General features: G+C 31.9%; 3 protein-coding genes and 1 pseudogene across 6 annotated transcripts; 3 read left to right on the top strand and 1 right to left on the bottom strand.

The window, feature by feature from the left end:
• Positions 1-2,084, top strand: part of LOC124842805 (AAA-ATPase At4g25835 pseudogene) — a 3,292-nt pseudogene extending 1,208 nt beyond the window's left edge.
• A 29,309-nt stretch (positions 2,085-31,393) lies between these two features.
• On the top strand, positions 31,394-32,184 carry LOC148201477 (oxidoreductase/transition metal ion-binding protein). The gene has a single exon (XM_088110344.1). It carries the CDS (start codon positions 31,565-31,567, stop codon positions 31,937-31,939), a length of 375 nt encoding a protein of 124 aa, XP_087966470.1. The 5' UTR covers positions 31,394-31,564; the 3' UTR covers positions 31,940-32,184.
• Positions 32,185-41,795: 9,611 nt separating this feature from the next.
• Positions 41,796-47,348, top strand: LOC124842992 (uncharacterized). Of its 4 annotated transcripts, none has more exons than XM_088108244.1 (13): positions 41,796-42,179; positions 42,759-43,041; positions 43,980-44,049; positions 44,518-44,714; positions 45,071-45,146; positions 45,231-45,314; positions 45,398-45,477; positions 45,833-45,959; positions 46,162-46,221; positions 46,308-46,358; positions 46,446-46,604; positions 46,774-46,906; positions 46,994-47,132. In XM_088108244.1, exons 2-13 carry the CDS (start codon positions 42,884-42,886, stop codon positions 46,996-46,998), a joined length of 1,200 nt encoding a protein of 399 aa, XP_087964370.1. In that variant the 5' UTR covers positions 41,796-42,179; positions 42,759-42,883; the 3' UTR covers positions 46,999-47,132. The 4 variants fall into 4 exon arrangements, with proteins under 4 accessions (XP_087964370.1, XP_047175566.2, XP_047175567.2 ...); XM_047319610.2 differs by having other exon boundaries at positions 41,808-42,179; positions 46,980-47,348; XM_047319611.2 differs by lacking the exons at positions 41,796-42,179; positions 42,759-43,041 and adding an exon at positions 43,289-43,369 and having other exon boundaries at positions 46,980-47,348.
• A 1,561-nt stretch (positions 47,349-48,909) lies between these two features.
• Positions 48,910-49,857, bottom strand: LOC124842993 (uncharacterized). Its single transcript, XM_047319614.2, has one exon. It carries the CDS (start codon positions 49,594-49,596, stop codon positions 49,117-49,119), a length of 480 nt encoding a protein of 159 aa, XP_047175570.1. The 5' UTR covers positions 49,597-49,857; the 3' UTR covers positions 48,910-49,116.
• Between the last annotated feature and the right edge of the window lie 13,794 nt (positions 49,858-63,651).

Genomic DNA, 63,651 nt, shown 5'->3' with positions numbered 1-63,651 from the left:
AAACGAAAGACGGGACCTTTGCTAAGCAAAAATCTGCATTTGCTGGATTCTGTACGCATGGGAATGTATGTGAATGGGCAAGGCTATGGCCATGAACCCTCCAAAAACTCAATTATCACATTCACACTTCTTCAAACGAACAAAGCAAAAAGAAAAAAGCAAAGCTGTCGGCTTCATCACCATCTTTATCTTTAACTTTTACCTACTCTACGATATGCCCAACCCAATGCTTCTTTTTTTCAGAACCATGTTCCTGCTTTTACGCACTGTATAAGAACCCTAAACCCAAACCATTCAAAACCATTTTCCAATTTCCATTTTCCACCGATTCTCAATTCCCAATCAAGCAAACACTAAATCACACAAAAATGGAGATATTATCACAAATGTGGTCTCTGTTAGGGTTACTCACCGTGCTCCAAAACGTTCTCCCATCCCAGCTTCTCTCATTGCTCCATTCCTTATACGAATCTCTGCAAGATCTGCTTTCTCCATATTCCTATTTCGAGATTCCAGAGTTCAACGGCTACTGCGGCGTCGACCTCAACGACCTCTACCGCCACGTGCACCTCTACCTCAATGCCGCAAACCACGCCCCCGGCGCCGCGTGCCGCCGACTAACGCTCTCCCGCTCGCCTTCCTCGAACCGCATCTCCTTCGCCGTCGCCCCGAATCACACCGTCCACGACGCCTTCCGCGGCCAACGCGTCACATGGACGCACCACGTTGAGACCGCGCAGGACTCACTTGAGGAGAAGCGCAGCTTCACACTCCGCCTCCCGAAGCGCCACCGCCACTCGCTCCTCTCTGCCTATATATCCCACGTCACCGCACGCGCCGAGGAGTTCGAGCGCGTCTCGCGAGAGCGTAGACTCTTCACCAACAATACCACCGGGTCGGGCTCCTTCGAATCGGGTTGGGTCTCCGTCCCCTTCCGTCACCCGTCCACCTTCGAGACCCTCGCCCTCGAGCCCGAACTGAAAAGACAAATAAAAAACGACTTAACGGCTTTCGCTGACGGCAAAGAGTTTTACAATCGAGTGGGCCGGGCCTGGAAACGTGGGTATTTACTCCATGGCCCACCCGGGTCGGGTAAATCAAGTTTAATAGCCGCTATGGCAAATTTTCTGTGTTACGACGTTTACGACTTGGAGCTAACCAAAGTCTCTGATAACTCCGAGTTACGGTCGTTACTTATCCAAACGACGAACCGTTCTATTATCGTTATCGAAGACATCGACTGTTCCGTTGACTTAACGGCAGACAGATCAACGAAGAAAACTCAGGCAGCGAAATTGTCGAAGAGAAAGAAGTCTCAGACGGCGTCGTTCACGCGCTGCGAGGAGAGTGGGCGCGTGACGCTTTCGGGGCTTTTGAATTTCACCGACGGGTTATGGTCTTGCTGCGGTGACGAGAGGATTGTGGTGTTCACAACAAACCATAGGGATAGTGTGGACCCCGCGCTCGTGCGGTGTGGCCGCATGGACGTCCACGTCAGCCTCAACACGTGTGGGGTTCACGCGTTCCGCGAGCTCGCGCGAAACTACCTCGGCGTAGATTCGCACGTGCTGTTCGAGGCGGTTGAGGGTTGCATTCGCTCGGGTGGGTCTCTCACGCCCGCACACGTGGGAGAGATTTTGCTGCGGAACAGAGGAGATGCTGACGTGGCGATGAGGGAAGTGCTGGCGGCCATGCAGGGACGGATGCTGGCCGCTGCTGCCGTAGCTGACCAGGCGGAGAACGAGGACACGACGGTTGGAGTGAGGTCGCCGGAGAGCGTGCTGCTGATGGGGTCGCCGGAGAATTGGGATGCTTTGAGCGGAAAGAAGAGGAAGGAACAAAATGGGGGTAATAACAATTGGGATAAAAAGGTCAAGTTTTTCGTTAGGTTAAGGTCGTTGACCAGATCTGACCCTGGTAGATAAATTTTAATTTTTTTTTTCTGAAGTTTTGGATGCATGTAGGTTTGTTCGTGTACTGTGATTAGTGTTTTTTTTTATCAACTTATTTATTTTGTGTAGAACGTATAAAATTGCTTCCCTCGTGTTTTTAATGTTTTGATTTAAGGTCATGTTTTTTAGCAACCTTGATCAATGTCTTTCCGACAGTAGCACCATAAAATTACACGTGACCAAAAAATCATTGATTTTTTTTTCAACAAAGTTCGTTGATTCAGTTGCCATAACATAATTGTAGGTATATCATTTTAAAAAAACATCATTTTTTAATAAAATTCTATATCAAAAAATGTCTTTAAATTTTAATAAATGAATAGAATTTCAGAGATTTCTTTATCTTTAAATAAGGTGACATAAAATTAAATTTATTTATCTTTTAGACTGATTAGAAAATTTTGCTTATATTAAAAATTAGGAATAAAATGTATTATTGTGAAAATGGTTCAGATTTGACACATTTAGGCCAGTTAAAGCATGAAAATCGAGTAAGTTTGATTAATTTGATGAGTAAAACTATAGTGTAAAGTCATTAAGACGATCTTAAATTGTTCTATATTTAGGGTTTATATTAGTTTATATTTATTCTGTGAGAAAACCTTAGTATGTTAAATATATTTGATAGAGGATAAGTTTGTCTAACTTAAAAAATAAGTCTTTTCAAAACAGTGATTTATTCATACGTAACTTTTGTAAAAATAACTTAAAAATAATGTTTGAGTAAGTGTTTTTTATTTTTTTCATTTTGAGATTTCATAAAAGAACTTTTAAACATTTATAAAATAAGGTGTTGGCTTTGAAAAAATCTTTTTTAATTAGAGTAATTATCATACCTAATGATGCAATCGTCTTTTCAATTAATTTGTGATAGTACTTTTTACTTCTTGTATAGTATCTACATCTACTGGAGTTATAGAATGACATAAATGAAATATAATATGAAACTCGTTATTACAACGCAACACCGTTATCTCAAACATAATATTTTTCATCACTAGACGCACTAACAACAAGAAGTACAAAAGTAATTAAGAAAAAATATTTACAAAATTGCAAACCAATGTGCAAAGTCTAAACTCTACATAGCAACAAATGTAAAATAAAAAAAGGAAAATAAAACTAGGAAAAAGAGAAAAATAAAATAAAATCTTTTTTCATACCGGAAACCTGCAAAATATTCATCGATAAAGTTTGACATAGAGCGAATTAATTAATGGTTATTATTATGTATATAACTCTTTTTTATTTGAATATTCATGTCCAGAATGAATACCCTTTGTATGTGTGGGATAAATTTTGAAAGTTAACATCACTTAAAGCTAATTATATTATATATGAACAAATTTTATCTATTTATTATAAATATCACTTCAAAAATACTAAGAAAATGAAAAACTATTTGTAAATAGAAGTTTTTGGCAAATTTTGTTCTTCCAATCTTCTTTGGATTTAGGGTTTAGGTTCAATTTTTAAAGGAGATTGGTCAACTGTTAAAAAAAAAAGAGAAAGACAAATTATTTTGAAAAATGATTAGTATAAAACTCAATTTAACTTATTTAATGAATTAATTCTTTAGAATTAGTTAGTAAAATGTTTTGTTAATAAATTTTTTTAATAACTTTTTTATAATTGTTTATATAATAACTTATTATTGATTCATTTTAAATATACTGATCAATCAAAACAGTGATACATATATATTGTAAAAGAATTATTAAAAAACGTTTTTAACATATCATATCATATCATGGTTGAATAAGTTGCGATGAAAAATAACAAATGCATAAGGATTCTTGAAAAATAAATCCTCTTGATTTGGTTTTTTGTGGAATCATCAAAGATAAGGTATGCCTCTTCCTCCAGTAATGAAAAAAAAAACAGAATCTGTGGCTTCCAATACTGCATTGGCAATCCTTTCAAACAGACCCAACATTATGAGTCTTGGTGATTTTAACCACAGAAGGAACAAAATTCCTTGCCCATGAACAAATTCCTCTCAAACCATTTAAAATTACTTATATAATATTTTACATACCAAGTCAACTTTTTTTAAAATAATATAGCTCTGTCATGATAGTTTCACATTCCAATTTTAATTTAATAAACAATAGTTCAGTCCTTCACATGCGAAGAGGGCATAAGAGAATAAAATGTGAAGTAATTTTTAAATATTATCAGTAATTTTATATTTACATTTAAGTATTATATTTATATTTGATTCTTAATTATATTATAAAATATAATTTTTTTTTATCAAAATGTTAAAAGTAACCATATACAAACTATCCATTTTAATAAGAGAGAACACCTTTGTATCTTTAATTATAGTTGTCAAAAGGATTATCTAACTTGGTCTAGTTATAGAATCAAATTAACTTGACATAAGTTTAAAAAATTAAAGTTTTGGTTCGATTTATTAGAGTTATTGGATTAAATAGATAAATATATTTAATTAAAAAAATATAAATTTTTTTAATATTTAACTAAAATTCAAAAAGTATAAATTTATTTTTATTTTAGACAAAAATAAGTCATTCGTTAAAAAAATATAATTTTAAATAAAATCTAAATAATTTTAATTTTTTAGTTGAATACGAGTTCAATACGAGTGAATCAGATTTTTAGTTGAATAAGTCCATTTTGATCCTATTAAAATTTATAAAATTTTTTAACTCAATTCAACTTCAACTATCATGAACCAGATTAGTTCACCAATTTTAATAAACTTTATAATTCTATTCTTAATAACTCAATACAGAGAGTGATTACTGTCTTTATGAAACCACCATTATTAATTTTATTTTTTAAATAAAAATATAATTTTTTTCTTTTCTCTAATCTATAAATATATGTAAAATATATTCTTCTTTTTATATTTCTAGTTTAATATTAATTATATTTTACAATTAAAACAAATATATGACAATGTATAAAAAAAACATATTTAATATTCTTATTTTACTTAAACATAAATTATTTTCGTAAATTATATAGGCACGAAGTTCCTCTTTTTGTCTGAACAAATAAAAATGTCTTGATTTATTGTTAAATTGGTTTATAAAATTATATTACCAAATGCTCCCTACACCACCCTATACTCAATTTACTCTTAAAATAGATGTTAATATCCGTTTCACCTTCAACAGATGTTGACATCCGTAACATCCGTTTACATATTTTAACTTTTTTTTTATATTTTAGTCTATTATATTTATTTTAAACTTTATTTTAATAATATTTTTTATTTACATAATATATTATAAAAAATAAAAAATAAAATACTTTATAAATTAATTTAAAATATAAAAAAAAAAACTTAACGAATGTCGTTTAAATAATTATATAAAAAATATTTAAATAATTAATTAAATAATAATACATAAATTAAATTAATAATAATTATTTTATTAAATAAAATAAAATTAATTTATATATAATTACGTAATAAATTTTTAAAAAATTTAAATAATATTTATATATTAATTTAAAATACAATAAACTAACTAAAGACTAAAAAAAAAAAAACCTTAGCGGATGGATGTGGCCAATGGATGTAGCACATCCGTTTAAGTAATTATATAAAAAATATTGAAATAATTAATTAAATAATAATACATAAATTAAATTAATAATAATTATTTTATTAAATAAAATTAATTTATATATAATTACGTAATAAATTAATTTATTTTATTTAATTAAATAATTATCATTAATTTAATTAAATTATAATTTTTTTAATTAATTATAATCAAGCGGATGTGCCACACATCCGTTTAAGTTTTTTTTTTAATTTTTAGTTTATTTAAATATTATATTTTAATTAATTTATAGATTATTATAATATATTACATAAATTAATTTTATTTTATTTAATGATATAATTATTATTAATAAAATAAATTAATTAAAAACTAAAAAAAAGCATAAAGTTTAAATGGATGTGGACACATCTGTTGGATGTGGCATATCCTTGAATAATTTTTTCTTCAACAAATGTCGACATCCGTTGAAGAAAAGAAGTGGGGGTGTAGAATTTTTTAAAATATAAAGGTTAGTTTTGGAATTTTTAAAAATGTGGTGGTGCAGGGAACAATCTGGGGTGGTGTAGGGAGTAAATCTAGGTCCATTGTCAGACCCCATTAAAACACACTCAAAAACCCCAGGTAGTGGGATCCATGTGCCAAGAAGAGAGTGAGCGTCTCAGTCAGTGGAAAATAGGTGGCTGCAGGAGAGTGGTCGTTCGTTTTGGGTGACGACAGTATTTAAGGCCCAATTTCAAATGTCGTGTCACTTCTCTGCATGCCTTTCTTCTTCTCCAAACTGCTGAAACCATTTTCTCCTTCTTTTAAAAAAATATCCTCCTTCTCTCTAAGAAAACCTCAATTTTTCTTCTTCCGATCACCTCTCAGGCACCGTCTGAACACTTCCGGCGTCAAGAGCTTCCGTTTAAATCGATCGGTTTGTGATTCTGAGCTGGTGAATTTCTCCTTTTTAGCACGTTCGTTTATTCTCGCATGCAAACCTCTATTTCTGGTCGCCTGAGCGAGTAGTATTATTCTGAGCGTTTCTGGTTTTCTGTTTGGTTCAGTATTCCTAAAACGTGGCCGCCGGACGTTAAGTCTTTGGTAGTGGGGAGTTCTAATTCTGCATAGTTGAGCGTTCGGTTACGTATAGAGGTAAGAGAAGCTTATATAATTTGATTTAGATTGTTATGTTGAAAGTTTGTATGTTTGCATGATACGTTGTTTGATTATTTGATGAGTATGCTATATGCTTGTACTGCGTGTTTAGATGTGAGGATGGATGAATGATGCATGTGGTGAATTGAGTTGAGATAGGGATTGATCGTCAACTGTAGTATTATGAGTAAAGGTAGTAACCTGGTCGAGCGTCCGTCTATATTAGGTTCTTCTTATACAAGGAATTTCGGTAATAACGATCGTGTTATAATATTAGATATGTGTGAATGAGTATTCGGCCTAAGTGTAGTCCTTCTTTAGGTTTCCTAAACAGTGTAGTTCATGTATTATATACTACTTAAGGTCGTAGACGTTATCGTTCTTTTTCAGTAAAACTAAGTGTGGAGAAATTGGTTATATATATATATATATATATATATATATATATATATATATATTCATCCTTTTTTTATGTAAGTTTATCAGTGGTCGATCTTGGACTAAGTGTTCAGTCTCAGTAGCGCTCGTTCCTGATAAGCACGTGGTCTTGTATCAGTGCTCATTTTGTAGCGTTCGGTTCTACAAGGCTCGGTCTTAAACCAAGCGCTGGGTCTAGTTTTCTGTAATATACATTATTACCGTTCTTATAATAAGATTCTTCATTCAAACTCAATAGCGTTCGTTACTTAATTGTTCTTCATCAGTATTAGTATTTGGTGTCAAACAATGTTGGTCTTTAAAAAGGTGTTCGGCTTAGAGTCTTAGTACTCGGCCTAGGCTTCGTGGCGTCCGTTTGAACTCTTAGGAGTCTGTTGATGGAAGTGGATAAGTAGCACTCAGTTATGTTAATTTCTAAGAAATGTTATTTCAGTCGTACTTACACTATGATGAAAGAATGTGATCGTATTCCAGTTGAATGTATTAATGATGTGTAAGGAAATTTGAAATGTGATGTGAATGAAATAGTTTGATTATGAACAAGTATTCCAGGGAGGAATATCTCAGAAAGTGGTTATTGATTGGTAAAGTATGAATGCGGTCAAAGCTTAGCGGGCGTTCATCCTAATATTCCATGCTCACTCGTTCTCATGTAGAGAGGAGTAAGTCATGTGTGGGAATGACAAGAGGTCCTAGTCCATAAGGTTAACTTGGACGGAACGGATCAACCTCGGGTGGCAGCTGTTAAGGGTATCCCAATTACTACATCACCCGGGTACACGAACGTCGTAGCTACACAAGATTCATACAGTCTAGACAGTCATAGTCAAGTGGTCGTTCTTTGCATGCCATGATGAATTGGGTGTTGTTGATTTAATTATAATTGTTGTATGTTGTTGTGGAATAAATTGAATTACATAAGCTTACCCTATTTATCATTTTTTCTGTGTTGTGCGTCTTGTTGTTGTTCTGTTGCAATGATCATCTGTGTGGATGTGAGCAGAAGGAGAAGAGCTGCTGGAAGAAGTATTGGAAGATGCAATGGAAGTGAAGGTCGAACCTTGAGAGCGTTCGGTCTGGTGTTAGCTTTACCTTTTGTAAGATCGTTCGGTATAATTTATTTTGTACACCGTTCGGTCTAGTAGTAGCTAGAGTAGTGGTTTTAAATTCCCTGTTATTGTGTAAGGCCGTTCGGCCATAATCGTATCTTGTTCAGCGTAGAACTGATCTGTAGTATTGTTAACATGTGATTATTCTCTATATGATTTTACACTGTATTTTTGGAATGTTACATCCATTAAACTTAATACTATGAGAACAATTAGAAAATATTTAAAAGTATGTTTATTGAAGTAAATATTCACATGTTATAATAGTTATTATAATAAATCTCATCAATTTGATTATATAATGACATCGTTATTATTATTTACAGTAAGGTGTTACAATTATAATAACAATAATAATAATAATATTATTATTATTATCATCATTATTATTATTATTATAATTATATTCATTGTTTTATTAATATTACATAATATTACATTTTTAGTTTTATTATATAGATATTAAGGTCTAAAAATTCTATAAATATATTTAATATTTTTCAGAAAATACACATTTATTTATATTCATTTTCTTTTACTCAAAAGACAATAACTCTTCTACTGATTTGAATGTTAAATAGTCTTTTGCAGATGGATCTCTCCCTTACATTATAACCCTCACAAGTGCACATTAGGATCATTTAACCTTCTGAAATCTAAGCACATGTTTGAAGATTCACACTCAAGATCCCAATAAAAAATAATGAGAATTTTCATATATTTATATACTAAATTGGATGTTCTTTTCTTTAAAAGATTAACTTAACTAAGTTTTTTTATTTGTAACTCCTCAAACATCCACTATGATAAGTATATAATTTAATGGAGGATTTATACAAAAAGTTTTCATAAGTCTATAACATAACATAACATCTGGACAAAAATTTAAATTATCTTAAACAAACTTAAATATAGAGAATTTATTCCTTTCGTGATAAGCCTAGCTTTATTTCTTATCAAGTTTTCATCTTCATCGAACTTGTTTTTTAATATCCACTTAGCTCCAATAACATGTTTCTCGTGAGGTAGCTCAACTAGTCTCCAAACCTTGTTCTTCTAATATTGGTCAAGCTTTCATTGCATATTGTTGATCTAGGAGTATCCAAGCATAATTCCTTCATCACTTTTGGATTCAAATTTTCCTAAATTATCTTGAGTATTTAGAATGAAACATTGATAACCAAAAGGATGGAAATAAGATATGTTGAGTTTCCTATCTTTCTATATTTCTATAATTCATTTGGAGTCTTGCACAAGATAGGTCTTATGCAAATCTTTTTTTGAAGATAACAAGCTGTATTAATTTCTTCAGCTCAAAAGTGTTTGATGTGTTAAAATTATTTAACATTGATTTGATCATTTCTTACAAAGATCGACTTTCCCTCTCAATGACCCTATTTTGTTGTGGTGTCCTTGGAGTTGAAAAGTTATGTCTGATGTCAGAGTTTTCACAAAATTTTTGAAAAAGATCATTTCAAACATTCTACCGTGATCACTTCTGATTGAAATTTTACAACCTTTTTCGTTTTCTATCTTCTTGAACATTTTATAAAAGGCCTCAAATGTTTCGTCCTTATGGACTAAGAATAAAACTCATGTCCATCTAGAAAAACCATCGACTAGCACTAGTCCATATTATTTCCCACTTACAAATGTAGTTCTTGTAAGTCCAAATAGGTTTATATGAAGCAGCTCAAGAGTTCTTTTTGTAGAAATAATGTTTATGCTTTTGAAAGATTCCTTGAACTGTTTGTCCTTCATGTCCAAGCTTTTTGCATTCATAGTAGACAACATGCCTTTCCTTGCATTTATCCTTGTTCTCGTTTCTAGACGAGGATCTAACACATCTACCCTTGAAGGGTATATTCTTCTTCTTCTTTTTCCACATTAAATGGATCTTTCTAAAGATGAATGACAATTCATCTTTGTCGCAACCGGAATCGCGACGGGACGACGATCCAAAAAAGGAAACGGGTTTTGAAAAAGAGATTTGGAGTCGCCACCATAGTTTATTCTGGAAAACTACGGAAAAACCATAAAAATGATAAGGCATGGTCTACAAGAACCAGATTCTAGGCTCGGGAGTCGGTTACGTGTAGGGAAGGTATTAGCACCCTACAACGCCCGCCCTAAGGCAGTACCTTTAACTAAATACGCGAATATGATGTGCTTTTCAAAATGTTTAACTATCCCCTAAAATACAACTCTAAAGAAGCAAAATATATTTTTTAGGTTTTTGGGCCCGACAAGGATTGACCTTGCTCCTACGTATTCTCATTCAGAATGAGAAATCAGGGTTACGTAGTTCTTTTGGAAATTGGAAAGCTTGTTTGAGAAATTGTTTAGAAAATTTGTTTGAAAAGTGATTATGGATAAATTTGGACTTTTGGGAAAGTGAACCTGACAAGGTCTAGCCTTGCTCCTACGTATCTCCACTTTTGATGGAGAATCAAGGATCACGTAGTTCTGGCCAGAAATTGTCTATTGCCTTGAAATTGTTGATGTTTTTAGTTTTCGAAAATTTTATATTTTTTTGATATTTTTATAAAATAAACGGAAAAGGTATTTAGCACAAGGACGATGCGTGCGATCACACGTGTGCTCAACCTTTAAAATATTTTTTGTAATTTTATTTAAGAAAGAAGAAAAGGTTTTAGCACAAGGACGACGCGAGCGGTCACACGTGTACTTAACCTTTAAAACGTATTTTTTTTGTAATTTTATAAGGAAGAAGAAAAAGTTTTTAGCACAAGGACGACGCGAGCGGTCACACGTGTGCTTAAACCTTTAAACGTATTTTTTGTAATTTTTATAAGAAAGAAGAAAAGGTTTTTTAGCACGAGGACGATGCGAGCGATCACACACGTGCATAACCTTTAAAAATATATTTTTGTATTTTTTATAAAAGAAAGAGAAAAGAAGAAGAAAAGGTTTTAGCACAAGGACGATGCGTGCGATCACACGTGTGCCTAAACCTTTTAAAATATTTTTGTATTTGTATTTTTTTCTAGAAAAGAAGAAGAAAAGGTTTTAGCACAAGGACGATGCGTGCGATCACACATGTGCCTAAACCTTTTAAAATATGTTTGTAAATTTTGTATATATATATAAATATTTTATTTTTTATGTATTATTAAATATGCATTTTAAAATAAATAGATATTTAGAATAAATAAATAAAATAAAATAAAAAAACAAAAAAACAATAACAACAATAAAAATAATAAAATAAAAAAACAAATAGAATAAGATAAATAAGGAAAAAAAAAATAAATAAATAAAGAAAAGCAAATAAATAAATAAGTAATAAAAATAAAACAAATAGTAGGGGGTGCCTAAATAAGAAACTGGGGTGTCTAAACTATTTTTTCCATGTAGATGGACTGGGCCAAAACCCAAGCAGACAGGAGGTATGGAAGTGAGAAACAGAGAGTGCGGGAGAAAATTATTCTCGGGCTTGGCCCAGCACTGGCTCGGGGTGTATGGGGGTGCGCGGATGAAAAGCGGGAGGTGCATGAGTATTCGCTGGTCAGGCCCAGTTCTCTCTTTTTTTTATTTTATTTTGTTTGCAGAGTGGGCTTAAGCCCGAACGAAAACGGGGTGTGAATGGGGTTGCAAGTGGTGTCTAAACCATTTTTCTTTCCAATACCGGACTGGGCTTAAACCCAAGCAGAGAGGAGTGTGAAAAGGAAAGCAGGGGTGCAAGGAAAAACATTTATTTTTTGTTTTAGGGTTTGGCCCAATTATTTTGTTCAGAAATCCTAGGGGTTTCAGCATTTCCCCTTTCACTCCCAACACTCATACTCAGTTCTCAGAGATTCAAGGTCCCTTTCCTCTCGCTGCCGGTGCGCTCACGCCTCAGCCAGAACCGACCACCACTCCAACGCCTTCCACCAGTCTTGACGTCGCGTGCCGCCGCCCAAACCGTCGCCAGCTCAGCCGCCCACCGTCGAGACCATCGCCGGCCGGAGTCGTTACCAGTCACGGCGCCGGACCCTCCTTTCCTTCTCTTCTTCCCGCGTGCGGGAAGTTTTCCCCTTTCTCTGTCGAACACCGCCTGAGTGAACCCAGACGTCTCGAATCAAGACACCACCGGCGCCGCCCGTCACAGCTTGCTTGAACCAGCTGCCGCGTCACTGCTTCTCTGGACCAACCACCACCTCTTTTTTTCTCTTTCCCTCTTCTAAGGGTTCTTTCATCTCCAGCATCACCACCGAAACATTCTCCCCTCTCTTTTCACTCATTCATTTTTTGGTTTGGTTGCTTTGCCTACTGGAATTGAAAAATTACTAGTGTGTTGGGTGCATATGAGTGTGAGGAATATCAATTTGCAGGTTGAAGAGATGAATTTGAAATTGAGTTTGAAGTTGGGAGATAAAAATGGGAGAAGAAGATGAGGCGTGCTTGGGTCACGGTGGAGGCGAAATGGATGGTCGGCTGAAGATGGGGATGATGAGCAGAGGGACCAGTGTCATGAAGGGAGGGAGATTGATGATGGCCTTTGGCCGTGAGTTAGAGGTGAATGAATGGAAAGGATTTCAAGAGCAGAGATATTGATATCGGTGATGACCAGGGAGGATGACAGTGGCATGGAAAAAAATACTAATTCACATGTGCAAGACCAAATGGGACTAGCAAGCAGACACATAAATGCTAACTCTTAAACTGAAACACATACTAACTGGAGTAGTAAGACTTACCTCTAATGGACTGATTTCGCACTTGTAATATGGCTTGTAGTTGTCGGTCAATGCTCCTTACTAATCCTCCTCTCTGAACATGGTTGTTCTCCTTCTTTGTTGTGGGTGCAGTTAGCTGATGAATGATGAATCCTCTTGGGGTGAGGGGAGTCGAGACTGTATTATAGTTGAAGGTGGAGGTGTTGGAGATCCCTTGTTTTTTCTTCTTCACGCTTCAGATACAGCTTTAGAGTCAAAAGAATGCCCTGTCGAATGGTTGCTTCCTGCCATCGCCCCTACTCTGCTCTGCTGTGTTTCCTCTTAAGGTAAGCTAGGTAAAGGCAGTGTAGACGCATGCATGGTGCAGCAGAAGATTTTGCACAAGAATGGAAGATATCGTGGAAAAAGAAAGAAGAAAGCAGCGAGAAAGTTAAACTTTGCCATCTTTTTTGTTCCTTTTTTTTTTAGATTTAACATTTAGCAAAAAAAGAATTAAAGTAAAAAAGAAAAAAACAAAACAAATTGACTAAAAAAAATAAAATAAAATAGACTAACATAATGAAATAACTCTAAAAAAAGGAAAAAAATAAATAAATAAATAAACATAAATAATAAAAAAAATAAAAAAAATAACCAAAATAAAATTAAAATAAAATAAATAAAAAAATACAGTATATTCCAATAGACTCCAATACAATAACTTAAAATAACAAAGTAAAATAATCATAAAATAAAATTAGAATAAAATAAATTTCATCAAAACTATATTATTTAGTCACCCGGACGAAATTGGGTGTTGACAGCTGCCCCTCTTTAGTTAGATATTACCGGATAATATGAAAATTTTATATTTTCGTATTATCTGAGTAAAAGCTAAGTAAAGATTGAAACACTAATTTCGTCTGGGTTTCAAAAGAGAAAAAGTAAGAGTAAGAACTGATCCAAATACCATAATTGAAATCAACGAAGAGTGTCATGGCGCAACAAAGAAAGTTCGACCATTGCCTAGAAGAAGGCTGGAATACAAAAGGAACACTTGAACTTAGGGTGACAAAGAAAACTAGGCTTTGAGGGCCAGGCGAGCTGGGCTCGGGGCCAGTGTAGAAACTGGGCTTTGTGGACCAATGTGGAAACTGGGCTTGGGGCCAGTGTAGAAACTGGGCTTTGGGACCAATGTAGAAACTGGGCTTAGGGGCCAGGCGAGCTGGGCTTTGTGGGCCAGTGTGGAAACTGGGCTTTGGGGCCAATGTGAAAATTGGGCTTGGGGCCAGTGTAGCAACTGGGCTTTGGGGCCAGTGTTGAAACTGGGCTTTGGGGCCAATGTTAAAATTGGGCTTTTGGGCCAGTGTGTAAACTGGGCTTGGGGGCCAGTGAAAACTGGGCTTTGGGGGCCAGTGTAGAAACTGGGCTTTGTGGGCCATTGTAGAAACTAGGCTTTGTGGGCCAATGTAGAATTGGGCTTGGGGGCCAGTGTTGAAACTGGGCTTTGGGGGCCAGTGTTGAAACTGGGCTTTGGGGGCCAGTGTAGAAACTGGGCTTTGGGGCCAGTGTAGAAACTGGGCTTGGGGGCCAGTGTTGAAACTGGGCTTTGGGGGCCAGTGTAGAAACTGGGCTTGGGGGCCAGTGTAGAAACTGGGCTTTGTGGGCTAGTGTGGAAACTGGGCTTTGGGGCCAATGTTAAAATTGGGCTTTTGGGCCAGTGTGGAAACTGGGCTTTGGGGGCCAGGCGAGCTGGGCTTGGTGGGCCAATGTGAAAATTGGGCTTTTGGGCCAGTGTGTAAACTGGGCTTTGGGGGCCAGGCGAGCTGGGCTTGGTGGGCCAATGTGAAAATTGGGCTTTGGGGGCCAGTGTGGAAACTGGGCTTTCAAATTTTGAAATTCTTGAAACTTGTAATTTGTGAAATGTTTTGTAATTTTGACAGAAATTTGATTTATGAAAAGACATCAAGGTTTTGAAACCCTTCATTACAAAGTGTTAAAATCTTGATGTAGGATCAGGATGTCAAGACCCTAATATGAGAGAAAAAGCTTGATCGACCTGAAATAATATGGCTTGAGAGAGAAAATCTGAATGTTACTCTTTTTGTGTTTTTTAAGAAAGATTCGATAACCATTCATATGAATGAAGAAGGTTTCGATCAGAAGGACTTTCTTTTTGATGGATTGATGGCAACTTATGTTATGCACATATGAAAACATTTGTTTTGTTTTGTGTTCCCTTTTTTTTTTTTTTTTTTTTTTTTTTTGCTTGAGTCAATTGTCTTACTTGCAATCATCAAACTGGTCATTGTTTTCAATGATTCGAAAAGCGAGGAATGTCATACATCCGAGATCTGACTTGGAGATTATTACATTTTGACTTTTTCTTTCGAGACATCGATGCACACATGCTTGAATTTACGGGCAAGTGAAAAAATGGGAGCTGTTTAGAACAGTTTGGAAGAGAATGAGATAGCCATGCGGGCAAGTCACCTCCTACACTCCTCAAAGGAGATGCAATATGGAAATGTAAAGGGGAAACATGAGATACCCAAAAGTTGCCCCGGTTTGGTGTAATGAGTATGATGATGAATCCATGATAATTCGGGTGAAAAATTCAAGTAAGATCCGCAAAGCTGCCCCAATCTTGAGATTATGGGTTGATGAATTTCAAGAAAAAAATGTGTGGTGAGGTCCACCAAGCTGCCCCAATTTTGTTGTTGTTTTGTTTCTTTGCATGGGGTTTTGTTTGGGAGAGGTAGCGGGTATGAAAGGATTGGTTAAAAGGATGACCCCAATCGGTTTGACTTTCTTTTGCATGCCGCTAGCTGGTTGGCAAAGAGATCCCTTCTTCCTGAGACATTAACTTTTTCCTTTTTTTTTTTCATTCATTTTCATAGTTTTTTTTTTGTTTTTTTTTTTTTGGACACATTGCAAGTCATTTTGTCTTATCGCAAAATTAAGCTTTACGAAAATTTGAGCAAACATTATTCAATCTGTGTGGACTTTATTAGGCTTGTAATGTGGCTAGGGCTAGAAGGTATTGAAAGAAAGGGTTAAAGGCCCAAATGAATGCTTGTCGGTTATTTTTTTGAAACAAGGGTTATCATCTGGCATTGTGTCAATAATTTGATCTTTTGAGCACTCTTCTTTTTTCTTGAACTTTGTTTTTCATTCACCTCGTTTATCACCACTTGTGATTTTTCTTTTGTTTTTCTTTGTTCACTCTTCTTGATTAAATTTCTTCGTTTGATCATTGAGTGTTCTTCATTTGCATCATGAGTTGACTCCTACCTGATGACAACCCTTGCTTGGGGATAATTTTGAAAAAGAGTTTATTTTTGGCTCAAACGGGGTGACAATGAATATATATTTTTTGCTTTTTAGATAAAGAAAAGATGGCCACACATCATTTCAAATTCTGATTGCTTTATTTTCAAAAGATTAATTCTACGACTAGATGACCTCAACATGAGTTCTTTTTTTTTCCTTTCTAGACTGCCCTTTCGGGTTTTCAATCTAGTGGGCTTATTTTCTTTTTGGAAGTTCTTTTGTTTATCTCTATGGATTCAGGGATCACCCAACTAGCACAAGCGAGAGTAATTTTGGTCAGACCAATCTGCCCCAGTGTAAAGGTTCACTTTGTTAGTGAGGGCAGTGATAGTGTTTGTTGGGGAAAATCCTTTATTTTGGAAAAGGTAAATGGTGAAGGTTTTCAAGCAACATGCACACAAACGTCTCGACAAAAAACGTCAAATTGTCATTTTTGATTCAACATCTGACCTCGGAATAATCTGACACTGCAACTTTTGTTTTCGATTATCATTTTTTTATTCCTTTTTTGCTATTTTTTTGAAAAAACAAGAGTTTGATGATTTACAAGAAAGACAAGTGACTCAAGATTGCCTTCATCATTTTTGTTTTTTTCAATTTGTTCTTTGCGGCTTTCGTTCTCCACGACACCCTATTAGGACATGATTTCCAGTAAACCTTGGAGATACCTCGTAATGAAAGTTCACATTAAAAGTCATGGATGGAAACATGATATCAATGAGCATTGCCCTCATAGCAAGACAATTCAAAACACGAGCAAAACAACATCAATTTCGCCTTTTACAATAACCTATGCTTTCCCACATAGTCCTAGAGTCCTCTTCATTTGTTCATGGCATTTGTAGAGGCGAACTCACGCCTTGTCAGGGTGCTGGATTGACTTTCTTCAAACTTTAAACATCCTGAATCGATCAAAGATTGCACTTTATGCTTTAGAGCCTTGCATGCCTCTGTTGAATGTCCACGCGCTCCTTCATGATAATCACACCTGGCATTTATGTCATAATTCTTTGGGTAAGGAGGTCGTACAGGCCTGGTGGGACAAACCTCTATGAGGTTGTTGCGGAGAAGATCTGGCAGTAGCTCTGTATAGGTCATGGGGATTGGAGTAAAGTTGGCGACCTTTTCATCACGATTGTAATTTCTTCGCTGAATGGCTCGATTGGACCCATAGGAATGTGACATTTGAGGATAGGCAGTAAAATGTGAATTAGATCTTCGTTCTTCATGTTTAGGACCATACTCATTTAAACTTGCTACTAGCTCTGGGCCTAGTGCAATCTTTCCATTTCTCATGCCGCTCTCAACTCTTTCTCCAATTACTACTATATCAGCAAAACTCGAGGAGACACTGCTTATCATGAGTTCATAAAATGGTGGTTGTAGAGTATTTAGAAATATGGTAGTCATCTCCTTGCCATTCAGAGGAGGTTCTACTTGAGCAGCAATTTCTCTCCACCTTTGGGCATATCCTCTGAATGATTCAGACTCTTCCTTCACCATATTCTGCAGTTGTACCCTGTCAGGTGTTAGATCTTTACTATATTCATATTGCCTTAGGAATGCATCAACCAGATCTTTCCATGAGTAGATGTGGGTTGTTTCTAAGCGCATGTACCAAGTTAAAGCCACACCAGTTAAACTTTCTTGGAAGCAGTGAATCAAAAGTTTTCCATCATGGGCATAAGCTGCCATTTTTCTGCAGTACATGGTTATGTGGCTCTTTGGGCAAGTATTTCCCCGATATTTCTCAAACTCTGGCAACTTGAATTTTGGAGGTATCACCACATCAGGAACTAAACATAGTTTTCTAGCATCTCCAAATTCAAAACTTCCTTCGCCCTCTATGGCTCTCAACCTCTTCTCAAAGACTTCTAATTTACTCTTGTCGTCCTTAAAATCTGCTGGTGTAACGACATAAGATGAAGACTTCGTCTCGGGTTGTTTTTCCATTATCATGCTCTCAATACCTGGTTGGATCGTTTTCCCAGGAATTGTGAAAGTGGTTGCCCTAAGCTCGTCTTCTACTTCAACTGCATTATCTTCAGCCTTTTGAGCGTCAAGGTGTTCCAATTCCACTCCTGAGGGTGGAGTGTAATTCGGGGGAAGACCATAGCAAGGGAAAGTTTGTGCCTCTGGAACTTTTTGTTGTGGTTGTTGTGCGCACGAATCTCCAGGGCTTTGTAAGGCATTCAAAGCCTCTAAGATTTGACTCATTTGTCCCTTCAGCTGTTGAATATCGGCTTTCATCCCCTCTTGAACTTCTCCTTGGTTCTCCATGATTTTTCCACTGGTTCGTGTCCCTTAGGGTGTTTTGGAGACTTAGCCGTATTATTATTTTTAAATCTGAATTTCATTAGATGAAATAAATTAAGAAAAAGAAAATAAAAACGAAAAGAAAAAGAGTAAAGACAAAGTGACGCAATTACTATAGTAAGAAATTATAAAGATGTGAAAACATTGCCAAATGTATAATCTGGAAATTAACATGAAACAAAGTCAATAGGACAGTTCATCCACAACATTTAAGTTCACCACATGTGAGTTACGCAAAATCACGATCAATTATCACGAGCCTTAGCCATCACATTCTTCATTTCTCTCATCAGTTTCTTGCAGTACTTGAGGAAAGTTTCGACCTTCTTAGGCGGATTAAAGATCGGCATTACAGATTCAGCATCAGCTAATAACTTAGGGACATCCTTAATGGCTTCATTAGCAAGGGAAGCTAGTTGTGAGAAACTTCTCTTCCAATTTTCTATAACTCGCCCTTGTTCAACGGTATATTCCTTCATCTGATTAATCAACTCTTGATGTTTCTTCTCTGATTCAGCCCGATGCCAACGTTCCTTCTTTAGTTTTGTCACCGCTGCTTTCGCCTGTTGTTCGGCGTCGTCCATTCTAATATGCATTTTGTGCAGCTCCTCTAGTGCTTTTTGCTTGTCCCTCTGGAATTGGTCACACAATTGCTTCGTAACACGCTCTGATATCTCAATTATACCATATTCTCGATCTTTCAAAGTCAGCTCAATGTTGGCCGCTACCAGCTCTTGCTTTTGTCTTCTTAACAACTCCTCGTATGCTTCGTTGTTTTCCACACTATCTTGCTTAAAATTCACGTAATCATGTTGTAGGTTCTGAAGATTATTAGTCAACTTGGCATTTTCTAGTTTCATTTGCTCGAGTTCTGCCTTCAACAGCTTTACTTCCTCATTTTCAGCCTCATGAAATTGTTTTCCATAATCTAGGTTAGGAGAAATTAACCTGAAAGGCAACTTCACTGTCCTAACCCTCTCTGCAATCCAATGGCGGTAAGGAATTCCTTCATCGATAGTCCATGGTCTGGGGTCCCTTTCTGCACGAACAATGTTGCCCCAAGCATTCCTAACTTGATGAAGCACTTCAACAAAGGTTCCTTCCTCATAATAGATCTGCAATATGGCAAGAGATGCAGGTGTAGGTGATCCTCTCATAGGACGCCCAAATTGCCTTTGTGCTAACACAGGATTGTAATTAATACAACACCTGATACCCATGAGGGGTACATTAGGGTACCTCCCGCAATGATATATGATTTGTGATCTACGCTGCCAAGGGACACACCATTTAATCTGCTCCTCATTTAAACTTGCACAAAGTTGCGCCCATTCATTTGCCCCTTTCACATTTGGTTTACACTGCAGTAGCTCATCCATGGGACACGTGGCATTCAAGGCGTCCTCACTCACACGGGAGATGAACCACGTATACAACACTGGTAGACAGCATAACATTTTTCCTCCCCTTAGCTCATAACAACGATTAAGGGTCCCATAAACTTCAGCCAGGATAGCAGTGACCGGATTCTCACAGCGCTCTTTGTATCCCACAAATGCATTCATGGCGGCATAGTCGACGAAATTCTTGACATTAGGAAAAAGCATGACACCATAGAGGAGAAGAGCCAATACATCCATAAATGTTTCCCAGTTTTCCTCTTCAGCCAAACGATGCAAGTATCCCTTTAAGTATGCTTGAGAAAGGACCCTCACTTTGTCCTTGATTGTGAACTTGCTCTCCAACTTCATAGGGTGTACTTTTATGATTCTCGCTAGCTGCAAGACAGGGGTATACTGCCCAAGGTAGTTGTATGGAGCTTTTCCCTCGAGAGGTATGTTTAAGATTTGCTCGAATTCTTCCACTGTTGGCACCAATTGGAAATCCCGAAAAGTGAAACATCTCAGTGGTGGATCATAGTACTGGGCTAAAGTAATAATTGCTGATGTTTGGACCTCCACCTCTAACAGGCTCAACAAATTCCCATACTCCTTCTTGAATGCATCTTTTTGGGATGTCGTCATTTTTTTTACTAGTTCTCTCAGACCATCCATATTTCCTTCCTCTACTTCAATGGCTAACCTTTCCTTTAAAATATTTGAACTTGAAGGCCGGTCAACTTCAAATCTCATGTTAATTTCCATTTTACCTCAAGGGCTTAATCACAAATTTATAACTTCCTACCTAGAACCAACAACAAGACCATAAAATGCATGAGAAAAAGAAAGAAAAGAAATAAAAAAAACAAATGTATCAAAAGATATGGTGATATGTACGAGGTGTTTAATTTTATTAAGCAAAAATAACGATTACAAGACAACACACATCTCCCTTTGTGCCCTAGGAGGGTTCAACGGTCAAGATTCAAGGTTAGGTACATGCAATCTCACAAGGATGGTTCCCTAAGCCTAAAGATCAATGGTCACTAGAGTTATGGCCCCCTTCACAGCATCTCCACAACAGTCGAGTAATCAACTAGATGTGAAAACACAAATGAAGAAAACAGACTCTAGCTGGGGTTCTCACGATAGCCAAACAGGAAGTACATCCCAGAGTGACACCGCTACACAACCCCTCTAATTCTAAGTTGCGCTCAGACCCGGGTATAGGGCCTCACTCATGATATGCATAAGGTGCGTGTGTGAAGGGAGAATGCAATGCATACCCAAACCCTCACCTGCAAAACAACCAGAAAAATTCCAAGGCAGATATAAACATGGTTTCTACCCTAGGGTTCAATATCCAACCAACAAATTTATTCACATGCGATTATTCGAATATCAAATATAGATAAAGAAAAAGGGAAGAAAAACATAAAGAAAAACCACATTGAATTCGCGCATATAGTTAAATGGCTTGACTCTCTAAAAAGGGTCCCCAGTGGAGTCGCCATCTGTCGCAACCGGAATCGCGACGGGACGACGATCCAAAAAAGGAAACGGGTTTTGAAAAAGAGATTTGGAGTCGCCACCATAGTTTATTCTGGAAAACTACGGAAAAACCATAAAAATGATAAGGCATGGTCTACAAGAACCAGATTCTAGGCTCGGGAGTCGGTTACGTGTAGGGAAGGTATTAGCACCCTACAACGCCCGCCCTAAGGCAGTACCTTTAACTAAATACGCGAATATGATGTGCTTTTCAAAATGTTTAACTATCCCCTAAAATACAACTCTAAAGAAGCAAAATATATTTTTTAGGTTTTTGGGCCCGACAAGGATTGACCTTGCTCCTACGTATTCTCATTCAGAATGAGAAATCAGGGTTACGTAGTTCTTTTGGAAATTGGAAAGCTTGTTTGAGAAATTGTTTAGAAAATTTGTTTGAAAAGTGATTATGGATAAATTTGGACTTTTGGGAAAGTGAACCTGACAAGGTCTAGCCTTGCTCCTACGTATCTCCACTTTTGATGGAGAATCAAGGATCACGTAGTTCTGGCCAGAAATTGTCTATTGCCTTGAAATTGTTGATGTTTTTAGTTTTCGAAAATTTTATATTTTTTTGATATTTTTATAAAATAAACGGAAAAGGTATTTAGCACAAGGACGATGCGTGCGATCACACGTGTGCTCAACCTTTAAAATATTTTTTGTAATTTTATTTAAGAAAGAAGAAAAGGTTTTAGCACAAGGACGACGCGAGCGGTCACACGTGTACTTAACCTTTAAAACGTATTTTTTTTGTAATTTTATAAGGAAGAAGAAAAAGTTTTTAGCACAAGGACGACGCGAGCGGTCACACGTGTGCTTAAACCTTTAAACGTATTTTTTGTAATTTTTATAAGAAAGAAGAAAAGGTTTTTTAGCACGAGGACGATGCGAGCGATCACACACGTGCATAACCTTTAAAAATATATTTTTGTATTTTTTATAAAAGAAAGAGAAAAGAAGAAGAAAAGGTTTTAGCACAAGGACGATGCGTGCGATCACACGTGTGCCTAAACCTTTTAAAATATTTTTGTATTTGTATTTTTTTCTAGAAAAGAAGAAGAAAAGGTTTTAGCACAAGGACGATGCGTGCGATCACACATGTGCCTAAACCTTTTAAAATATGTTTGTAAATTTTGTATATATATATAAATATTTTATTTTTTATGTATTATTAAATATGCATTTTAAAATAAATAGATATTTAGAATAAATAAATAAAATAAAATAAAAAAACAAAAAAACAATAACAACAATAAAAATAATAAAATAAAAAAACAAATAGAATAAGATAAATAAGGGAAAAAAAAATAAATAAATAAAGAAAAGCAAATAAATAAATAAGTAATAAAAATAAAACAAATAGTAGGGGGTGCCTAAATAAGAAACTGGGGTGTCTAAACTATTTTTTCCATGTAGATGGACTGGGCCAAAACCCAAGCAGACAGGAGGTATGGAAGTGAGAAACAGAGAGTGCGGGAGAAAATTATTCTCGGGCTTGGCCCAGCACTGGCTCGGGGTGTATGGGGGTGCGCGGATGAAAAGCGGGAGGTGCATGAGTATTCGCTGGTCAGGCCCAGTTCTCTCTTTTTTTTATTTTATTTTGTTTGCAGAGTGGGCTTAAGCCCGAACGAAAACGGGGTGTGAATGGGGTTGCAAGTGGTGTCTAAACCATTTTTCTTTCCAATACCGGACTGGGCTTAAACCCAAGCAGAGAGGAGTGTGAAAAGGAAAGCAGGGGTGCAAGGAAAAACATTTATTTTTTGTTTTAGGGTTTGGCCCAATTATTTTGTTCAGAAATCCTAGGGGTTTCAGCATTTCCCCTTTCACTCCCAACACTCATACTCAGTTCTCAGAGATTCAAGGTCCCTTTCCTCTCGCTGCCGGTGCGCTCACGCCTCAGCCAGAACCGACCACCACTCCAACGCCTTCCACCAGTCTTGACGTCGCGTGCCGCCGCCCAAACCGTCGCCAGCTCAGCCGCCCACCGTCGAGACCATCGCCGGCCGGAGTCGTTACCAGTCACGGCGCCGGACCCTCCTTTCCTTCTCTTCTTCCCGCGTGCGGGAAGTTTTCCCCTTTCTCTGTCGAACACCGCCTGAGTGAACCCAGACGTCTCGAATCAAGACACCACCGGCGCCGCCCGTCACAGCTTGCTTGAACCAGCTGCCGCGTCACTGCTTCTCTGGACCAACCACCACCTCTTTTTTTCTCTTTCCCTCTTCTAAGGGTTCTTTCATCTCCAGCATCACCACCGAAACATTCTCCCCTCTCTTTTCACTCATTCATTTTTTGGTTTGGTTGCTTTGCCTACTGGAATTGAAAAATTACTAGTGTGTTGGGTGCATATGAGTGTGAGGAATATCAATTTGCAGGTTGAAGAGATGAATTTGAAATTGAGTTTGAAGTTGGGAGATAAAAATGGGAGAAGAAGATGAGGCGTGCTTGGGTCACGGTGGAGGCGAAATGGATGGTCGGCTGAAGATGGGGATGATGAGCAGAGGGACCAGTGTCATGAAGGGAGGGAGATTGATGATGGCCTTTGGCCGTGAGTTAGAGGTGAATGAATGGAAAGGATTTCAAGAGCAGAGATATTGATATCGGTGATGACCAGGGAGGATGACAGTGGCATGGAAAAAAATACTAATTCACATGTGCAAGACCAAATGGGACTAGCAAGCAGACACATAAATGCTAACTCTTAAACTGAAACACGTACTAACTGGAGTAGTAAGACTTACCTCTAATGGACTGATTTCGCACTTGTAATATGGCTTGTAGTTGTCGGTCAATGCTCCTTACTAATCCTCCTCTCTGAACATGGTTGTTCTCCTTCTTTGTTGTGGGTGCAGTTAGCTGATGAATGATGAATCCTCTTGGGGTGAGGGGAGTCGAGACTGTATTATAGTTGAAGGTGGAGGTGTTGGAGATCCCTTGTTTTTTCTTCTTCACGCTTCAGATACAGCTTTAGAGTCAAAAGAATGCCCTGTCGAATGGTTGCTTCCTGCCATCGCCCCTACTCTGCTCTGCTGTGTTTCCTCTTAAGGTAAGCTAGGTAAAGGCAGTGTAGACGCATGCATGGTGCAGCAGAAGATTTTGCACAAGAATGGAAGATATCGTGGAAAAAGAAAGAAGAAAGCAGCGAGAAAGTTAAACTTTGCCATCTTTTTTGTTCCTTTTTTTTTTAGATTTAACATTTAGCAAAAAAAGAATTAAAGTAAAAAAGAAAAAAACAAAACAAATTGACTAAAAAAAATAAAATAAAATAGACTAACATAATGAAATAACTCTAAAAAAAGGAAATAAATAAATAAATAAATAAACATAAATAATAAAAAAAATAAAAAAAATAACCAAAATAAAATTAAAATAAAATAAATAAAAAAATACAGTATATTCCAATAGACTCCAATACAATAACTTAAAATAACAAAGTAAAATAATCATAAAATAAAATTAGAATAAAATAAATTTCATCAAAACTATATTATTTAGTCACCCGGACGAAATTGGGTGTTGACAATCTTCTTCCTCAGAGTCTTCATCAATGTTTGATTCCTCTAAAGGTTCTTTAACCTTGAGGGCTTTGGTGAGCATTCTCCTTATGCCTATGAGAGCTATATTCTTTTCTTTTATGGTCAACCCATCTTGTTGAAGCTCTAACTCATGGACCTTTAGGATGCTAACAAGATCTTTAAGGCTGAGACCGTCAAGGTTCTTAGACGCTCTTAACATTGTAACATGAGGTTTCCACTAACGAGGAAGGTTGAGTAGAATTTTATCAATGTGACCAAAGTTTTAATAAGTCTTACCTAAAGAGTTTAACTCGTTTAGGATATTTGCAAAAGCCTTCATTGTTTATCATGGTGAACAACTCAAAATGTCTGGTAAGCAAGCTAAGCTTGTTTCTCTTAACTTTGTTGCAACCTTCATAGGTGACCGACCTCCAGTGTATTCCACATCTCTTTAGCGTCTTTGTACGCATGTACCTTTATGTACTTCTCTTCAGATAAAGCACACATTAGTGAATTTATGGCTTTTGACTTTAGAAGATAACATTGTATTTGGTCATCTGACCATAAGCTTCTTGCCAAGGGCTTATTTTGTTGCCATTTTTTACTCCGTCTCACATATGAATGTGATAGGATTCAAAGAATTTTATCATTCTTTATTTCTAGTAGTCAAACTTTCATCCCTTGAATAGAGGAGGGTGGTTGACAACAAATCATTCATTTTCCATTTGTGGGAAGGATGATGGCAACTCCTTTAGGGACTTCCCATCCAAAGAAATATCAACTTAGACTAAGACTAAGAAAGGGAAGTGAATAAAGACTTTTAACAAAAAGCTCTGTCCTTATCTAAGTCCTAGATGAATTGTCTTTGCTAAATGCATTTGTATTGTTTTGTAGGTCACAAATAAAGGTTGAAAACCATGCATATTCATCCTAGGAGGCTTGCCAAGCTAAAGAGAGCAAAGGAGGAAAAGAAGGAAAGAATTTAAGCATTTTTCGGATTGGAACCAATACATTCTGGAATGGAAAAGCAAAGGGAATTGCCTTCCAGAATAGAACCTGCGCCCAGCCACCTACTGCTCATGCCCAGCCAAAGCGAACCAGCCTTCATCTTTTTAAAGTACGTTTTTAATGTTCTTGGCATGGAACTTGCAGCCCAAGCTTAGTAGCGTCTTAGATACTCTTCTTTAGTGATCTTATAAGCTTGATACATTCAGATTTAGAGCTCTCTCCACCTATAAAAGAGAGGTGCATCTCCATGTAAAACTCAACTTTGAAGAGATAATGAAATGTTGTTGAGTTTGCTCCAGACATATCCTTAGAGTTCAAACCATATAGTTCCAATTTCGCACTCCTTCCCCTTTGGAAGGCCTTCTGAGCTTGAAAAACCTCACACACTCACCAAACCTCCACTGAACCATTTCACAAACACTTAGCGTGCACTTGCATCTTCCTTCATCAATTCATTCTGCTGCCTCGATTATGAGTTTGGGAGAGCTCTCACTTGAAGCGTGGAGCTGCTTCCATCAAAGGATATTTCCTCTGGTTCGATGAAGAACTAACCCTAAGATGTTAGCTTTGATACCAACTGAAATAACAGGTAAACTCTAGAAGGGGAGGGTAGGGGGAGGGGGTTGAGTGGGTTTGAATAGAGTTTGAAATATCTTTGCCAAAGGTGTTAGATGTTGTTTGCAAAGGTTAGACAATATGTAGATAATGTTGAACACTTGAGAATTTCTAAAAGTGTTTGGAAAGAAAGTAAAAGGAGGGTAGAGATAAAAGCTCGTTTTATATTGGTTCACTTAACCTGAGCTACTTCTAGTTCTCCTTTAAGAACTCTTAAAGGGTTCCACTAACTTCAACAACATTCAAACAAGTTTCACCACTCCTAATTTACAATAGCCTAACTGGCTAAATACCTTTTAACTCATTCTAAGCTAAACAAATAGAGTGTTTTGAATCACTCCTAATTATCCAGAAATAGATGTATGTTTAAAGCAAGTATAGAAGAATAAATCTCTTTGAGATGATATGATCAAAATAATACAGATTTGAGAAAATTGTTACAGAGATGTACTACCAATGGTAGATGATGCATAAGCAGAGAGAGAGAATTTAGTAGTGTAAGAGTATGTGCAATGATATCTTTCTAGTTCTTTTCTTCATGCAGTCTCCAATTTATAGAGAATTTCGAGAAAGATTCATTACACTTAAGCCAGTGACCTTTGATAAAGTTGATGTAGCCTTTTGTATACTTTCATATGCTACTGAGCTTTTGCAAAGAAATATTGTGTTGTTGTACGAATGATTAGACAAAAAGCAACGAAGAAACATTCTTAGAATATGTTTGTATCTCTTTACGTCTTTCTGGACCAACACAAAACTTTGAATAAAACATTTCATCCTTAGTAGGCTCTGCACAAACGTAAAGGCACTACACAACATATAAAAGAACTCTTTGTGATGATTAAGTACATCAAATCTAAACAATAAACCTTTTACTATAGCGTTTAAAATAGTGTTTAATGAATTATCCTGAACAATCTTTGTGATACATACTATTTTTGATAAACAATATAATTAAACAATTTTTAATAGAAAATTTTAATCATCGAACATTATTATTATTCTATATTTGATAAGATTGATCTATATTTATCAAATTTCACATATAACCACTTATTCCATGCAAACAACCCAATGAGAAACTATCTGAAAAAAAGAAGTAAAACGGAATTTAACTTCAATAAAATTTTGATAAAAAAAAAAGAATGACGCAATTTAATTAATCTAGATTGTTAAAAATGAAAAGAAATTAATTAAAGAAAATCCAATATTTTTTTTAATCTAACCGTGAAGTTACATGGGTGATAAGAAAAGAAAATCCAACTTTTTTTTTTGATAGACTAAGATCAATCAGTTGAAAATATTTGAATTAATTAAAAAATGCAGCAGATATTCTCCATATATGTGAAGATGTATTGATTTGGGTGGACCCTTATTTCTTTTAATCGTTGAATGATGAAATATAAGTGATAGGAAACTTTAGAAAATGGTGATGGATATGTAGGGTATGCATGAGATGATGAGAAGAATTACTTAAACCCTAAGACTGTGCATGAATGTGTATAATTCTCTTTTAGTTGAGTTATTGAATCGCCTTCGGCGTGTCTTGGAAAAGGTACATGTTCTTTAATAATAGAGGAAAGTTGATCCAATTAAGACCTGCAGCTATGTGTATTGTAAGTAGAGAGAGATTAAGCAGAAATATAATAATGTTATAATAATAAACAGTGGATTGCATTGAGCAGTGTATATCTTTGGAGGAACTCCTTTGTCTTGTGCCAAAGTTACAAAGGTTCCAATTCATGTTTCAAATTTTAGTTCCAAAAGTCATTCCTACTAATAACCACCCTTTCCAACTCCCTATCAAAACAAATTATATTACCTCACTGTTTCATTCATTTCATCCATTGACAGTGATGTTGATGACATACCCAAAATATAGATATAATTATCTAGTTTTTTTTTACCACTTTATATTAAATATGTTTTTTTTTTCAATTACTATAAAAATTTGTGTTTTATTTTTAAATTAAATTATAAAATATTTAGTTTTTATATTTTGTAAAATTATTTATAATTTTTTTCAATAAATAATATATGAAATATTTTTCACCTAAGAAACAGAATTTCACACTTTGAAAATAACATTTTACTTGACTTTTCTAAAGTATAAGAATGATATACTTTATGATTTAATTTAGAGACAACACACAATTTTTTATAATAATTTAAAAATAAAAAATATATTTTAACGTATTAAATTAAAGTTTGCTGCTAAAATAATTACAATTACCTTTGGTTTGGTAGAGTGAGGAAAGTAATTAGTATTAGTTATTTCAAAAAAAAAAATGTTGAGATTTAATCTTCTTTCAATTTTTTTTTTTACCATTCTCTTTATTTTGATCAAATCAATTACATTATACAATTTTTTAGTATATTTTCTCTCTGCTTTTCATATATTTTCGTTTTCTCACAAAAATAAAATATTCAATTTTGTTTTTAATGTATTAATATTTCTTAATTTATTCTTCTCTACTTTCCTCTTTCTTTTTCTCTACACAAAACATAGTGTTTCTTTCATAAATTATAACATGCATATATAAGAAAGTTATATATGTTAAACACAAATAATATTATATGGCTAAAATTTTCTTTTCGACAAAAATACGATACTAAAATAAGGACTTTAAAATCGGTATGAAATTATGGAGAGAATAAAACATTAAATAAGTTATGAAATATTTGCAAATTTTAAATTAGCTTTTAGAGTTTGACATAGTATCTTTCATTTTTCTTGATTCTTAATTATAATTTAAGTTTCACCCCTCTAATGTACATTATTTTTTAACGTAAATATTTCTTACGTACATTAATGTAGGGAGTTAAAATTTTAATTTTGAATTGATATCAGGACGAATAATACTTTTTAAGTGCTTATTACTTTTGAGTTTTTCCTTTAAGTTCCTAATTTTTTTATCATGATAATTGAATTTTTAAAGTTGTATTTTTTTCTTTAATTAGTTTTTTCCATTTAGTCATCGTGATAAATTAATCCTTAAACCCAATATTGTCGTCCTTGCCCTCTACTAAATGTTTATATTCCTACATATCAATATTTTTTATACAAGTTTTTAATCAATATTCTTAATAAGTCTTTTGCAATCAATATTTCATATTTAAACTCAATTCAAATACTCTTTCCCAGATTTCTTTTCATTCGAGAGCAATCGTACTATGGATTCATATAATAATATAAGGATACTTAGATAAATGACTAATTATAAAATAATTAAAAATTGAAGAATCCATTAAAAATAATCTAAACATCAAATAATTTCAAATATATTATATAATTTAAAGCCCAGACACATGTAATAATCAGATAATTTTCAGGTTAATAGTAAAATTAGTTGGATTTTAATTTATTTTCAAAAATTCATTTGATTCCCAATTAAATTATTGTTGTCTTAGCAACTTCTGATGAAATCTAATCAGAAGATATGTTTAAATTTTTAATTTTACTTTTTACATATATTTACTTTTTAATAAAATGTAATGACAGACGACATGAAGCCATAATTTATTAATTGTTAAAATCACATACACATTTTTAGAATATTTGTTTTATTTATTTAAACTTAAAATAAAACTAAATTAAAAAATTTCAAAGCAATTTGATAATTCAACCATATTAATTGACTGCTCAAATAATTAATATCTAACTGACATGATAAACAAATGACTAAGTATATATTTTTAAATATTAAATTTGAATTAACTGGATTGATATATTAAACTTAATGTTGCCTTTGACAAGGCTATTAAATTAGGAAAGAATGAAAAATTTAAATTTAATTCAGCCTTATTAAAATAAAACTGATCTGAGTTATATAGTATAATTTATGTTATTTATAGTTAATATAGAAGGTATAGAATGTGGATGCATTATTTAAAGACGAAGGAGGGTTAGGTATATAGAGGCTAAAATCTGGGGTGAGTCAGACATTTTCCTTTGTGCAACTCTTTATAAGAAGTGATTCATCATTTTCCTAATAAGCAAGAAAAGTCATGGAATATTGGTCCTGGTCGGTCGTACGTGGCAGCTTCTCCTTTGTTACCTAGTTATCAATGAACCACTACCATATAAAAAACTCACCGACCCCCACACCATTTCTGCCAAAGCTGTTGCCTTCTCAGAAACCACAACCTTTGTCCCTAACCTACTTTTAAAAACTCATAACTACCTTACATATAAATTACTTTTATTCTTCATTTTCTAAACAAATATTAAATTTGGCTGTCATATACTTTAATTTATCATTCTCACATCAAATTATAAAATAAAAAATAATTTTTAATCTAATTAAATATAAAATTAATTTATAAAATAAACTTTACAATTATTTACTATAAATTAAAAATTTATTTCTAATGGATAAGATTTTTAATATATTTCTCACACTAAACATATATTTCAAGTGTAAAACTGTTTTAATAAAAAATAAAACCATAACCTAAACAAACAATAATTTTTTGTTATAAATAACACTTGTTAAAATAAGTTTTAAATAACTTTAATACCATTTCTCAACTTTAAACTTAATTTAATTTTATAAAATTAATTTATAATGAAAATTTTCTTTCACTTATATATTACGTATTTGACTTATTTATAATAGATGTGAAATATACAACAAAAGTAATTTAAATATATATCTATCAAGATGCTTTTAAAACCGTAACAAAATTTTAAATTTTAAAGTAAATAATAATTCAAATACAATAATTGAATCTGCACCTCGGTATATTAAATATCTGGGAACAGTTTTCATCTAAAAAAATTTGTATAAAAATGAGGCATATAGACTGATTTAAAAGATAGGTGTAAATTTGTTATTTAAAATAGGAGCTTAAAAGTCAGAAAAGAAAACTTGAGACTTTACTTAGATTCGACAGCAGTTAGCATGTTAACAACTCTATATAAAACCTCGTTTGCTGCTAATTTTCTCCTCAAAGATTCCACAACAGCAACAGCTGCTAAGACCAACAACACAGTTTGATCAGAAAAATGGCCTACCCTTCTTCTCAAAATTCTCAACCTGCTCTACCTCTGCATCTGTGTTTCTTCTTGCTTACCTTGTTCGTGTTCCTCGGTTTCTCATGGTACTCAAGCTACGAGCCAATAATGGAGAGCTTCATGGACCAATTGAAGTTGGTGTTGATGGTTTCTCCACTGCTGCTTCTGATAGTCGTGCACTTCCTTTCAAACTATGGTGGTGGTGGAGGGGTCTTCTCTTCACTGCTTCCTTTGCCAGAGAGAGACTCACTGCACAGAGCAGGTGGAACTCCTTGGGGTGTTGGCTTCCTTCTTGTTCTTCTTCTCTTCATGGTTTCTTACCAGTCTTCTTTCCAAGAACGCTGGTTTCCTCTCCTCTCCAGGTGAAAACAGTGCATCATCACATATGGATCTTTCTCTGTAATTACTGTAATTTAGTTTCTTCTCAGTGTTTTTGATGAAACGAGAGATTTCACCTTTTTGTGTATTCGTTTTCTGTTTCTGTTTAAAAGGGTCGGTTGTTCTTGCAGTGAAGCTGTATCAGTTTCAGTTTTTAGAAATAGATACTTTCTGTATAATTAATCACTGATTTGAGTACCCTCTTAAATATTATGTTATTTATTTACATTATATACCAAGGAATTATTATAATAGTTTGTGGCCAAAGAATTCATGGTGGTGTTTGAATGATCAAGTTTCATGGAGAATGAAGGAAAAAAGAAAGAGAAAGAATGGGAAAGTGGTTTTATATGTTAAAAAGAAAGTAAAAAAGATGTGTCAGCTCCCACATGCTTAGGTAAACAGATTGCAAAACTATTTCTATTTCCTGATTAAACCGTGGTGATTAGTTGATACCTGCATTATTTATTATTATTTATGAGTAATAGTAGGTGGATATTTTAATACTTTTTTATAAATATATTAGCTATATTCACAAATATAATATGTGGGATAACGATAGATACTTCTGGATAGATACTGTTCATGTTTGATCTAATCCGATCCGTTACTATTTTTACTTAAATATATCATGAAATAATGAATCATTTAATTAAGATTACTGTGTTATGTATCATAAACTAGATTACATTCGATAAGTAATATTTTCCCACACTTTATAATGACTTTTTTATTATAGATGTGTTCATTTTTATTTATCATTTTTCAAACGGAATTAAGATAATATTATTAATTTTCTAATTGTATCTTTAAATTGATTAATATGAAATGGAAAAAACTGGATGGAATTGCAAATGACTTTTACAACAAAATTTAAACTCTTACAATTGCATAGAACAAATATTTAAATATCAAATTTTGACTATTATTACATTATATTTCTTCTAAAAAAATTTACTCTTCACCTAATTTATATCTCTATTTAAAATGTGTGTGATTCAGAATACCTATTACACATCTTCAAGGAGTAAGTCAATGTCATCAATAATCATATTCTTCCCCTCCTTAAATAAGCAACAGAGGAACAAAATACATTTCTTATTAACTTTTATAACCATGCCACATCCATAATTTTCACTCCATCAATTTCTTCAATCAATAGATAAAATTATAATGAAATTCTAAGAAAATAAAATCAAAGATACACATCAATTCAAAACTAAATAAAATGAAAGTGAAGATGAAAATGAACACCAAATATAATCAAAACAAAAATGAAAAAAAAAAAGACTACCTGATTGTATGCAGTTGATGAATACCATATAAAAATAAATCAAAGATTAGATATTAAATATATCACATTCATATACGAGCTTATGAAAATGGTTGTACAGCTTTATGAAAATCGTTGTAGACGATAATGTTGATAGATATTTCAAAAGAAGAAAATTTATCCAGGCACAATACTAACATAATATGAACTCAATTCATATAAAAAATTAACAAAAACATAGTACAAAATAAAGGTAAAAGTAATTAAGACAGCGAGACTTAGAACTAAAACTAAAGTGAGAACTAGTAGAAGTAAGAATAAGAGTTAAAGTGAATGAGTGAAAGAATGGAATTTTAAATTCAAATTCACTTTTATTAAAAAAAATCTTAAACAAGTCATTATACTTTTTTTTAGAATATTTATTTGTAAAATAAATTATATAATTATATAACCAATATAAAAGTAGATGATTTTTTAAGTATTGAAAATATGTTATTTGATCATTTTTCCCATACTAATTCACCTGTATTTGAAGCGGAGTTTTTTCTTTTTTAAAAGTGTGAAAAATATTTTACATGAAAAAAAGTGTATATATTTTCCACCCAATTTTTTTAACACAAAATTATGTATGTAATAAATGATTCTAAAGAAATTCTGAAAGACAAACTTGTCTCTAATATTTTTTAAGGTAGTGTGCAGAATTGTCACACATCACGTGCTAAGAGAAGGAAAATACAACATCAATTTCAGTAAATACTTGTCTTAATATGTATGTACTTACGTCCTTCTAATATTCTAGTCCGATTACAACAGAAAATAACATATAGTTAATTGTTAATTATAATACTTTCAAGTAGGATGCCGTATTAAAATTGTTCTCAACCCCACTCTTGTTGAGGTAATATTTTCCGTTTAATTATTATATTTGTGACCTCGACTACTAAACAATAAAAAAGGTGCATTTAAAATTTTGATACGAGTAAATTTTGAACTCAGCTTATTAAAAACTCAATTTACTCAAGTTGAACCCGTAGAAAGTCGGATTTGTTCGCTAATTCATTTAATTTTTCTAATAAATACTTTTTGTTAGGTTAGTCATTTTATAAAATATTGAAGCATAGGTTCATGTGAAATTATTTTTGTATAAAATAATTAGGCAACATGAAAATTCCACATATCTCTCTTTAGTAACTCAATTTTTATGCAAAAACAAACTTGAATGACTATGAAGTCATTCAAAATTTTGAGAAGATTTTGTGATATCTTTGTGTGAATGAAATCTTTTGTTTGATTGATTATAAATATAATTTAAGATCCTTCTCCTTTATTTATATTTTAATTAGAAAATTTTTGTTACTTTTTTGAATTGAAAAAAAAAGAACTTGTAATTAAGTAAGCCCGTGAATCAACCTATTTAACCTACCAATCCGTGGTGGACCAAGTTGGGTTCAAATTTTTTCGATTCGCTAATAAGTGAGCTAGGTTGGGTTGACTCACTAAGTGATCAACCCGTGGTGGGCCGAGCCAGGTCGAACTAGGTGACCCATTTTGACAGTAATAATTCCTTTAGTAAAATCTATTGGTAAATCAAAATCTTTATTATTAACTAATATTTTCATCGGTAATGAATATTTATAGTAATTTATAATTTTTATTACTGAAATATTTGTCCATCGACAAAATTTTGTTGGTAAAACAGCATCAAACTATTCATTTCTATCTTAGATTATATTTACAATGGTTTATTTATGTTGTTTAATACCGTCATTTCAGGGTTTTATGAGGCGTGTTGTTAGGATCATGTAGAGCATGATATCATGTTGAGACGTCACAGAGGGTATAATAGCTTGGGAGTATATTATTATTGAGGCCCTACAGGTAGCTCGTAGGTCGGTTAAGGAGCATGAGCTTAACCGTAAGAGTAAAGGTGATCATAATGTACATGGACGATCATCATTTTTTCTATTTATGTTAGATTTTGTATACTTTGATTATTTATAATTTATTTTGACAAACTTGTGTACATCTGCAACATATGTGCATGTGAGTTTAACGCATTATATAATGAAAAGACTTAATTGAATAAAATTATATAAAGAGACATAATTGAAATAATTGACTTAATACGATAATCAAATGAAAGAATGAATGTTTATAAGCTACTTACAAAGAAAGAATGGATATAAACTACTTACAATGAAAGAATGGATATATAAACTACTTACAATGAAAGAATGACTATAAACTACTTACAATTGAAAATTTAAAATAATACATGACAAACTTTTTTTCAGGAGTCTTCCATATTTATACAAGTCGTACTAACTCTCATTAACTCAACAAATGATTGCATCCTATGTATATAAAATGAAGACCATGTTCGTGTCTCTAGGTAACAATGGGTTGAGAAAATAATGTCCACCATGGGTAATGGATAACCATCTTGTAAGTGAACCTGCAAAGTTAATATTAGTAAATGAATTATAATTTGTAATGGAACAAAAGAAATGGAACTTTACCGGTACGAAATGACATCCATTAACGTGTCCAATGCACGTCAACCAATGTTGTATGATATTAGTAGGCGGTGAACTGTGTAATGGGAATATGCTATAACTCTAACCATAGGACAAACAAACTAAGATGACGTTGTATCGATTTGCTATGGCATACCCAATGTTTGGGTCATCCACTACATAAGATAAATTCTTTTTCTAATTGTATGCTCAAAGTGTTGATGAAAGATCATCCATGAATGAGTATTTTGGACCTATAATAGGATCCAAGACTAAGAAGATTGAAGAAGTAACAAAAATACTCAACTTATTTGGAAACAAGAATATCAAAAGTTTCTTCTTTTTAGGCTTGTAAATATTTGTATAGAATAAAAAGTTGTAATATGTTAGTTTTTTAGTAGATTTGTAAATAAGTTTAGATTTAAAATTGAGCCAACATGCATGCGCCTAAAGTTGTGTTATCATGGTTGCCCAAGTGACTCTTCCAAGATTAAAGAAAGCAAAACATGATGCATAATTGGAGCAAAAAGTGCCAATTACACATGAGAAGCTTGCCTTGCAAGTTACTTTAGAAGCTTACCTTGCTGCATGTAGATTACACTTAGATAGCGTTTGAATTTAAGTTTCATTTAGACTAAAGTACACATGAGAAGTTATCTATAAATAGTTTTCTCATAAACCTTGTAATCACTATTTTAATCTAATAAGAATTAATGTTTTCTAACAAATCTCTTTCTTTCTCAAAGGTCATAAAGAATAACACTCATTTGAATTTTATACTAAAAAGAACGAGAATGAGACACAAATCTCATATCCAATAAGAATGGACATAAATTTTTACTTTAGAAATAAAAAACCGTATTGTCAAACCCAAATTCGTCATGTTGATCTTTAATATTGTGTTAAAATTCATAAAGTATTTTTTTTCCTAAATTTGTTTAGTAAAATTTTTAATCAACTTGTAACTTTTTTAAGGAATGTCAATTAGGCTATTTTTTTATATTATATTGATCAATAATTATATTAAAAAAATCTTTAACCAATGATATATAAAAAATAATTTCCTCATTTTAAATGAAAAAAATTCTAAACTTTTATCAAAATATAACCCCAAGCAACATCAATAATATCAATAATGGAAAACCACTATCAACTTTTATTATTAAATATAATTTAATATCAAAATATATTTTATATTTAATAGTTATTGAAATATTCTATGTAGACAAGAAAATTAAAATTTAATAAATTAAAATTTGCTTTACTCAAATAAAGTATTTGAAAATAGAATTGGTTGAAAATGAAAGCGATTTAAATTACACTGTTTTAATTTTTTAATTTGTGAAAAGTTTTATCCAAATACATGCTTAAATAATACTTTGGGAGACAAATAATTCATGTTAACAATATTTAAAAAAACAAAACTTTCAAATATAGTATTATCTTTTGTATAGTTACAAATGTGATTTTAGTCTTTAAAGTAGGACTCTTGTTGTTTTGGTATTACTGTGATTTTCTTTCATTGTAGCAAAGATTATGATTTAGGTTTTATTTTGTTTGCTTTTGTGATACCCATTTGTTTCATATACCAATAAAAAAAACCCTAGTTTTGGCTTAAATGATGGCAAATGCTATCAATGTGGGGGCTGTGATCAGGAAAAATGGGTGTCAGTAAATAAAAAAATTAACATATGTTCTGTAGTTAGTAATCTATGGGGTGCAACACAGAAATAATAAGAAAAAGTAATTAATTTCTATAATATGAAAAATAACTTCGAATTATACAATTGACAAAAAAAAAAACAAAATGAAAAATAAAATTACTTATAAATTAAGAAAAAAATGATAAAAAACAAAAAAGTTCCCTACAAAAAAGTCTTCTCATAACCTATAAATTAAGAAAAAAAGGAAATTGTATATGGCCTGCTTGCCATTACGTTTTGCAACTCCTCTATATTAAGTAAAATGATAAAAAACAAACCTTTTAAATTTCTTATACTTTCTAAAAAGAATAATATCCATAATATATTCATACTTACATATTTCGAAGGCATTATAATAAAAATATGAAACAAAAGTTTTAAGTTTTTTCATCCAGAATATATAATTTAAAAATAAATTTTAATATTATGAAGTATTTATTCTGAAACTGTAAATTTCTAAAAGAGTTTAATATTTAGGTGAAATGTTTCTAAAAGCGTGAAACTAATAATTTTAATATTACAAAATTAATTGTTTGAATATATTGAAACTCCAAAAATTATGACACGTAAAACTATTTTTTTAACATCCTATTATTAATAGGAACACGGTTAAAGAAATATCACAAAGTTAATAAAACTAAAACAATTGACTAAGAAGGTATATAAAATATTCATACAGCTATTTTAAATAATTATAATTCAAATGTAACTATTTACTTATTGATAAAAGGTTTCTAGAACTTATAATCCAAAAGAAAACATTATTATACTAATCACTGAGTATTTGCACCATCACCTCCATAGAAATCTTATTTTCATTTGTTGATATCATCGAATTAACATTTCAAAGTATACAACAAGTATAAACAAAACAAGACACAAGAAAAATAAACTAATATTAAAAGAATCCATTCATGTAATTATAAAATATCATATAACATAATTCATTTTCAAACTAAATCCAATATCAGCATATATGATTTCTAGATTCGAATATGTGTATTAATGTCGGAATATAACAAGTTATACATATAGTGATAAATCATACTAATCATACAAAAACATGGGATATGTGAGAAAACATTGTAAGAATGAGTAAAGCAGAAAAATGATATTTTCTTTTTTTTTATTAAATTTTCAATGTATATATTATTATTATTTGTAATGTTTAAGAAATATTATTTTATTATTTTTGTATTATATTAATTTAATCACTCTATAATTATTTCATTTATATTTTTGGCCACAAAACATTACTGCTTTAATTCATATATTACATATTTTTAATAATAATTATATTAACGTTTATACTTGCAGTAAAAAATATTATCAAGAGAATGACGTTATTTTAACAAGTAATTTATTTATGGCTGTTTTTTATTTTGAAAAACTTTAAATTGCATAGTAATGAAATATTATAATAAAATATTATTATCACGGTTTGTCTATTGAATGCATAATTTATAATATCGTATATGGTAGATATCCAGTACCAGATTCTGTTGTATGATTCCATTTATTAGAAGACAAAAATACATATTTTAATAATTAATTTATAACATTTAAAATATCTCAAAGTTGAAGAATGAAAATATAAAAGAGAGTACATCTAAATCATAAAACTATTTTACTAAACTTTAAATAAAATATAAAATATTTGCAAAAAGACTTTCTTGAAGAGTCTTACCTTAAATCAAATACTTGATAATGCAATAAGTGGCACCACGTCTTTATCTATGTATATATCTATCTTCAAAATTATTTAAGTTTTTCTACCAATGTTTATCCGTAACTATAGAAGACTTTTTCTAACAGTTAACGAGAATTCAACTTCACGTAATAAAGAAAACAAGCAGTTGAATTAAATACTCATTAATATAGTTAAATTTCCGAAATTTAAGCGGATAAAACCTCAATAATTAATTTTAATTGTGGTCATTAAATAATAATAATAATAAAATTATTATATAAGTTATTATTTGTATATATATTTTATTAATATTGAAATAAAAATAAACTATTATCTATTATGCGCTATAAAATATTATAAAGTGTATAATAAAAAAGAAATCTGTAACCGTTTTATAAATTGGAACCCCACTATAGTAGTCAATTATCTATTTAATTTAAATAAGAGTAAGTTTACTTTCAATAGAATTTTTTTTATTTATTTTTTCATTGTTAAAGATGGGAAATATGTAATGTTAATTATTATATATGCTAGATAAATATGTTTTTAGTCATTCTCAATGTAAATTAGATTTTTTTCAAAATTTTTTGATATATTTTGATTTTTAAATTTTAAAAATAAATTAATATAATAATTTTAATTCAATTATTTTTTTTCTGTTATGCATTTTTCGATTGATACTGAATGAAAATATGTTAAACATAAATAACTCAAATGCTAACATAATTGATTTAAAAATATTATATCTATTTATTTTTAATTAAAAATAAATGTATCAAAATTTAAGTTAAAGAAAAATTATAATTTAAAAATTTAAAAATATATTTAATCGAATAATTTATACCTTATTATTATACAAAAGAGTAAATTTTTTAATTAAGTAATATCATTTCTAAAAAGACTATTTTACCTTTTATAGACCTATATTAAAGATATAATCTTTTGTGATTTACTTAATATATATTTTGTAGGACAAGTTTAATCATTAGTAAATTAAAATATTTTTATTTATATAATTTTCATTTAAAAATAACTAAAAAATTCTTTGAGTAAAAATAATTATTTAAGAAACTCATTCTCACTATGCTAAATCATGAATGTTTTGATTATATGTTTAAAATCAACAAAGTTTAAAAATCAATAACTTAAAAGAAGTTGCATGTTTGAAAATGCCGTATAAAATTATGAGTGCATGTATTGATGTAACACTTACCACATATATATAATGCTACACCAAAACAATTGTTCATGCAAAACTTTTAACCTAAAATACAACTCCAAAATCTACAACCAAAGTATTCAATGCAAAGGAACTTCCTACATTAAAATCAAATATTTGTTCATAATAAAATTAGTCACAATATGAAGACAATCAACCCAAAACATACACTATAATGTAAATCACATGACCATCTTCAATCCAATCATTAGAAAAAATATTTGACAAAAAATTATCTTAGATTTTATTACGAGTGTGTGTCCTTCTCACTAATTCTAGATTATTTCTCTTAATACTATTGTTTTCACCAACCAAATCAACCAAATTGGACCTACACGAATTTTACACACCATAAACACACAAGAAATCTATATTCTTCTAGCCAGTCTTGAGGTTGAATTGTTTAAAATTCTTACACAATTTTCACTTTATATATACATACAACTTACACAACAAAAACATAACACCCTACTTTCCACCGTTTACCTAAGATTCGAACTACTCCGATATCAAAATGTTACACCCATTTTTTAGCTAAATTTCTTGTTAAATGAGATATTACCCGATTGATATAAAGCACAATCAAACATATAAATATAGAGTATATTTATAATTCACATTTATTTTATTACAAAAAATTTATAGATTCTATAAAATACCCTAAAAAAATAGATCATTGCACACATAGAAATAAAAGACAAGACCATAAATTCCATAACAAAGTACTTTTGTCAACTAAGCTACATAACACTTGTGAAGAGCATGCACTTTCTTATTACATTGAATTTTTCCAGGACTTACACCTTTCAAGACCGTGAGTTTAACTACGATTTTAGAAGTAGATTTCACAATGACATTGTTTAGGGACGAAACGAAATCCAACATTCGCGACCTCAACTTACTGTTTATGAGCTCGCATTGTATCAAATTATAGTATTTTGAATGAGAAAAATGTTAAGGTTTGGTTGACGAAAAAAGAAACATAAATGACTGCAATAAAATTTATCCAAAGAAATCAAAATGGATTTTTGTAAAAAATAGGATTCTCACACTCACCCTTTCAAATAATTGTTATTTTAAATTAAATTAATTATTTGATCATTTATTCTTTTAAATCACAATTTATTTACATTTAGTTATTCTTTTTTAAATTAAAGAAATTATGTATCAAAAAAGAGTGTCTTATTGCGACAAATACGTTACTATTTTTCATCAATAACGAAATAATATATTAACTAAGGGTAATTAATTATGTAACTAAAATATTCCACAAAAAACAAAGTTACGTGTTCCTAAAATTATTGGAAATAGAAGTAAAAGTATATTTGAAGGTTGCTTTCATTCTAGTACTTCTCACAGGAGTTATTATTCAACAAAGGAATGCATCACACCATGTTACAACATGGCATTCGGATCCGATGAAGTGTGTTACACGTCAAGGTGGGGACATTGTTGTCATTTTATAACTCTCAGTTCCCACCGAACCGCCACCGTTCTACCGCACACAACGGTTCGAGCAAAGCGAAGGCTCCTGAACAAGACAAACTGTTATTGATTGAGAACATGTTTTCTATCGGTTTTTTTACACACATAACATACTATTCCAATTCTATGGTGAAGATAGGTTGTCTTGTGGATATAGTTAACTAGATGACATCTTCGTTTTTCGTTGGTTATTTACAAAGTGTTTTGAAGTCGCCATCTTGGGGTTCTTTCCTCTGTTTTAACCAACTTGGCTTCCATATTCGGATTCTTTGGTTTGTCAGACTGTGAAAAGGACGTGCTTTTCATGATGGGGTGCTTTTGCTAGCTTAGCAAATTGTTTCTGTATGTGATCACAAATCCTCTCGTGGAATTGTTGCATTTTTTCTTTGAATGTTTTGAATTTTGTGTTAAAGATTCTGGGTATTATTGAAAAAGGTGGGGTTTTGAGGACTGTGGGGGTGTGGTTTTTGTCGCTGCTCAATCACGTGTGAACTTTTCCGTTAATTCAGAGTGGTGTGAGTGCATTTGATGGCATTTTCAAATGGTTGTGTTGTGTAAAAATGACTCTTTTAGGATATTTTATCTTCAGTAGAAATTCTTGGATTTGGGTTTTGTGGTTCGCTTTCTGTGTTTAGAGTTTTCCTGTATAATATGTCGTGTAAAGATTATGATCTGTTTTCAACCTTTGCCATGAAGTGGTTTCGAATTATCGTAATCTATGTTCCTGTCATGTATAATGTTTTTTTTTTCTTTCATGCTTGAAAAGTATGTTATTTTGGTTTAGTTTTATGAAAGGGATGAATTTTTAAGTTCTAAACTACATGAAGGAGGAACCAAAATCTGTAATCTCCTTTCATTTTCTCCTCCCTGAACCCTTTATTTCCCCAGTTTTAACATTTGGGTTTGTTTTTTTACCTGCAGTATGGGAGATGAAATAAGTAAGCAACATGAAGCGAGAGAAAAATTGAAAAGGATTGCAAGCTAAAGTGTTGCATTTATTCCTAGCAGGTTTATATTTGGTAATAGCTCTGATTAAGGGCCCTACAATGGGTACTATCATTGAAGCAGATGACATGTATACCAGGATCTTGGGAAGATGGCCTATCTTTTATTATGGAATGGGACACATGCTCAATGACATAACTGCAGCTTGTTGGTTCACATATTTATTATTGTTCTTGACAGATATTGGACTTTCACCAAGGTGCATTTAATATATTTTTTTCCACTTATCAACTCGTTTAGCTAAGTGTTGTCTAATTGCTTGTTGACTGTTGTTTGAAAATTGGAAAATATAGACCTGACATATTTGAACTGTTGTATAATATTTAAAATTGTTGGACAAGCATGCTAGTTTTATAAATTTTATCAGCAACTATTCCAGAAAAAGAGATACTTTCAGTTGGTTTAGATGGCTTAGTTTTTTGTTCTGTAGTGAACATACTGTGAACTGAACAATGTTGTTACCTTGGCCTGAGGGGAACTTGGTAGCCTGTTAGAAGTAACCCACTGGTGTGACTAAGAGTACTATGGTAGGTGACATTGACATTGTGCTGGTTTTTCTCACTAACAATTTTGGTTATATGCATTCCTTTAGATTTACGGTTTACCATACCATACTATGCCCTTTTCTACATCTTAGGTTGCTTCTAGTGATATGTATTTACCCTGCTATAGAAAACGAAAGGAGACAGAAAAATGACTGATATTGATGGCTAACTAAAACAGAGTTAACATGGCAGGTAGTAAAAATACAATTTCAAGACCAAAGGAGAGTGTCAATTCACTTGGTAAATAACTGATACCCCTTCACCTCAAAAACCCCTTTTTCCCAAGACTCAAATAGCAAATCCTAACCAACTTGCACCCACATACGAATTACATATTTTCGTCCTCCTTTGGACACCCTTAGCCACTTGGTCATATTTGCATCTGCCACAACATTTGTAGGTCCATGTTCAGTAGGCCTACCAATGCCTCCAATCATTTTGGACAAACATATGATAAAGGTTTTTGAGGCATAAAATGCATTCAATTTGTACCTCCGGATAAAAAAGCATGATACTCTCAGATCTTGCATAAAAATCTGTTGGATGCTTCCAAATTTTTTTTTTTGACATTTCTTTGCTGCCCGTTTCACAGGAATGCAGCTGCTGTGATGCTTTCAGGTCAAGTGGCTGATGGATTTGCCACCATATTTATTGGAGAACTGGTATTTAAGCCTTATTTTCTCCGTTCATTCTAGGGAAATATTTTATATGCTTCTTATAGGTCACATTCATCTGACTTCATTTTCTCTTTTCTATACCTCCTTGTGTCAGAGAGTGGTGCTCTTACTGTGTATAGGTTTACCCTGCATAATAACTGGGTAACCAGATTTTTTTTTCTGGAGACAATGCTGAATTTACTTGATGGTTTTCTTAATACCTGATATTATCCGATGAACCTTCGCTGTATGATAAAACAGTAAAATTTACTGCATTTCTTCACCTAATTCATTCAAATAATTTAATCTTCATCTCATTAGTGATTTTATCCAGAAATGACAAACAGAATCTAAGAAATTTGAAAAATTTCACTTTTCTTTTCCTTGATGCTGCTCTTTTCCCTTGTTCTATTATGTGCTTCAGACCTGCCTTATTTCGGTTGGCATGCTCATTTATTTCGCCTTGCTTGACAGATAGATAGATTTGGACACTTCAAGATATGGCATGGTGCCGGTTCTGTATTGGTGGCTGTTTCATTTTCTTCAGTTTTTGGGGTTTGTTTACCTTGTAAAATTTTTAGTTCCTATTCATCTACTTTTGAAACTGTGAGTTATAGCATATTTGCAGCAATCTTCAACCTGGGCTGGGCTGCTACTCAGGTTTCACACATGTAATAATTTCATCAAATTTATTTATTTATTTATTTTCATTTGATGCTAAAAAATATAACTATAAGTTTGAATTTCAAAATAGAAGTGGTTTACTTTGTGATGTTTTTGGCATACTGATTGTAACAATGATGTTTGATTTTTGTAATTTCATCTTTAATTGCCAGAGCTAAATGCCACTTTAATAACCAAGTCTCAGAATGATTTGAAGCAACATTCATTTATAAACCAAGTAACACCAGTGAACTTCTCTAATCTGATAATTTACATGGATAAAAGAAGAATCTAATGAAAAAGGCACAGGCTCCTAGCTCTTCAAGTTAGCATAAGCTCACCAATTTTTATTGTTCTCTTGAAGGTCCATGGTGACTTGCATCACACTGAACTCGACAAGCAGAGTGGCACTGGCTAGCTGTCGCAATGCTTTTACCATGGTAAAGCTTCTAGTGAACTTTCCATACAAATCAATACATTAATATTATTAATTACTAATGTATGTAATTAATTCTCTTTACAAGATTGCCAACTTGAGTTTGTATGCAGTTGCATTGATAGTATTCAGTGTCATTGATGGAAAAACACATACTGATGTTCAAAATCAGGTATGTATCACAGTAATTATTCGGATCCATCTTTAATCATCTATTGTTATGCATAATCACTTTGTTGTCCTTCAAATGAGCAGTATCGTTGGATTGCATTTCTGTCTATTTTTATTGGATGTTGCTTTGTGAGCGTATTTCTTCTTGCAACCAAAGAGCCCAGGTGTGCTTCTTGGCTTACTTCTGTCACTATCCTTGGATTAAAGCCATTTTTCTCTCACAAACTATAGTAGATATACCATGATCTTGTACATACTCTTTACATTATCAAGATGCTGTATGTTTAAGTGGTAGATATGAGGAAAGAAATGCTTGAATTCCCCCTTTGCATCCAGATTAATTGAAAGCATTAACAAGCTCAGCGGCTACCTTATAGAGAGAACTTATAATTGTAGAAGTTAAACCAAACAAAGCTATTTTTCATGCAAGTCAATTATATCTCTCACTAAGTTCTTACAAACTAGGCTGCATGAGTAGTTTCAGCAACTAATTTAGAATTGAGTTTGTTTTCTTCTTAGGTTAAAGGTAGGTGTACATGGAAAGGTTCATGCAAGGATTTCATGGAATTACTGGTTCAAGAGAATTCTGTATTACCAGGTTGCTCTAATTTACGTGATCACAAGATTGGTTCTCAATGTTTCTCAGGTAGTATGTCTTTCTTTCTTTCATGTTCGTGTTCATTATCTTGGAAGAGGATAGGCTTAATATGTGTTCTCAATGTTAAGGTTGAATATAGTGTAAGACAATCTTTCAGAAACATAACTCTTGCATTTGAATTTCGAACAAAACATGATAATATGGTATATGAATGGATATTTTGATACCAAAATACCTTGTTTTTTTTCAGGCATACCTTGCTTTTTTTGTCATCAATGATCTTCAAATGGCCCAATCAGCCAAAGCTTTGGTACTCCACAAATTTTGTCCATTGAGCTTTAAATAAGTTTGAACAATGGCATGTCTGATTTCTCTGTCTTATGTTGTTTGGCACAGGTTCCTGCTCTCATATACATCTGCAGCTTCGTTGTATCTCTAGTGTTACAGGTTTCTTCATATGGATATCTTTCTGCATTACATTTCCATATTTTCAATCTCCAATTCCACTGTTAAATTGGTCATTAACCTTTGTAGGAGATTTCATGGACTGGGAGAATGCTCAAGGCCTATTACTCTGCTGGATGCATTCTTTGGATTTTTTGTGGGGCAGTAATCTTTCTTTTGAGTGCAAATATGAGTTATGTGATGTACATAGTGTCAGTAGTTATCGGCATAGCAAATGCTCTTATGACGGTAAGATATGGTGTTTACTTGATTAAATTGACAACAGTTGAAGAAATATGTATCTTACTTTTATGTGGAAATGATGTCTTGGTTTGAGTTTTTAAATGTTTTTAATTAACATAGTATCATAAATTCATCTTGTCACAGTTTAAATCTTTTCAATGATTTTTATTAACAGGTAACTGGAGTAAGCATGCAGAATTTTCTGATTGGAGAGAACCTTAATGGTTGTGCTTTTGTTGTTGGATCATTGAGCTTTTTGGACAAAATTTCATGTGGGATTGCTTTATATGTTCTTCAGTCAAACCAAAGTAAGTTTCTTAAATTTCTTTTATTAGAAAACTCACTTCGTTTTATTTTACATTGTTGAAATGATGAATGCAGAAATCTCTTCACAGCTTGAGGGAACACAGTTTGCCTTTACAGTTACGAGGTATGGTTTGGGTGTTGTTCCTGCAATATGTTCACTAATTGGGGTGATAGTAACTTACACAATGGATTTCCAGAATCTCTCAAATCCCTCAAAGTCGTTGAGAGCACCACTATTAGTCTAGTTTTCTCACTCAACATAACCATTATCCTTTCTCGTAGCATCTACCATACAGCAACCTTGTACCAGCATATATTTTTTATTTGAAATATCTTATTTGTACCTAGGAATTTCCTTATACTTTCCACATCTAACCTTATTTTTAGTTTATTTAGTTACCAAATATTATTTGTATATATATATAACCATTTTTTCCTTTTCAATCCATTTTCAAGTTGTGTTACATAAACTTAGAAGCATAGTCGATTTGTTATATTAATGTCAATAAATTTATAGAATAAGTCATACATAGATGTTTACGTTATTTTTGGTATGTCAAATTCGATCAGTTATATTTTTGTTTTGATCATACATTTGATAATGAAATCGTTGAAATCCGAGTAATTTGAGAAACTTTGAGTCAATTGAAGGTGAGATTCATTTATGAAGTAAATTTTAAATTTTCCTGCAATAAATTGTTTTGATTAAAGTTTTCTAAATAATTTATCGAAAATATATTTTTTAAATAGTTGAGTTAGGTGGCAAGATAATTTGAATATAGCTTCTTCTATTCTTATTTCATCTTATAAATTAATGAATACACTTTGAAATAAAGGTGTTTAGGACTTTCCACTACAAAATTTTAACTGAATAATAATAGAGGAATTATGAAATGAAATTGGGAACACTGCAGCATAGCCTTGCTCATAAAAGCTTAAACGGATCATTCCAATAAGAAAAAGAAAAATGTTTTTTTACACTAAATGCACCACTTGGCACTATAAAGCTTATATGTGAAAACTTCTCAAAGAAATTAAGAATATAAAAAACTAACTTTTAAAATTAATTTATACATAAGGTAGGTGTAAGAGCTCTTTGTTATAGTTGTTATATATATATATTTTTAATTTATGTTTAACCAAATTTTAAATAATAAAAAAAATTAATATTTTCTTTGTTGATATAAAGAATTTCTTTGATATAAATGTGAAAGTGTTAAGTTTGGTTGCATGAGTTGTACGTGCATTAGTTTTCTCTAGGCTATAATTTGATGGTAGCTCAAATGGCCATTTTGAAGTCTTATGTCGGTTGGAAACATTAATCAAAATGTCTTACTTTCTAAACTTTCTTATTTCCTATCAATTCATTTTTTTCATAATTTTAAAACTTGTGCCTCTAATCTTCTTTTCCCATCATCACACTAACCTCAAACTTAAACATCACGAAATCTAAACAAAATTGCTGTCCAATTTTATTAACTTTGAAAACAAAAGGATATTAATTGTGGAAGAAAATGTTCTGGCAAAATTATCAAAAACATTAAAAATGAAGAAAAGAAAAATAACATGGGTTTTCTTCTTTTGAATACATCTACAACTAAGATTTAATAGGTTATAAATTATTAAAAGAGACTCATAAATTCCCTTTCCACACCAAAAAATTGGCAACTGCTTTTTCTAAGATGGTCCTTTTCTTCATTTGAAACTTGAGTCTTCTTAAATGTTTATCTCTAAAGCTGAAAAATAATGTTATCCTTTTCTTTCTGTAAAAAACTTCACAGTTTTCGATTTGTTTGAGGCAAGATATATACATGTATCATAAACTACTTGCTCAGTTTTGGTATTATGCTAAAAACTGACTTATAAAATGAAGTGCAATTTATACTGTGAATGATGTTATATATCTTGAGTCAAACAACATTATGAAAGAAATCCACAGAACTGAAAACTGGTTAGTTTGGTAATGCCAGAAAATTTATAAATTAAGAGGAATGAAATTGTCTAGTATAAGAAAGTATATCAATCATATTATAAGACATATTTTGATGATACAACTAGTATGCATAAAATACAAGCCATATATATATATATATATGCATGAAGGATACAGAGATGCAAGAGTATAACAGGAGATGGAGAAAGCTAAGTAGAAAAGTAATAATAAGTAGAGAGAAAACAGATGAATGAAGGAAGGAAATCAGCAAAAATTTTCCTAAGCTGATAACTTGAAAAGAGGTTTTTTCCCTGCATCACCTAAGTGAGGATCACGCTTAGCCTTCAGCAAATGCCCCAAAACTTTGGCATAACGACTGACCAACTTCTTGAACTTCAAACCTTGGAGGTTGTCCTTCTGTTGCATCCGAACCAGCTGAAGATGCTGCTTCTCTTCCTCGGTGAAATGTTCACCGAGTGAGTTTCTTGATCCCTTGCCTCCCTCATCACTGTTATTATTACCCTTTGTTTCATTGTCATCTCCTATGATCAACTGCTTCAAGCTTTTGTGGTCACTCTCGCCACCGTGTTTCACCTCAGCAATAATACCATTGGTTTGAGCAGTGTCCACTGTGAGTTTCTCATCACCCATTGCCGATTTGGGTTTCTCGTTGCCTTGCACTGAAAATTGATGTTTCCTTGTTCTTCTTGACATGGTGATGTCATAGGGGCGTTTCACCGAAGGAGATTGAACCTCCATTAATTAACTTGTACTATGATCTTTCTTTCTCTGTAATTTTTGTGTGGAGATTCTCAAAGGGTAGCCATGGGTGGAGCTCTTGGACGGCAAGATCAGTCCTTGAGGGAGAGAAATGGTGAGTTTCTTAAAGAGGAACCAAAGGGGTTGGTTAGTTTAGAGGGTTTTCAAAAGGTGAAATGTCTGTTTTCTGGTTGTCCATGTGTGAAAATTGAAAGATTAACTCTCCAATGCCAATGAACCTCAAGAAAATGAAACGGGGAAGCTCACCAAACTTTACAATTTTTTCATCATCTCAAACTTATGGTTTTTGTAAGTATATATAGACAAATTTAAACAAAAAAATTATGGATCTAAACAACAATTTTTTTAAATTACGGATTTACACAAGTCATGGAATCCGACTACAAATAAAAAAGTCATGTACTCCAAAAATCATTTTAGAATATTGTAATAGATTACTACACCTTTTTTATTATAAACTAATAATAATATAAATTTATTATTTGTTTATAATGAAAAAATACATAATAATAGATTATGATGTTCTAAAATCGTTTTTTAATATACAACTTTATCTTTAATTACTGTTAGGATGAAGTGGTGAAGGAACACGACTTCTTTATGCTTCACAACTTGTCTAAATCTTAATTTCCAAATTTTTTTGCCTAGATTTATAATTTTTTTTTGTTTAAATTTGCCTCTGTACAAAAGCCCAAACTTATTTATTCGTGTATAGGAGTGAGTTGGTGGGTTTGCAGCTTTCGGGTGCAGTGGGAGCTAAGGAGCCTTCAATCGACATCGATCACAGATAGCTTCTCACCTGATGATTTATATTATTTCCATGAGCATATGGTAAGGTAGAAAGGACAGGGAAAAACCAGAATTGGAATAAGGCCTAGTCTTGCATACTGCATTAATTCACTTTTCTTAATCTGTGCCTGTGACTTTTCTTTCTTCTAGTAGGTCAGTGGAAAGTCAGCATTTTCCTCCCTTTAGTTAAGTTCGTTACCTTTCAGCTAACTGTCTAGATGCCAAAAACAGATTATGTCTCTGCCAAAGGCTACCCTTGTACTTTCATACCATATTTTCCCTATAATATTTTAGGTTTAATCCTTTACTACATCCCTATTTATGTACGAATTTCTCAATTGCGTCCTCGTTTTTTAAAGTGTATCAAAATGGTCCTTAATTTTGAAAATTGATATCAATTGAGTCCTTTCCGTTAAGTTGGCTGGACGGCGTTAAAAAAATTGATGAGTGGATGCTGTGATGACGAACGAACGCTCGTCCACCAGCGAACGAACGCTCGTCCACCAGCGAACGAACGCTCGTCCACCAGCGAACGAACGCTCGTCGACCTCTTACTGCTGGACGACCGTTCGTTCCACACTGGACGACCGTTCGTTCGGTGGTCGACGAGCGTTCGTTCGCTGGTGGACGAGCGTTCGTTCGCTGGTGAACGAGCGTTCATTCGCTGGTGGACGAGCGTTCGTTCGTCATCTCAGCATCCACTCATCAATTTTTTTTAACGTCGTCCAGCCAACTTAAAGGAAATGACTCAATTGATATCAATTTTCAAAATTAAAGACCATTTTGATACACTTTAAAAAACGAGGACCCAATTGAGAAATTCGTACACAAATAGGGATGTAGTAAAGGATTAAACCAATATTTTACAAACATATAAAACTTAAAAAGATAACGATACTTTGACAATATTTTTTTAATAACATTTTAACATTATCGTGTCATTCTGTGATTATTTCAAAATTACTTCACAATCAATAATAATAATAATTATAAACATTAACACAAACTAATCACAGAATGACGATAGTGTTAAAATAATTATAAAAAAAATATTCTCAAAGTATCATTATCCAACTTAAAATGCTCCCACTATTCTTAATACATCCACATTATTTTAATAATTCATGTTAAAGACATTTTTATCCTTTGACTCTTCAAGATGTGCCTTTTAAAAATAAAATTATAAAAAAAATCATTTTAAAATGAACATACTTCAAATTTCACATGTGATGATTACTCTTAATAATATTATATTAATAGATTTTAAATTAAACTATATATATATGACTTTCTACAAGTTAATTTAAATGTAAAGGATTTTAGTTGGTTAATTTGATCTTTTTTTCTTAAATCTTTTATGGAAAACTTTATCCTAGCACATTCCTAATTTGAAATTCATGATAATATCATGTCTTCAATCTACCAAATTACATCTTAGTCTCACGTGAGGCGAGATTAGTTATAAAAATATATATATAGAACAATTATTTTTTTACTCATTTATTTTGTTGAGAAGAGTTATAAATAGTTCGTTTCCTAGGTCTTCTCTTTTGAGTGGATTTAAGGGAGTGAATTTGAGGGGATTTGAAAGGATTTGAAGATAAATTTTTTTATCGTTTATTTGAGTGAATTTGGAGGTAAATGAAAGTGAATTTGGAAATAAATTTTTTTAATTTGTCACGTTAATACAATTCTATACTAATTCTCACAAATTTTATTTTCAAATTCACTCTCATTTACCTCCAAATTTATTCAAATAAACGACAAAAAATCTACTCCCTCAAATCTACTCAAAAGAACAGGGTATTAGTTATTTTATATTTTTAATTTTCTTAAACGAAGTATTTTAGTCTCTTATTCATTTGATTTATTTTTAAACCGATTTACTATAGATATAACAATATATTTCAACTCTATAATTTAATATCTAATAAATTACATTTTAGTTTTAAATAAAACTATTACTTTCTCAAATTTAAAATTTTCGAATCATTCTCTAAAATATGTCAATTATGTATAAAGTTATAATTATTTTATTAAAATATTATAAACTTTTTTATTGTTGAATATTCGTCTTATAAATTACACTAATATTATTTAATAAAAAATTAACATAAATTACATATATACATATAACTTCGTATAAGGATTTAAATAATTATATTTATAAAATAAATCAAAATATTATCTTAATAAATCATTTCAAATATTTACTAACACAAAATTTATATTTTTTAATATTATAAATTTTGTTTTATGTTCACTTACTTTATTGTTCCTCTAATTTCAAATTGGTAGAGTTTTATGATTTTAATAAAACAAAATCAAAAAGTAAAATTTATTAAACTAATTATTTTAAAATATAATATTAATATATTTATATAATCATTAGAAGAGTCTATGAAAATATTGGCTGTTAGATTTTTTGTATACATATATATATATAAACGAATTTAACAATAAACATAATATAAAAAAATTAATAAAAATAATTTATTAATTCTTTTTTCTATACTATTTTTATATTTTGAATTTTGTCCTTTTGTAATTTCTAATTACATGGTTAATAATAAAATAAAATTTAAAAAAATGTATTTTATTTTTATTTCTTAAAATAATATTATTTAAAAAACAATATACATTTATTAATAATAAAAATTATTTATAATGTAATATAAAATAAATTGTAACGTAAAAATTTGTCTTAAAAAACTACATTTATATATTTTATATTAATTTGTAATATAAATATTTTTATTGTTGAATATTTTTCATATTTTTAGGATGTAAAAATTAAATTGATATTTGTTTAATAAAAAAACTAACATCAATAATATATTCATAAAAATTGGCATAAAATTTTAGATAATTATATTTGTAATAGAATAAATTAATATATTGTACTTAATAATTCATTTCAAAGGTTTAAATTAGATATTTGTAATAAAAAAAATCATACTTAATAATATAAATTTTGTTTTATATTCTTTGAATTCACTTTTTACTATTTTCAACTTGAAAAATGTAAAGTTTAAAATCTTAGTAAGATCAAAACAAAAAGTAAAAACCAACAAACTAATTGTTTTAAAATATATCATTAATATATTTATATTGTCGGTACTAGTGTCTAAAAATATATATTATATGTATATTGATTAGACGAGTCTATCAATACACACTAGACAGATATTAAAAAAAATATTATATGAGTTTAACAATATACACGTTAGACGAGTTTGTACATACATTTATTAGACAAGTAAAATAAAAATTATTAGACAAGTCTAGCTATAAATAATAAACAAGTTTGTTCATACATTAATTAGATGAGTATAAATAATAAACAAGTTTGTTCATACATTAATTAGATGAGTATAGTAAAAAATATTAGATAAGGCATTTTATACATTCATTAGACGAATCTAAGCATACATTGATTAAACGAGTATAACAAAAAATATTAAACACCAATTTGTCGATGTACTGATTAGACAAGTTTAATAGTGTACATTAGATGAGTTTGTTTATACAATCATTAGACAAGTATAGTAAAAAACATTAAATGAATCATTCTACACATTGATTAGACAAGTCTAGGATACCTATTAGATGAGTATTTGCATACACTAATTAAAAAAGTCAACAAACACATATAAGTTTCTCCATACACTAATAAAACAATTTTACCAATATACATTGCAGAAATGTGTTTGTTCATACACAAATTATAGGAGTCTATTAATACACATTAGACAAGTTTGTCCATTCACTAGTTAAACAAGTCTTACAATACACATTAAATGAGTTTAAACATATGTTGATTGGATGACTATGTCCATACACTAATTAAACGACTTTAGCAACAAACACTAGACGAATTCTATGTCTATACATTGATTGAACAAGTCTAGTAGTATACATTAGACAAGCTTGTCTATACACAAATTGGACGAATTTACTAATACACATTAGACGAGTTTCTCCACTCAGTGATTAAAAAGGTCTAAATATACACTAATTAAACAATTCTAGCAATACACGTTATACTAGTGTGTTTGCATACTAATTAAAAAAGTCTAGCAATACATATTAGGCGAGTTTGTCGATGTATTGATTAAAGGAGTCTAGCAATGCAAATTAGAATAATATAGCAAAAAATTTGCATGAGACTGTCCATACAATAATTAGACAAGTATAACAAAAAATATTAGACAAGTCTAGGAATACATTCATTAGATAAGCAAAGAAGAAAATATTAGACGAGTCATTCATATATTGATTAGACGACTCTAACAATATATATTAGATAAGTCTTTATACATATAAATTAGACAAGTCTATTAATACACATTAAACAAGTATTTTCATTTACTGATTAGATTAATCTTGAAATACACATTATACTAGTTTGTTCGTACATTAATTAGATGAGTATAACAAAAAAATTACATATGTCTTGCAATACACATTAGACGAGTTTGTCCATATACTAATTTAATGAGTTTAATAAAAAAATATCAGATGAGTCATTCCATATATTGATTATATGCGTTTAAGAATATACATTAGACGAGTATGTCCACACATTAATCAGACGAATCTTGGAACACATATTAGACGAGTTTGTCCATACACTGATTAGACCAGTCTAACAATATATGTTAGCGAGTTTGTTCATACATATATTAAATTAATATATTAATACACATTAGAAGATTCTATCCATTTTATGATTAGATGAGTCTTGCAATATATATTATACATGTTTGTCTATATATTAACTAAATGAATCTAACAATACACATTAGACGTGTGTGTCCATATACTTATTAGACGAGTCTAACAACACATATTGAACAAGTTTGTCAATGCATTGATTAAACAAGTCTAGTAATACACATTTGAAATAACATGCAACATCCAGAAATGAGAAGGGGGTGGAGGAGTTTGAATAAAGTTTGAAAAACTTTTCGCAATTAGTGTTAGACGTTGTTTGTAGGGGTTAGACGGTTTGCAGACAATGTTTAACATTTAAGGATTTGTTAAAGGATTTAGGAACACAGTAAAGGATAAAAGAGATGAAAGCTCATTTTTATATTGGTTCACTCTAATTGAGCTACATTCAGTTCTCCTTTAAGCACTATTAAAGGGTTCCTCTAACTTTAAAAAGTTACAATGAGTTTCATCACTCCTGGTTTTACACTAGCCCAACTGATAAAACTATTTAACTCCTTCTTAGTTAAACAATCAAGCGTTTTAATTCACTTTTTGTTATCCAAGAACAATAAAGTGTTTTCCAAACAAGTACATATGAAAATCTCTTTTAGAGAGGATATTAATAAATACAAAATATATTTTGAAAAGACTTGTTACAAGAATTTTTCTCAAAGCTAGACAATGCAATAACAAGAGAATTTTGGCAACATAAGAATATATGCAGTTGTTATTTTGTTTTTCTCATGCAATCTTCTATATATAGGCAACTTCAAGTAAGATTTGTTACTCTGAAGCATTGACTTTGATATAGGTATTGTAGCCTTTTGTACATTGTCACTACTTTGCTTGTGCAGAGAAACTGTGTTGCTAGACGGATTGGCCAGACAGAAGGCATCATTGAAGAAACATTCATAGAATGTCTTTGTATTTCTCAACGTTCTTCTGAAACGACATAGAACTTTTGAATAAAGAATTTGTCTTTGAAGGATCTGCATAGATAAAGAGAAACAACGTAACAAAAAAAAATATTATTTGTATGTTGAATTTAAAACGTTAGACATTTATTATAACAATTAGCGTAGTCCACGTACTATATCGTTTATTGCGTGTTAGAATTGGAGCCCTTATATCTCAATCCAAGAGGGGGTGACTTGGATTTAAAACAACTTTTAACAAATCTTTTAAAAACTTAAGTTCTTGGAATCTATTTACAAAAGATTTTAAACCAACAAAAGAAAATGCAAAAACTTAAACAAGATCACATATCAATTTTATACTGGTTCAACTATTAATTTGAGTTTATTCCACTATATTGCAAAGGTCAAGAATACAATGAAACTCTCAATTGTATCCTCACACACTTCAATACACAAAATTATAAACAAGAGAGGTTCAACACACTCTCATACACATTGCCTTCTTAGCTGAGGCAACTAAGAAATTTATACAAGAAAAAATAAAACTTGGGAACACTACTTATGTGTAGATCTTACAGATGAAAACCACTGCAGTCCTCTTGATTGTTCTTCCTTTCTTGGAATCTTGCATATCTTTGAGATTCTTTAAAATGTTTGGTTGATTGCGCCAAGAATGTCTCAAGACAACTCTTTGATCTGTTCTTGTTTCACTTTTGTCAAAAAGATGTAATGTAATTCATAATTGAAACAAGTTAGATCGCACATATATATACAAGATACAAAAACCTGATGCACTTGATCGATTAGATTAATTCCTTAATCGATTAGGCCAACTCTCTGTTTTAATCGATTAGGTTAACTCTTTAATCGATTAAAACAGGCAGTACAACCTTATTGTGCTTCTGAAACACTTTAACTGATTGTGGACTTTGTCAATTAATACAACCATATTTATGTACATTTGCTCTTCTATATAACTAAGACTCTTCAATACATGAATTATGCATCTAAGACTCTATCCTATATGAGTTTAATTATATTCTAATAATTTAAGCACTTAAAAAAAACATTTTTCATAGTTCATCATCAAAAACACTTTTAACATTGCGTTTAGGATATTATGCTCTCTTTATCGTTTAGGATATATATTGTTGAGAAATATATATCATTTAGCAAGTTATTCTAGACGGTATTTTTGATAGATAATATTTTGTTAAACGATTTTGTTAAACTTCAAAATAAAGAATTTCTAAAAGATCTTGTCTTAACAAAATTACATCAATATATTCATTTACTGATGATATTTTTAACAAATCAACTCTACACATTTATGCATGTTTTAGAGAGTCTACTTTGTTTTTACACACGTTTTCAGCCTTGCATCTGTGTTTTTTCATTGATTGAAGTTGAATTGCCTTCCACGTTGCAGTATAATACGGGTACACTCCCAAGCATATTTTTCATTTTATATTTGTTTACTTTATTATTTATTTTTGTTTCCAATAACAAATTAAATCATATTTAAAAATTTGATTAATCAATTTTTACTCAAGTCTTAATCAATTTTATAGATTCTTAAACTTTTACTAAGTGTAGTTTTGGTGCTAGCAAATATTACAATTATATTCCACTTAGAGAAAATATATTAATTAATTAAAATTAAACTCTTTAATTTAATCAATAATATTTAACAAAGACTATAACATTTGTTAGTGTGTGACTCCATAAGCCCATTAAAAACACTGATAATAAATTACCTCATTATTTTATTAATCAAGGTATAAAATATCTTTTATTTTAAACTATTAGAAGATTAATATAATATTTTCTTTCATCTTTACTACTTTATGTTAATTCTAGAATATGGTATAGTTGTCAAATTGTAATTAGTTTAATAAAGACTCTTTCCTTTTTCATTGATAATACCTTGATCAATGTCTTTGTTCATATAAAACTTAAAATTATTACCAATGATGGATAGATTCTATTTTATTAATCATTAATTCTACAAAAAAAATTTAATCATATCCACTTATCATTCAACTAACATCTAATACAATACAAAAGTTTAAATTATTATAGAAAATAAATTTTTAATATATATAAATTTTTTATATGTGCACAAAATAAACTTCATAATTTACTTTACTTTAATAATATTACTTTATAATATATATATATATATATATATATATATATATATATATATATTCTTTTTCATCACTATTAATTTCACACGTTATATGATGTAATCTTTGTTTTCTTTTTCAAATTGTAAATTCTGAATCCAAAATTTTGAAATAAACATCAATCCTTGCTTCTAGTTGGAAGCATGCATGGGCCTTTTCGTCCAATTTCATATTCTCATAGACAATTCTAAATACACATGAAATCTAAACAAAAAGCTCGTAATTACTAAATTATTATAAAATAATAAAGGCTTAATTGTTATTTTTGTTCCTACATTTAGCGTTTATTGTCTCGTTGGTACCCGCTTTTAAAACTATCTTTATTGCGTCCCCATGTATAATTGTGTCAATCAAGTCTCTTCCATTAAATTAGTAGAAATAGAGTTAATTTTGTGCTGACGTGACAAAAAAAGCATGTCACTTTTTTCTCTCTCTCCTGTACTCTTCTACGTAACTCTGACACGTCTTTTTCTCTCTCTTCTGCTTCTTTTAAAAAAAAGTTTGTCACATTCATCGTTTTCCACATTAAGAGAAGGAACATTGGTTGAAGAGAATCAGGGGAGGGAAAACAGAAGTAGAGGAAGGGAGGAAGAAGAAACAATGCGCACCTTAGCATGGATTCCTCTCCGTCGTCTTCTCTCTCCTTGCTCGCTTCGACCCCACGACATCATCCACTCTCCAATTGAGAAAGGCACTGATTCCCATTCCCATCCCCATTCTGCCTCACATAAACCCAACCCTAACTTCCATCTTCTCCCTTCTCACTCAAGGAGATGTTGTGGCTCATGAGATTCTCGGGCTTTTTCTCCGCCACAATGTTCCTCATTCTCCTCTCCCCCTCCCTCTAATCCTTCCACCTAGCCAAAGCCATCCACTCCTCCCACCTCAACGCCGTCCTCCGCCTCCCGCTCCAGACATCGCCACTCTCCTTTTGTTGCACTGCCCCATTCTACAATGCCAACAAATGCGCCCCAATTGGACCTCCATTCCCAAGAATAACAACACCTGCGATCCCTCCCTAGTCCACGTTGCCATCACTCTCGACGTCGAATACCTTCGTTGTGTGGGGAGGGTTATATATCTAAATTCGGATCTAATTGTGGTAGACGACATTGTGAAACTGTGGAGCACCAATTTAGGTTCTAGAACAATCAGCAGGTCCGAGTACTGTCACGGGAACTTCACCAAGGGGTTTTGGTCGGACGCGTAGTTCACGGACGCTTTCATGAAAAGGAGACCGTGCTACTTCAACATGGGTGTGATGGTGATAGATTTGGTGTGGTGGCAGAAACACGATTATAGTAGAAGGATATAGAGGTGGATGGAGATCCAGAAGAGCGACCAAATCTACGAACTGGGTTCTTTGTCGCTGTTTCTATTGGTGTTTGCAGGACACGTTAGCCCATTGAGCATAAGTGCAATCAACACGATTTAGGTGGCGATAACGTGAAGGGGAGTTGCTGGGACCTTTACGCTGGGCTTATGAGTATGTTACATTGGTTCGTACTTCTTTCTTATTCAAAGTAGGTTAGCATTCCATTGTCACAAAAGTCAACTTTATAATAAATAAGAAAAAACTTCATAATAGAGGTCACCTAGTGGAAATGGAAAATGATGAATGTGGAAAACTTTATTTTTAAAAGAAGCAAAAGAGAGAGAAAGAGATGTTTCTCACAGGAGCAGAGGAGAGGGAGAAAATAGTGGCAGATTTTTTTGTCACGTCACTACGCAGTTAACTCCATTTCTGCCAACTTAACGGAAAAGATTTTATTGGTACAATTATATCACATAAGGACGTAATAGAGGTGTTTTTAAAAGTGGGTACTAACGAGACACTAAACATTGAATGTAGGAATCAAAGCAACAATTAAGCCACAACAATAAACAACCTTTTTGCCAATAATAATTAAAATTAAAACTTTTGTTGGCACACTTTTTGTTTTTTACTTTTAGTATGAATTAGATAATTAATCAAATTTGTTTGTTCATCTTGTCTCGTATATTTAATTTGTAGGTAAAGTAATCATTTACTAGTTGAAACCAACTATTTTGTCCTTTGAAGAACGTAACTATGGGTCTATATTAGTTAGTTCAAAAGGCTTGGTCCACTAACCAATAGACATATTAATGACTCATATCTATTAAAATTTAATAAGAATAACTAAATTTAGTAACAATAACTAAAAGTATTAATTAAAATGGAGATCACATACTCGCTCAACGATCAACCCTCGAAGAATGTCCACTCACTCAATGATTAGGTATCTCACCCACAAATCCAGCACTGAAACAAATCACATGATAATTCTCCCAACGAGGTCAAACTCGTTCAACGAGTCTCTCTCCCCTAACTCTCTTCTAAACTCAAGTTTGGATTTTGCTCATCAAGAGTCTGCTCGCCTAGCAAGCAGGCCTCCCTAACTCTCTACCAAACTTAATTTTGACATTTACCCAATGAGAGAAAGGCTTGTCCAATGATTCTACATAACATAAAAATAAAAATCATGCAATTTGTAAGTTCCAACCATACCATAAACCAACTCATGCTTCACACAAGTCACAAAACACATCAATCTCATGTTAACTTACTTATCCCAACCAAAATCATAACATTCACAAGCACATTCTCATTTCACAACTCAATATCAAGTTTAATATATATGGATAATTTTACATTTAACAGTGTACATCATAAAAATCTCAATGCCAAAGAAACCAATTCAACATTTTCATACCAAAATTGTTTAACTCAATACTGAATTTGACAAATTCCACATTCACAAATTATACATTCAGTCCAACCAACTAAATTCAAAAGAAAGTTACAACTTTAGGCTCAATATCTCAATTTCAATACACAGTTAACAATTAAACAAAAATTAATATGCAATAGCTTAAATTTAGCTTCCCTCACTTGGGATGACTAGTTTAGATGCTCTAAAACACTAAACCACCTTCAATCTTACAACATGTTCTATCTACATATATAAATATCACAAAAATGATCAGGACAAACCATTATGATCACTATTAATAGAGACGCACATAGAACACTCAAAACACATGCAAACAAAAAAAGATTGCATGTAATAAAAGAACATATTAACATAAGAAAATTGTATAAAAAATAGGGTTAAATATGTTTTCGTTTCTGGTTTTCGTCCCTCTTTCAAAGTAAGGTACAATTTGGTCCTCATTCTTTTCGAAAACGTTCGTTTTAGTCCTCGAAAACTAATACCGTTTAAAAATTTGGTCCTCATTTAGCAACAAAATGAGGACTAAAACCAAAGTTTCGAGGACTAAAACGAACGTTTCGAAAAGAATGAGGACCAAATTGTACCTTACTTTGAAAGAGGGACGAAAACCAGAAACGGCCAATAGTTTAGGGACTAAAAACATATTTAACCCTAAAAAATATTACTCAAATAAAGAAACTAATCAGATAAATAGAAAGAACTCGTTGAAATGATTACTCGTATGATCTTAAATCTTTGAAATGATGAAGAGAGAGTAAATAAAAAATAAAAAGAAAATCAAAAACACTAAAATAGATATTTTTAAAAATAATATGTTTTAAAATAATAAAATTTATTTATTAAAAATCGGTTTATATTAAAAACATTTATTATGGAGTGTTACCATTTTAAAAATCACTACCATTCTTAAAAATCATTTTTTAGATCTCACAATTTTCATAAAAAAATTAATTAAATTAATCAAGAATTGAACCTGATTTAATTTTAAAAGCAAATTACTATAAAAGTTTATACCATACATTTTTCTCTTTTTAAACTTATTTTAAATTGCATCTATAATAATAAAAGAAGGTTTTATTAAAACAATAAATTTTAATAAACTATTTTAACTAATTTTAAAACCTTGTGGTTGTTATCATTATATATATATATATAACTTTGTAAAATATTGAAAATAATTTAATACATAATTCGATATATTTAACATATATTTAGATAAATAAGATGAAGACGGGTTATTCGAGTAACTAGAAGTAATAAATATTGTATTAAAATAAAGTTACACAAATAAAGTAGTAATGCTATTGCTAGTTATGGTGAAAAAGACAAGTAACGATGTGACGCCTAGGAGTGAATAACGATGTTGCATCACCAAAACCCAGAACTATGTTCTCACACTCGATATGTTATATTCAGCATCTTTTTATTTTTCCAAGTTTAAATTTATATTAAAAACAAATGATTTTAAATAGAAAAATTGTGTTTCGAAAGATTGATAAATTAATTTTGGTTTAATCCTTTTTGACGTCCCTATTTGTGTAGGAATGTCTCAGATAGGTCCTCGTTTTCTAAAGTGTATCAAAATGGTCCTTAATTTTGAAAATTGAGATCAATTGAGTCCTTCCCGTTAAGTTGGGTGGACGGCGTTAAAAAAATTGATGAATGAGATGCTGAGATGACGAATGAACGCTCGTCCACCAGCGAACGAACGCTCGTCCACCAGCGAACGAAAGCTCGGCGACCACCAAACGAACGGTCGTCCAGTGTGGAACGAACGGTCGTCCAGTGTGGAACGAACGGTCGTCCAGTGTGGAACGAACGGTCGTCCAGCGGTAAGAGGTCGACGAGCGTTCGTTCGCTGGTGGACGAGCGTTCGTTCGCTGGTGGACGAGCGTTCGTTCGTCATCTCAACATCCCACTCATCAATTTTTTTAACGCCGTCCAGCCAACTTAACGGAAAGGACTCAATTGATATAAATTTTCAAAATTAAGGACCATTTTGATACACTTTAGAAAACGAGGACCTATCTGAGACATTCCTACACAAATAGGGACGTCAAAAAGGATTAAACCATTAATTTTTAACTTATTTTATAAATACATATTATCAACATAAAAATGTATGAGAAACCATCTAAATAAGAATTTATATTGTAATATATAAGCTACACATAAACTGTATAAAACCTTCATACAATTATATAATCTTTCAAAAATTATATATATATTTTCCTTACATAATATTTTTTATGTTGTGAGATGTGATGTGATGATTGTATTACGTAGACAAACAAGTATATATATTGGTGAACATTTGTAAAAGGACTAGAATTTATTTATAATTTTTTTTAAAACATTATATATATATATATATATATATATATATATATATATATATATATAAAAGAAACATTATCATTAGGAAAGAAAAAAATACCATATGAAATTATAAAAATTACAGTTGGATTAATACATCAAAGATATTTAACGAGTAAAATATTCATTGTCGCCATCTTTGGAAGATATTGATTTTGCCTTTTGAAATACTTATATTAGATATGTTTCATCAAATAATAACATGTAATCCAAAATGTTCAAACAACATTTTTCACTTATTTCAATTAAATCTTACTCATTCCAACTTAATACATATTTCATTCACATCAA

The sequence above is a fragment of the Vigna umbellata genome, chromosome 3, assembly GCF_029865625.1.
Source record: "Vigna umbellata cultivar VRB3 chromosome 3, Vumbellata_1.0, whole genome shotgun sequence".
In the NCBI taxonomy this organism is placed as follows: domain Eukaryota; kingdom Viridiplantae; phylum Streptophyta; class Magnoliopsida; order Fabales; family Fabaceae; genus Vigna; species Vigna umbellata.
Note: the sequence above shows the minus strand (reverse complement) of the source record. Positions and strands in the feature narration are given on the sequence as shown.

What these genes read in the sequence shown, in the direction of transcription:
- LOC148201477 (XM_088110344.1), top strand. Translation starts at nt 31,565, where the DNA reads ATGGCCTACCCTTCTTCTCAAAATTCTCAACCTGCTCTACCTCTGCAT.
- LOC124842993 (XM_047319614.2), bottom strand. Translation starts at nt 49,596, where the DNA reads ATGGAGGTTCAATCTCCTTCGGTGAAACGCCCCTATGACATCACCATG.
- LOC124842992 (XM_047319610.2), top strand. Translation starts at nt 42,884, where the DNA reads ATGGGTACTATCATTGAAGCAGATGACATGTATACCAGGATCTTGGGA. An exon ending in CTTGCAACCAAAGAGCCCAG is followed by an intron (nt 45,478 to 45,832) that starts GTGTGCTTCTTG and finishes TTTTCTTCTTAG; the next exon opens with GTTAAAGGTAGGTGTACATG. An exon ending in TGGTTCTCAATGTTTCTCAG is followed by an intron (nt 45,960 to 46,161) that starts GTAGTATGTCTT and finishes GTTTTTTTTCAG; the next exon opens with GCATACCTTGCTTTTTTTGT.